Source organism: Schistocerca nitens, unplaced genomic scaffold (genome assembly GCF_023898315.1).
Source record: "Schistocerca nitens isolate TAMUIC-IGC-003100 unplaced genomic scaffold, iqSchNite1.1 HiC_scaffold_519, whole genome shotgun sequence".
Lineage (NCBI taxonomy): Eukaryota > Metazoa > Arthropoda > Insecta > Orthoptera > Acrididae > Schistocerca > Schistocerca nitens.
The window spans coordinates 827,010-894,957 of NW_026046052.1; the positions used below are offsets into that span (position 1 = coordinate 827,010).

Consider the following 67,948-nt stretch of genomic DNA (forward strand, 5'->3'; position numbering starts at 1 on the left):
TGAACGACATTTTCGAGCGCATTGCGGCCGAGGCGTCTCGCCTGGCGCACTACAACAAGCGCTCGACCATCACGTCCCGCGAGATCCAGACGGCTGTGCGGCTCTTGCTGCCTGGCGAGCTGGCCAAGCACGCCGTGAGCGAGGGCACGAAGGCGGTGACCAAGTACACGAGCTCCAAGTAAGGAGGAGGTTGTTACTTCGGCTCTTGGAAGGAAGGAAGGAAGGAAGGAAGGAAGGAAGGAAGCTCCCTCCGTTGCGAGAGCGGCAAAACGGCCCTTTTCAGGGCCACCAAATTGCCTTTGCGGGAAGAGCGGAATTGTTTGTGTGTGTGTGAGTGAGTGAGTGAGTGAGAGGGGCGGCATAGCTACCCGGTTTGGTTGGTTGCGAGGCAGCTGGTGGTGCTGCTGTGCCGTGGTGGTGTGGTCTCGAATGTGGTTGTGGTTGTGGTTACTGGGGTACGGCCGCGAGGGTTTGGTTGCCGCCGGTGTGACGTGGAATGCGTGCACGAGTCTTGGCGTGGTTGTTTGTCGACACACAGATAGATCGATAGGAGGTGTTGGTGCTGTCTGTGGCGCTGATTCATGTCTTTGTCTCCGTCTGCCCGGTTAGTCACGTGACTGCAATTGAAAGTCCTCGCGATTGATTGATTGTTGGATGTCACCGTTACGGCCGTCTGTTGTCACATCATACATGATGGCGAGGGTGAAATGTTGTGTTGCCGTCGACTATTCCCTTTGCTGTACGGCGCGTTGGTGTGTGTGTGTTGGTGACGTTTTAAATGGACGTGTCGTACTATCATCCATTACGAAGTCGCCAAGAAATGTACGGGCGGGTGGGGTAGGCGACACGCACGGTGGTGTACCTATTTGGCCCTTGATTTGATGATAGCCGTTTCTGCAGTTTGACTGATGATTGATTGGACTGTTGTGCGCACGCACGTCATTCACGGTGCACGTGTGTTCGGTTGAGTACAGTAAGCGTGAGGCTAGACGACGACGGTCGTTGTTTGTTGTTATGGGCGTACACGCGTTTCGTTGGTCTGTGTCCCCCGGTGTGAAATGGCAGGTGTGTCGGTGATGTGATCCGATCCGGCGGCTCTGAGTAACTGTCAATATCGGCGCGGTACACCGGCGTCATGGCAACGTGTCGGTGTTCACACCAGTCGCACTGTGGCACCGTCGGCGCCGCGAACGGTGACGAAAGGCTGACCTTTGATCGGTCGAGTGTCGTGTCTGGGCAGAACGTGTGGAATGAGCAAAACTGTTGGGGACGGAAACAATGGTGGAGGAGGGGAACGGAAAGTAATAAAACAAACAAAATGGAGAAGCAATCACCGGAAAACGAAGCAGGGAAAAACGGAGAGGCGCTGTCTATAGCAACGGAACGTTCCCGTGCATTGCAGCCGCACTGAAAGGCGTTTACGGCGCGGCTGCAGGTGTCGGCCGTGGTGACGGCTGAATTGCATTGCCTTCCCGGATGAAACGTTCGCCGACATGGCTCGGAGGAGGAATCTATGAGAATGCGTTGCCCTTGCCTGCCGTTTCGTGTGCCCTCCTGTTGTGTACGCTGTTGTTGTCCGGTGTAGCGAAGGGTGTGTATGTAGGGGTGTGTGTGTGTTTAGTGGGGAATTGGAAGGTCGATAGCTGCCGTCACGGTCAAGATAACGCAGTCAAAGGTGTCGCGAAAAAGTGTGTTAGCCGTGGTTGGTTGGTTCGTGTGTTTTAAAGAGAATGGACGAGAGAGAGAAAGTAGGTGGAGAGTGCGTTGCGTGTTGCCTAACTGCGTCCGCGAATATGGCAGTAGTTGGTGGTGGGCGTGCCCTTGCATGTGGCCCGGAAGGCGTGTCCGTTTCGCGGTAGTGGCACCGCTGCTGGCATATTCGGGAGATGGGAGGGGCGCGAAAGGAGAAAGGAGACGCGGAGGCTTTTAAAGACGGGGAGGGCGCGTGTGGGTGGCTCGCGCTGCGCTCGGCGGTTGTGTTTGTGCAACAAATGTGTTGCCGGGAGGGGACCGTTGTTGTGGTGCGGTTGTAGCCTCAGACGCGGCCGGCAGTGAACGTGAGACGACGGATGCGGGCCGGGGCGGCGCATGTCGCCGGTGCCATGCCTTTTAAGAGCCGCGTGGTCGGGGGTGTGCGCACCGTGTGTCGTGTTGCGAGACAGCATCATTTGTGCTGCGTGGCGTGGCGTGGCGTGGGGGCGAGGAGAGCGAGCCGCGCGGTGTGCTTGTGCGCCGGAGAATGGCACACTGCGCCTGCCCGTTGAGGAGGCCGATGGCCGTGGTGTGGTGGAAATGGAGCGCGTCGGACGTGCACCAATGAGAAAGAGAAACAAAGCGGCGACAACGAACGAAAGGGGGAGGGAGGCCATTGTGTCACATGCGGCGGTGGGAGGAAAAAAAAAAAAAAAAAAAAAAAAAAAAAAAAAAAAAAAAAAAAAAAAAAAAAAACAAACAAACAAGAAACGAAGACGTAAGAAAGAGGAGAAACAACAAAGAGAATGAGTCGTGCGTTCGCGAGGGGGGGTGCGCGTGTAACTCCGGTACGCGCAGTGCCGGAGCCCAACGGCTGTGTCGTCGACGCCAGTGCTTGTCGGCCGAATGGGTGCGGGAATAGAGGCAGCGTCGGCACGGAGAAGCAAGCAAGAAGGAAGGACGCACGCGCGCTGCGGCGTTTGGCGCGGTTTGCGGCTGGCGCCTTTGGTGGCAACGGCCGGGACAAGCAGCGGTGTATGGTGGTGTGCGGGGCGGACAGGGGCGGCGGCGGTGGTGGACTGGGAGGAGGCGAGGCGGCGCCGACGGTGGCGTGTGGTACGGCGAAAACGGGACGGACGGACGGCGGATGTTGGAGAGGCGCCGCGCACGCAGACACATGGAAGGAAGGAAGGAACGAACGCAAGGGAACAAATGGAGGGGGCGAATGTGGAGATGCGGGCAGGCGGTGGTGTTTGTGGGCATGTGGTGGGGAGAAGGGCGGGGGCGGGAGGACAGAGGCGAGGCGACTGCGTGCTTGCTCGCTCGCTCGCGTGTCTTTTGTTTTTGTGTTTGTTTTTCCATCGTTTGGTCGCCTTGGAGCCTGTCGGTCCCGTCCGTGTGTGGCCACGCTTCGGGTGCGTGTATGTTTGTACGTTTCGTTTGTTCGTCTTCTGCAGCAGAGGCGGTGCGCGGCAGTGGGAACGCCTGCCTGGCGGCTGGGACGGCCAGCAAATGCGGTTGGATGGGCGGCCACAGCACCGCACCTGTGCCCAAGGAGGCGACGCTGGCGGCGGGGCCCCCTCGGATGCGGCCGGCTGGGGGCTGTGTGCGCTGCCGCTGCCGCTGCCGCCGCCGCCGCCGCCGCCGCCGCCGCCGCCGCCGCCGCCGCCGCCGCCGGTGCTGGTGCTGGTGCTGGTGCAGCAGCAACAACGACGAACAACGAGTAAGCAAGAAGAGGACGAAGCGGATGGCTGGTGGGTGAGTGCATTTATTTAGGCGGTCGACAAGGCAGTGCGTGATGTGGCGTTGTGACGGGGGTTTGCTCACGTGGCCTCGTTTGTGTTGATGCGCAGGAAGATGAGATGCGGGCAGACGCAGACGCGTACAGAGAGACGAGCCCGGTCTGCAGCAGGATGTGTGGCGCGGCGCGCCGAGTGCAGAGCAGCGCGCGCCGCCTGGGCCGGGCTGGGCCCGCCCGGCGGCGGGCCGCGCTGTTGTCGCGGACGTGAGCGCCCCCTGGCGGGTGGTCGGAGGCGGCGCGGTGGACGTGTGTCCGGTTGGCCAGTGCACATTGCGAGTGGCTGGCTGGCGGTCGGCGGCGAGACGGGAGAGGAGGTATGTGTCGCGGGCGCCTTTGCTGCGCTGCGTCGTTGCGTGCCTGGGCGTGCGCCTGTCGACTGTGTGTGACTGTGTTGGGCGTTGTGCCACGTACGTGTGTGCTCGGCCGAAGGCGTCGGAAGAAAAAGAGAGAGAGAGACGGGCGGGAAAGTGGGTCGGTGTGCGTGCGTCGCCCGTGATGCGATGATGTCGCGTCATGTCATGTCATGTCTTTGCGAAACGGCTGCCGAGAGGTGTGTGGTGGCGAGCGGGAATGTGCGTTTGGTGGTTGCCGGCCGGCCGGCAGTTGTTGGTGGTTCCTCCTGTGTGGTTGTTTGTGCTGCTTTGATGGCAACGTGGAAGGACGCCGGTTTTTCCGTGCCTTGCGTGTGGTTGTGTCGACGGTGACTGGTTGGGGGTGTGCGCCGATGCACGTGCCATGTTGTTATGTTTGGGTCGTGAGTGTGTTTTTGGCTGTGTTGTTGTGTACGGGAAGGGGGAGAGAGGAGGAGGCGGCGGCGGCGGCGGCGGCGGCGGCGGCGGGGGTGATAGTGCGTGCAGTAGTGCCGTTGCGACGGGCGTCGGGTGGAGCCGTGCGTAGTGGCGGAAAGGTGTAGGTTGCGGGAAGCGAGCCCGTCGCGTGTCGTCGTCGACGACGGGGTCGCGTGCGCTGTGAATCGAGAGTGGCGGGAAAGGGGCAGCGTGCCGCTGTGTCGTGGTCGTTAGCAGAGGCCTGTGTGCCTGTCCGTTTGTTTTCTGTCGGACGCTTGGTGCGAGGTGTTTGTTTTGTTTTGTTGCCGCCGCCGCGGTTGTTTTTGTTTGTCGGCTGTGCTGTGTCGGTGGGTCGGCGAGCTGTTTTGCGGTGCGTGAATGTGTTGGTGCAAAAGTGGCGGCGGCGTCATGGCTGCGACCGCGACGAGCCGCGGGCGCGCCATTGATGATGTTGAACACAGAGCGGCTGTGTGCAATGGGAGGCCTTGTGTACGGGTAGCGGTGTTGTCGTACGTGCATCCGGCCCGGTGCGGAAAGCGCCGTTGCGGTTGCGGGTTGCCTCTGGTCGCGACGTGTGGTGCTCGGCTTTGTGGGTTTTTTTGGTGCCCCTTTGGCCGGTGGGTGGTGTTTGTTGTTTTGTGTGTGTGTGTGTGTGTGTGTGTGTGTGGTCGGTCTCTTTGGCGCTCGGTATATATCTGCCTCCTGCTCGGTCTTGTTGTCGACGTCGTCTGTAGTTTTTTGCGGCTTGCCGACGACCGACCGACCGAACTACTACCTACCTGTGACAGCTACGTGTGGCGCCCGAAGGTGAACGTAACGTGACCTCGGCGCCCTTAGCCTAACCTAAGATGTCCGGCCGTAAGGTAGGTGCGGCCACCTGACGCCTCACGTCCGAACGCTTAACCTAACTTTGACGCCTAACCTAACTTTAACCCTTAACCTAACCCACGTCCACCTAACGTAACCTAACCTAACCCAAGCGACGCCAACCCTAACCTAAGGTGTTGTACACTGCGAATGTCGAAGGCATGTTATAGTCTTAGGTGGAGAGCACTACACGCAACAAGCGGCTACACGGGTAGCAGGGGTTGTGTGGCGTGGGCTGGGCGGTTTTGTTAGGTTAGATGGCCTTGGGCAAGTACAGAAAGGGGGCAACAGCAGCCTCAACGGGTGCGGGGACCAAGCAGCAATCGGTATCGTTTGTTAATTGTCAACTGTCGAAGCTGCGTTGGTACAGTACCGGAACCGCAAGCGCTGACAGAGAAAGCACCGAAGCTCTGCAATCGTGATAAGGTACAGAAAGCTGGCTGACGCCAGGGATAAATTCTGCCGAAATTGTCACAAAGGTACAGACGGTGTTTTAGAAAGGCTCGATTGCATGCAACCGGTGGTGGTGTGTTCTCGTCGCTGTTTGAGTAGTAGTTTTGATCCTGTAGTGAAGTAGAGGTGGATGGTTCCTGTGAAATATTGTGGGTGGAGGTTACACCCAACAACCGAGCTAGGTTTAATAATAATTGGCTCCTTTGACCGACCTCCCGACGCAGCAGCATTAGTGGCAGAACAACGGAGAGACGGATTTTGGAAACACATTTCACATACATTTTCCTCAGCATGTTAGGGTCTTAGGTGGAGATTTCAATTTACCCGATATAGACTGGGACACTCAGATGATGTTCAGGACGGGTGGTAGGGGGACAGAGAGCATCGAGTGACATTATACTGAGTGCACTGTCCGAAAATCACCTCGAGCAAAATGAACAGAGAACCGACTCGTGGAGATAACATCGTGGACCTACGGATGACAAACAGACCCGAACGTGTTTCGACTCTGTATGTGCAGAACAGGGACGCAGTGATCATAAGGCCGTTGCAGGGAGGACGGTGTATCTATCTGTTTTGGCTAGCAAGAGTAATAGAAGGCAGATTTGCAGACGACCCGACAGATGAAAAGGCAAATGCCTGTTCCGACACTGACAATGTTGAGTGTTCATGGAGAAAGTGCAAGGCAATGGTAAAAATGCGTTTTTAGACAGGTACGTGCCGAGTGTCGAACTGTGAGGGATGGGAAAAAAAACCCACCGTGGTATACTACAACAACAACGTTAGGAAACTGTTGCGAAAGCAAAGAGAGCTTCACCCAAAGTTTAAACGCAGCCAAAACCTCCGAGACAAACAGAAGCTAAACGATGTCCAAAGTGTGAGCGTAAGGAGGGCTATGCGTGAAGCGTTCAGTGAATTCGAAAGTAGAACAAACCCTATGTACCGACGTTGACAGAAAATGCTAGGACGTTCCGGTCTTGCGTTGAATCAGTAAGTGGCTCGAAACAGCATATCCAGACACTCCGGCATGGTGATGGCATTGAAACAGAGGATGACACGCGTAAAGCTGTGAAATACCTAAACACCTGTTTCCAAAGCTGTTTCACAGAGGACGGACCGCACTGCAGTTCCGTCTCTAAATGCTCGCACGAACGAGAAACCGGCTGACATCGAAATAAGTGTCCAAGGAGGAATGGGAAAGTCCGCCGGACCCGACGGGATTACCAATTCGCGATTCCTACACAGGGTACGCGAAACAACCTGCCCCCCTTCTAACAGCCGTGTACCGCAAGTCTCTGGAGAGGAAGGGAGGGTTCCAAATGATTGGAAAAGAGCACAGGTAGTCCCAGTCGTCGAGCAGATGCGCAAAAACCATAGACCCATATCTCTGACGTCGATGTGTTGTAGAACATGTTGTTTGCTCGAGTATCATGTCGTTTGTGGAAACTCCAGAGTCTACTATGTAGGAATCCATGTTGGATTCCGGAAACAGCGATCGTGTGTGAGACCCCCAGCTCGCTTTATTTGCGCATGAGACCCAGAAAATATGAGATACAGGCTCCCAGGTGGATGCCATTGTCGTTGACGTCCGGAAGGCGTTCGATACAGCTCCGCACCGTCGCCTGATAAACGACGTAAGAGTCTACAGAATATCAGACCAACTGTGTGGCTGGATTGACGAGATGTTAGCAGACGGAACACAGCATGTTGTTATCAATGGAGAGACAGACGTCTACAGACGTTAAAGTAACCCCTGGCGTGCCACGGGGGAGTGTTATGGGACCATTGCTTTTCACAATTCATATCATATAAATGAGCTAGTAGATAGTGCCGGACGTTCCATGCGTCGTTTCGCGGATGATGTGCTGTATGTAGTATACAGAGAGGTTGCAGGACGATCGGCAGCGGATAGGCACCCGGTGCAGGGAGTGGCAACTGTCCCCTTAACATAGACAAATGTGATGTATTGCGAATATACAGAAAGAAGGATCGTTTATTGTATGATTGATTATATGATAGCGGGACAAACACTGGTAGCTGTGACGTCTGTAAAATATGTATCTGGGAGTATGCGTGCGGAATGATTTGGAAGTGGAATGATGATCAGATAAAAGTAATTGTTGGTAAGGCGGGTACCAGGTTGAGATGCACTGGGAGAATGCTTAGCAAAAATGTAGTCCATCAACAAAGGAGGTGGCTTACAAAAACACGCGTTCGACCGACCCATACGTGAGTGTTGCCCACCAGTGTGGGATGCGTAGCAGGTCGGGTTGACGGAGGAGATAGAGAAAGGTCCAACGTTTCGTCACAGGGTTATGTGGTAACCGTGATAGTTAAGTGGCAGACTCTGCAAGGGAGGCGCTCTCTGCATCGCGGTGTAGCTTGCTCGCCAGGTTTTCGAGAGGGTGCGTTTCCGGATGAGGTATCGAATATATTGCTTCCCCGTACGTATATACCTCCCGAGGAGATCCCGAATGTAGTAAAAGTAGAGAGATTCGAGCGCGCACGGAGGCTTTCAGACAGTCGTTGTTCCCGCGAACCATACGCGACTGGAACGGCAAAGGGAGGCAATGACGACAGTGGCACGTAACGTAAAAAGTGCCCTCCGCCACACACCGTTGGGTGGCTTGCGGCGTATAAATGTAGGAGGTCGGCTGTCGTGTGTGCTTGGAGGCAGATTCGGTGTGTCTGTAGTTGCGGACGGCGGTCAGCCCCCCTCGCGTAAGCGGCGAGGGGCGGCGGCGCTCGGTTGGCCGGTGCCGATGTTGCGCAGGCGGCGCCCGTTTTGTTTGCGGCGGGCAATTTTGTGAGAAAGGGGCGCGAATGTTGGCGGGCGAGGTGGCCCGACGGCTGCGGGCCGATCGGGAAACGGTGGGAGGGCGATGGGGCGGCGGAGGTGCGTTTGCACGGCCGGCATCGCCGCACGCCTCCGCTTGTGTGGCTGTGGCGGCGGCCGCGCTGGCCGGGCTGGCGCGGCGACGGTGTGGCACTTTTGCCGAAGGTTTGGCCATTGTGGCGGGTCGTCGGCTGGGGCTGTGGGGGCGGCATGTGGGCGGGGGCGGCGATTCTCGGCGGGCCGAGCCAGGCTGTAGCGCGCGGTAGCTGCAGTTTGGCCGTGGTTTGCGGCGCTGCCGTGGCGACTGGTTGGCGACTGTGGTGTGGCCGTGTGTAGCCCCATCCTCGGTGGTTTGAACGGCGCGGGTGGTTGCGGCGCAGGTTTGGGGCTGGTCCGCACAGGCTGTCGGACGTTGGGCGGTAGCAAGCGCGGGAGGCGCGGCGCGGCGGCGCGCAGAGTGGCGGCCGCTCTCTCGGCCGTCCGCGCCCGCCCGCGACACTGGCTGGGCCTGGCGGCGCGGCGGCTATTCTCTGCCGCCGTGCTTGCCGCCTGCCGCTCTCGCTCTCGCTCTCGTGTGTGTACGCGCGTCGTCGAAATCGAAATAATGGCAGATCAGGCGGCTACGAACGAGACTGCTGCGGCACCCGCCGCCACCGGCACGACGAAGAAGGCCAAGTCTGCGGCGTCTGCGAAGAAGCCGCGCGCCAAGCCTGCGCACCCGCGCACCTCTGAGATGGTGACGGCCGCCATCAAGAGTCTGAAGGAGCGCGGCGGCTCGTCGCTGCAGGCGATCAAGAAGTACATTGCCGCGCACTACAAGCTGGACGCGGAGAAGCTGGCGCCCTTTATCAAGAAGTACCTCAAGTCGGCCGTCGTGGCTGGCGAGCTGGTGCAGACGAAGGGGAAGGGCGCGTCCGGCTCTTTCAAGCTTGCCGGCGCCGGCGGCGGGGCGGCCGAGGGCGGCAAGGCCCGTGCCGGCGGTGCGAAGAAGAAGCGCGCCGCTCCGGCCAGCAAGGAGAAGAAGGGCGCCCGTGCGGCCGGCGCAAAGAAGGCTGGTGGCGTGAAGGCGGCGACCGGTCGGAAGGCGGGCGCCGCCAAGAAGGCGTCTGCGGCGTCGGCGGCTCCCGCGGGTGCGAAGAAGGCGGCTGCGGCCAAGCCGGCCAAGGCCAAGTCGCCGTCGAAGGCGAAGAAGGCCGCGAAGGTTCCGACGAAGAAGCCGAAGGCGCCGCGCCCGAAGAAGGCGACGACGCCGTCTAAGGCGAAGGCTTCGCCCAAGAAGAAGAAGTGAAGTTAAAGTAAAGAAAGGAAAGGGGAAGGAAGGGAAGGGCTGGCGCTTGACCCCGTCGTCCCCCACCCCCCTCCCCCGCGTCGTCTAGTGGCGCGCGATGGCACGGCTGCGCGCGGCCCAAAACGGCCCTTCTCAGGGCCATCAGAGGACGTCGGGAAGGCGTTGATTGTCGTGCTTGGCGCGTTGTGTTGTCTTGTTTGGGTGGCCGTGCGTGCATGCGCCGGGGTGTGTGTGTGTGTGTGTGTGTGGGGTTGGTTGGTGTTTGTGTGGCGTTTCTGTATGACCCTTGTGGGTACTGTGTGCGTGCCGTGGTGGTTGGATTGTGGGGCCGGTGGCGGTAGGCGGCGGCGCGCGGTAGCGGAGCGGTTGTGGCCGTTTTGTTTTGTGTTTTGTATTTTGTGCGGCGGCCGACGGTTGGTTTCTCATGTTTCTGGAGACTCTGTTTGTTTGCTTGCTTTGCGGATGGCGCGTCTTGTTTGTTATGTGTGTGTCCTCTCTGTGTGAAAGGGGGACGGGGACGTTGAGACGTGGAAGTGGCCGGCGGGAATTGGGAAGGCGCGGTGGCGCCTCGGAGACGGCGGCGGCCAGCCACCCGTGGTGACGTCGTCCGGCTGTTTGTTTGTGTGTATTTGAAGGGGTGGGGTGGGATGACGTCGATTGTGATTGTTGGCGAGAGCGGCTGTGTACGGGAGGGAGGGTGGGGAATTGTGGTGGTTGTTTTAACGGGGCTAGAGAGAGAGGCTGGGCGGCAAGACCGACAAAAGTTTTGCTCGCGACGGAGAGATGTTAGTGGCCCTGAAAAGGGCCGTTTTTTTTGTGTTGCGCGCGTGCGGTGCCGTGCCGCGGCTAAGCGGTTTAGGCGCGCTCGCCGCGGATGCGGCGCGCGAGCTGGATGTCCTTGGGCATGATGGTGACGCGCTTGGCGTGGATTGCGCACAGGTTGGTGTCTTCGAAGAGGCCGACGAGGTAGGCCTCGCTGGCCTCCTGCAGGGCCATGACTGCGGAGCTCTGGAAGCGCAGGTCGGTCTTGAAGTCCTGGGCGATCTCGCGCACTAGGCGCTGGAACGGCAGCTTGCGGATGAGCAGCTCTGTGCTCTTCTGGTAGCGCCTGATTTCTCGCAGGGCGACGGTGCCCGGCCTGTAGCGGTGGGGCTTCTTGACGCCGCCGGTGGCGGGCGCGCTCTTCCTCGCCGCCTTGGTGGCGAGCTGTTTGCGCGGCGCCTTTCCGCCGGTGGACTTGCGGGCCGTTTGCTTTGTGCGGGCCATAGCGGTTAGCGGTGCGTGCGGTAGCGAAGCGTCCGGTGCTGCCTTGACAACGGGCCCGCGCGGGCCCGTGCTGCGCTTATATGCCCTCGGTGCGCGTGGTGGGGGGAGGGCGGGCCAGAGTCTATATAGGGGGGCGGCGCGCGCTCACGGCGCACCGTAGCCGACTCGCTAGCGCCGGGTGAGGAGCTGCCGCTTGTGCTTTTTTTGTTGCTTGAGGAGGAGGAAGAATGACAGGCCGCGGCAAGGGAGGAAAGGGGCTGGGCAAGGGTGGCGCCAAGCGGCACCGCAAGGTGTTGCGCGACAACATCCAGGGCATCACGAAGCCCGCCATCCGCCGCCTGGCTCGCAGGGGCGGCGTGAAGCGCATCTCTGGTCTGATCTACGAGGAGACCCGCGGAGTGCTGAAGGTGTTCCTGGAGAACGTGATCCGCGACGCGGTGACGTACACTGAGCACGCCAAGCGCAAGACTGTGACGGCCATGGACGTGGTGTACGCCCTGAAGAGGCAGGGGCGCACCCTGTACGGTTTCGGCGGTTAGGCAGGCAGCCGGTGTGCTGTGCTGTGGCCTTCCCGCGGCCGTGCCGTTGCCCGTGCTTGGTGGGAGAGACGAAAAACGGCCCTTTTCAGGGCCACCACACTGTTCGGAAATTGAAAAGTGCGAAAGGGTCTGTGTTGCCTGCCTGCCTCTGTGTGTGTGTGTTTGTTGTTGTTGTTGTTGTTGTTGTTGTTGTGCGCCTCTGTTGCTTTGCGTGCGTGCGTTCCGTTTGGAGTTTCGACGTGACGTGTGTGATGATGGATGCGGGAGGGCGCGGCTGAGTCCGGTGTGTGCGTGGTTTGTTTGTGGCGCGGGCCGGATCATCGATCGGATCAGCTGTTTGGTTTGGTTTGGTTTGTCCTGTGCCTGTGTGTTTGGAGAGCGCGCGCGGCGGCCCGCGTGTCGTCCGTCGTCGGGCCGTTACGCGCTCTTTTAATTATGAACATATTAACAATGATCACATCACATTATTGGTGTATTGATGTCGTTGTCGTTGTTTGGAACGCGACTGTGCGTGCGTGGAGGGGTGCAGAAAAAATGTGTGTGTGTTCGGCCACACGGGCTGTGGACAAGATGGCGGACGTGCGCCGGCGCTGTGGACGTTGTTGTAAAGTGCGGCGAGGACGACGGAAACTTTGCTTTGGACGTAGGTTTGTGTGGTGGCCCTGAAAAGGGCCGATTGTTGTGAGGCGAGCCGGCAAGGCAAAGGCGCGTTTGCGTTTGCGTGCAGGGAGCACGCAAGCGCAGCGCCGCGGTCCCTGTTTAGGCCTTCTTCTCGGTCTTCTTTGGCAGCAGGACGGCCTGGATGTTGGGCAGGACACCACCCTGTGCGATGGTGACGCCCGACAAGAGCTTGTTGAGCTCCTCGTCGTTGCGGATGGCGAGCTGCAGGTGGCGCGGGATGATGCGCGTCTTCTTGTTGTCGCGGGCCGCGTTTCCGGCCAGCTCGAGCACCTCAGCCGCGAGGTACTCCATGACGGCGGCGAGGTAGACGGGCGCCCCGGCGCCGACGCGCTCGGCGTAGTTTCCCTTGCGCAGGAGGCGGTGGATTCTGCCGACCGGGAACTGGAGCCCAGCCCTGCTTGAGCGGGACTTTGACTTGCCCTTGACTTTGCCTCCCTTTCCGCGTCCGGACATGGCGTTTGGCTAGTGGCGTAAGCGCTAAACACGTAACCGTAACGGTGCGAGCCGCAGCGAGTCGAGCAGCGGAGTGCGTGCGTGTGCCGGCGGCGGCGGGGTGGGGGTCCCTTTATGGGCTCGGGTGCGGCGGCCGGTTGCGCGCGCGCCCCATTGGTCGGCGGCCGCAACAGGGCGAGCTGGTAAAGGTGCGGTGTTGCGGTAGCGGCGGGTGCCACTGTGTGGGGAGACGCTGACTAGAGCGGAGCGCTTGCTGCCTGTTGTTGTACGTTCGAGATGCCGCCCAAGACTAGCGGGAAGGCCGCCAAGAAGGCCGGCAAGGCGCAGAAGAACATTTCGAAGGGCGACAAGAAGAAGAAGCGCAAGAGGAAGGAGAGCTATGCCATCTACATCTACAAGGTGCTGAAGCAGGTGCACCCCGACACGGGCATCTCGTCGAAGGCGATGAGCATCATGAACAGCTTCGTGAACGACATTTTCGAGCGCATTGCGGCCGAGGCGTCTCGCCTGGCGCACTACAACAAGCGCTCGACCATCACGTCCCGCGAGATCCAGACGGCTGTGCGGCTCTTGCTGCCTGGCGAGCTGGCCAAGCACGCCGTGAGCGAGGGCACGAAGGCGGTGACCAAGTACACGAGCTCCAAGTAAGGAGGAGGTTGTTACTTCGGCTCTTGGAAGGAAGGAAGGAAGGAAGGAAGGAAGGAAGGAAGCTCCCTCCGTTGCGAGAGCGGCAAAACGGCCCTTTTCAGGGCCACCAAATTGCCTTTGCGGGAAGAGCGGAATTGTTTGTGTGTGTGTGAGTGAGTGAGTGAGTGAGAGGGGCGGCATAGCTACCCGGTTTGGTTGGTTGCGAGGCAGCTGGTGGTGCTGCTGTGCCGTGGTGGTGTGGTCTCGAATGTGGTTGTGGTTGTGGTTACTGGGGTACGGCCGCGAGGGTTTGGTTGCCGCCGGTGTGACGTGGAATGCGTGCACGAGTCTTGGCGTGGTTGTTTGTCGACACACAGATAGATCGATAGGAGGTGTTGGTGCTGTCTGTGGCGCTGATTCATGTCTTTGTCTCCGTCTGCCCGGTTAGTCACGTGACTGCAATTGAAAGTCCTCGCGATTGATTGATTGTTGGATGTCACCGTTACGGCCGTCTGTTGTCACATCATACATGATGGCGAGGGTGAAATGTTGTGTTGCCGTCGACTATTCCCTTTGCTGTACGGCGCGTTGGTGTGTGTGTGTTGGTGACGTTTTAAATGGACGTGTCGTACTATCATCCATTACGAAGTCGCCAAGAAATGTACGGGCGGGTGGGGTAGGCGACACGCACGGTGGTGTACCTATTTGGCCCTTGATTTGATGATAGCCGTTTCTGCAGTTTGACTGATGATTGATTGGACTGTTGTGCGCACGCACGTCATTCACGGTGCACGTGTGTTCGGTTGAGTACAGTAAGCGTGAGGCTAGACGACGACGGTCGTTGTTTGTTGTTATGGGCGTACACGCGTTTCGTTGGTCTGTGTCCCCCGGTGTGAAATGGCAGGTGTGTCGGTGATGTGATCCGATCCGGCGGCTCTGAGTAACTGTCAATATCGGCGCGGTACACCGGCGTCATGGCAACGTGTCGGTGTTCACACCAGTCGCACTGTGGCACCGTCGGCGCCGCGAACGGTGACGAAAGGCTGACCTTTGATCGGTCGAGTGTCGTGTCTGGGCAGAACGTGTGGAATGAGCAAAACTGTTGGGGACGGAAACAATGGTGGAGGAGGGGAACGGAAAGTAATAAAACAAACAAAATGGAGAAGCAATCACCGGAAAACGAAGCAGGGAAAAACGGAGAGGCGCTGTCTATAGCAACGGAACGTTCCCGTGCATTGCAGCCGCACTGAAAGGCGTTTACGGCGCGGCTGCAGGTGTCGGCCGTGGTGACGGCTGAATTGCATTGCCTTCCCGGATGAAACGTTCGCCGACATGGCTCGGAGGAGGAATCTATGAGAATGCGTTGCCCTTGCCTGCCGTTTCGTGTGCCCTCCTGTTGTGTACGCTGTTGTTGTCCGGTGTAGCGAAGGGTGTGTATGTAGGGGTGTGTGTGTGTTTAGTGGGGAATTGGAAGGTCGATAGCTGCCGTCACGGTCAAGATAACGCAGTCAAAGGTGTCGCGAAAAAGTGTGGTTGGTTCGTGTGTTTTAAAGAGAATGGACGAGAGAGAGAAAGTAGGTGGAGAGTGCGTTGCGTGTTGCCTAACTGCGTCCGCGAATATGGCAGTAGTTGGTGGTGGGCGTGCCCTTGCATGTGGCCCGGAAGGCGTGTCCGTTTCGCGGTAGTGGCACCGCTGCTGGCATATTCGGGAGATGGGAGGGGCGCGAAAGGAGAAAGGAGACGCGGAGGCTTTTAAAGACGGGGAGGGCGCGTGTGGGTGGCTCGCGCTGCGCTCGGCGGTTGTGTTTGTGCAACAAATGTGTTGCCGGGAGGGGACCGTTGTTGTGGTGCGGTTGTAGCCTCAGACGCGGCCGGCAGTGAACGTGAGACGACGGATGCGGGCCGGGGCGGCGCATGTCGCCGGTGCCATGCCTTTTAAGAGCCGCGTGGTCGGGGGTGTGCGCACCGTGTGTCGTGTTGCGAGACAGCATCATTTGTGCTGCGTGGCGTGGCGTGGCGTGGGGGCGAGGAGAGCGAGCCGCGCGGTGTGCTTGTGCGCCGGAGAATGGCACACTGCGCCTGCCCGTTGAGGAGGCCGATGGCCGTGGTGTGGTGGAAATGGAGCGCGTCGGACGTGCACCAATGAGAAAGAGAAACAAAGCGGCGACAACGAACGAAAGGGGGAGGGAGGCCATTGTGTCACATGCGGCGGTGGGAGGAAAAAAAAAAAAACAAACAAACAAACAGAAACGAAGACGTAAGAAAGAGGAGAAACAACAAAGAGAATGAGTCGTGCGTTCGCGAGGGGGGGTGCGCGTGTAACTCCGGTACGCGCAGTGCCGGAGCCCAACGGCTGTGTCGTCGACGCCAGTGCTTGTCGGCCGAATGGGTGCGGGAATAGAGGCAGCGTCGGCACGGAGAAGCAAGCAAGAAGGAAGGACGCACGCGCGCTGCGGCGTTTGGCGCGGTTTGCGGCTGGCGCCTTTGGTGGCAACGGCCGGGACAAGCAGCGGTGTATGGTGGTGTGCGGGGCGGACAGGGGCGGCGGCGGTGGTGGACTGGGAGGAGGCGAGGCGGCGCCGACGGTGGCGTGTGGTACGGCGAAAACGGGACGGACGGACGGCGGATGTTGGAGAGGCGCCGCGCACGCAGACACATGGAAGGAAGGAAGGAACGAACGCAAGGGAACAAATGGAGGGGGCGAATGTGGAGATGCGGGCAGGCGGTGGTGTTTGTGGGCATGTGGTGGGGAGAAGGGCGGGGGCGGGAGGACAGAGGCGAGGCGACTGCGTGCTTGCTCGCTCGCTCGCGTGTCTTTTGTTTTTGTGTTTGTTTTTCCATCGTTTGGTCGCCTTGGAGCCTGTCGGTCCCGTCCGTGTGTGGCCACGCTTCGGGTGCGTGTATGTTTGTACGTTTCGTTTGTTCGTCTTCTGCAGCAGAGGCGGTGCGCGGCAGTGGGAACGCCTGCCTGGCGGCTGGGACGGCCAGCAAATGCGGTTGGATGGGCGGCCACAGCACCGCACCTGTGCCCAAGGAGGCGACGCTGGCGGCGGGGCCCCCTCGGATGCGGCCGGCTGGGGGCTGTGTGCGCTGCCGCTGCCGCTGCCGCCGCCGCCGCCGCCGCCGCCGCCGCCGCCGCCGCCGCCGCCGCCGCCGCCGGTGCTGGTGCTGGTGCTGGTGCAGCAGCAACAACGACGAACAACGAGTAAGCAAGAAGAGGACGAAGCGGATGGCTGGTGGGTGAGTGCATTTATTTAGGCGGTCGACAAGGCAGTGCGTGATGTGGCGTTGTGACGGGGGTTTGCTCACGTGGCCTCGTTTGTGTTGATGCGCAGGAAGATGAGATGCGGGCAGACGCAGACGCGTACAGAGAGACGAGCCCGGTCTGCAGCAGGATGTGTGGCGCGGCGCGCCGAGTGCAGAGCAGCGCGCGCCGCCTGGGCCGGGCTGGGCCCGCCCGGCGGCGGGCCGCGCTGTTGTCGCGGACGTGAGCGCCCCCTGGCGGGTGGTCGGAGGCGGCGCGGTGGACGTGTGTCCGGTTGGCCAGTGCACATTGCGAGTGGCTGGCTGGCGGTCGGCGGCGAGACGGGAGAGGAGGTATGTGTCGCGGGCGCCTTTGCTGCGCTGCGTCGTTGCGTGCCTGGGCGTGCGCCTGTCGACTGTGTGTGACTGTGTTGGGCGTTGTGCCACGTACGTGTGTGCTCGGCCGAAGGCGTCGGAAGAAAAAGAGAGAGAGAGACGGGCGGGAAAGTGGGTCGGTGTGCGTGCGTCGCCCGTGATGCGATGATGTCGCGTCATGTCATGTCATGTCTTTGCGAAACGGCTGCCGAGAGGTGTGTGGTGGCGAGCGGGAATGTGCGTTTGGTGGTTGCCGGCCGGCCGGCAGTTGTTGGTGGTTCCTCCTGTGTGGTTGTTTGTGCTGCTTTGATGGCAACGTGGAAGGACGCCGGTTTTTCCGTGCCTTGCGTGTGGTTGTGTCGACGGTGACTGGTTGGGGGTGTGCGCCGATGCACGTGCCATGTTGTTATGTTTGGGTCGTGAGTGTGTTTTTGGCTGTGTTGTTGTGTACGGGAAGGGGGAGAGAGGAGGAGGCGGCGGCGGCGGCGGCGGCGGCGGCGGCGGTGATAGTGCGTGCAGTAGTGCCGTTGCGACGGGCGTCGGGTGGAGCCGTGCGTAGTGGCGGAAAGGTGTAGGTTGCGGGAAGCGAGCCCGTCGCGTGTCGTCGTCGACGACGGGGTCGCGTGCGCTGTGAATCGAGAGTGGCGGGAAAGGGGCAGCGTGCCGCTGTGTCGTGGTCGTTAGCAGAGGCCTGTGTGCCTGTCCGTTTGTTTTCTGTCGGACGCTTGGTGCGAGGTGTTTGTTTTGTTTTGTTGCCGCCGCCGCGGTTGTTTTTGTTTGTCGGCTGTGCTGTGTCGGTGGGTCGGCGAGCTGTTTTGCGGTGCGTGAATGTGTTGGTGCAAAAGTGGCGGCGGCGTCATGGCTGCGACCGCGACGAGCCGCGGGCGCGCCATTGATGATGTTGAACACAGAGCGGCTGTGTGCAATGGGAGGCCTTGTGTACGGGTAGCGGTGTTGTCGTACGTGCATCCGGCCCGGTGCGGAAAGCGCCGTTGCGGTTGCGGGTTGCCTCTGGTCGCGACGTGTGGTGCTCGGCTTTGTGGGTTTTTTTGGTGCCCCTTTGGCCGGTGGGTGGTGTTTGTTGTTTTGTGTGTGTGTGTGTGTGTGTGTGTGTGTGGTCGGTCTCTTTGGCGCTCGGTATATATCTGCCTCCTGCTCGGTCTTGTTGTCGACGTCGTCTGTAGTTTTTTGCGGCTTGCCGACGACCGACCGACCGAACTACTACCTACCTGTGACAGCTACGTGTGGCGCCCGAAGGTGAACGTAACGTGACCTCGGCGCCCTTAGCCTAACCTAAGATGTCCGGCCGTAAGGTAGGTGCGGCCACCTGACGCCTCACGTCCGAACGCTTAACCTAACTTTGACGCCTAACCTAACTTTAACCCTTAACCTAACCCACGTCCACCTAACGTAACCTAACCTAACCCAAGCGACGCCAACCCTAACCTAAGGTGTTGTACACTGCGAATGTCGAAGGCATGTTATAGTCTTAGGTGGAGAGCACTACACGCAACAAGCGGCTACACGGGTAGCAGGGGTTGTGTGGCGTGGGCTGGGCGGTTTTGTTAGGTTAGATGGCCTTGGGCAAGTACAGAAAGGGGGCAACAGCAGCCTCAACGGGTGCGGGGACCAAGCAGCAATCGGTATCGTTTGTTAATTGTCAACTGTCGAAGCTGCGTTGGTACAGTACCGGAACCGCAAGCGCTGACAGAGAAAGCACCGAAGCTCTGCAATCGTGATAAGGTACAGAAAGCTGGCTGACGCCAGGGATAAATTCTGCCGAAATTGTCACAAAGGTACAGACGGTGTTTTAGAAAGGCTCGATTGCATGCAACCGGTGGTGGTGTGTTCGTCGCTGTTTGAGTAGTAGTTTTGATCCTGTAGTGAAGTAGAGGTGGATGGTTCCTGTGAAATATTGTGGGTGGAGGTTACACCCAACAACCGAGCTAGGTTTAATAATAATTGGCTCCTTTGACCGACCTCCCGACGCAGCAGCATTAGTGGCAGAACAACGGAGAGACGGATTTTGGAAACACATTTCACATACATTTTCCTCAGCATGTTAGGGTCTTAGGTGGAGATTTCAATTTACCCGATATAGACTGGGACACTCAGATGATGTTCAGGACGGGTGGTAGGGGGACAGAGAGCATCGAGTGACATTATACTGAGTGCACTGTCCGAAAATCACCTCGAGCAAAATGAACAGAGAACCGACTCGTGGAGATAACATCGTGGACCTACGGATGACAAACAGACCCGAACGTGTTTCGACTCTGTATGTGCAGAACAGGGACGCAGTGATCATAAGGCCGTTGCAGGGAGGACGGTGTATCTATCTGTTTTGGCTAGCAAGAGTAATAGAAGGCAGATTTGCAGACGACCCGACAGATGAAAAGGCAAATGCCTGTTCCGACACTGACAATGTTGAGTGTTCATGGAGAAAGTGCAAGGCAATGGTAAAAATGCGTTTTTAGACAGGTACGTGCCGAGTGTCGAACTGTGAGGGATGGGAAAAAAAACCCACCGTGGTATACTACAACAACAACGTTAGGAAACTGTTGCGAAAGCAAAGAGAGCTTCACCCAAAGTTTAAACGCAGCCAAAACCTCCGAGACAAACAGAAGCTAAACGATGTCCAAAGTGTGAGCGTAAGGAGGGCTATGCGTGAAGCGTTCAGTGAATTCGAAAGTAGAACAAACCCTATGTACCGACGTTGACAGAAAATGCTAGGACGTTCCGGTCTTGCGTTGAATCAGTAAGTGGCTCGAAACAGCATATCCAGACACTCCGGCATGGTGATGGCATTGAAACAGAGGATGACACGCGTAAAGCTGTGAAATACCTAAACACCTGTTTCCAAAGCTGTTTCACAGAGGACGGACCGCACTGCAGTTCCGTCTCTAAATGCTCGCACGAACGAGAAACCGGCTGACATCGAAATAAGTGTCCAAGGAGGAATGGGAAAGTCCGCCGGACCCGACGGGATTACCAATTCGCGATTCCTACACAGGGTACGCGAAACAACCTGCCCCCCTTCTAACAGCCGTGTACCGCAAGTCTCTGGAGAGGAAGGGAGGGTTCCAAATGATTGGAAAAGAGCACAGGTAGTCCCAGTCGTCGAGCAGATGCGCAAAAACCATAGACCCATATCTCTGACGTCGATGTGTTGTAGAACATGTTGTTTGCTCGAGTATCATGTCGTTTGTGGAAACTCCAGAGTCTACTATGTAGGAATCCATGTTGGATTCCGGAAACAGCGATCGTGTGTGAGACCCCCAGCTCGCTTTATTTGCGCATGAGACCCAGAAAATATGAGATACAGGCTCCCAGGTGGATGCCATTGTCGTTGACGTCCGGAAGGCGTTCGATACAGCTCCGCACCGTCGCCTGATAAACGACGTAAGAGTCTACAGAATATCAGACCAACTGTGTGGCTGGATTGACGAGATGTTAGCAGACGGAACACAGCATGTTGTTATCAATGGAGAGACAGACGTCTACAGACGTTAAAGTAACCCCTGGCGTGCCACGGGGTGTTATGGGACCATTGCTTTTCACAATTCATATCATATAAATGAGCTAGTAGATAGTGCCGGACGTTCCATGCGTCGTTTCGCGGATGATGTGCTGTATGTAGTATACAGAGAGGTTGCAGGACGATCGGCAGCGGATAGGCACCCGGTGCAGGGAGTGGCAACTGTCCCCTTAACATAGACAAATGTGATGTATTGCGAATATACAGAAAGAAGGATCGTTTATTGTATGATTGATTATATGATAGCGGGACAAACACTGGTAGCTGTGACGTCTGTAAAATATGTATCTGGGAGTATGCGTGCGGAATGATTTGGAAGTGGAATGATGATCAGATAAAAGTAATTGTTGGTAAGGCGGGTACCAGGTTGAGATGCACTGGGAGAATGCTTAGCAAAAATGTAGTCCATCAACAAAGGAGGTGGCTTACAAAAACACGCGTTCGACCGACCCATACGTGAGTGTTGCCCACCAGTGTGGGATGCGTAGCAGGTCGGGTTGACGGAGGAGATAGAGAAAGGTCCAACGTTTCGTCACAGGGTTATGTGGTAACCGTGATAGTTAAGTGGCAGACTCTGCAAGGGAGGCGCTCTCTGCATCGCGGTGTAGCTTGCTCGCCAGGTTTTCGAGAGGGTGCGTTTCCGGATGAGGTATCGAATATATTGCTTCCCCGTACGTATATACCTCCCGAGGAGATCCCGAATGTAGTAAAAGTAGAGAGATTCGAGCGCGCACGGAGGCTTTCAGACAGTCGTTGTTCCCGCGAACCATACGCGACTGGAACGGCAAAGGGAGGCAATGACGACAGTGGCACGTAACGTAAAAAGTGCCCTCCGCCACACACCGTTGGGTGGCTTGCGGCGTATAAATGTAGGAGGTCGGCTGTCGTGTGTGCTTGGAGGCAGATTCGGTGTGTCTGTAGTTGCGGACGGCGGTCAGCCCCCCTCGCGTAAGCGGCGAGGGGCGGCGGCGCTCGGTTGGCCGGTGCCGATGTTGCGCAGGCGGCGCCCGTTTTGTTTGCGGCGGGCAATTTTGTGAGAAAGGGGCGCGAATGTTGGCGGGCGAGGTGGCCCGACGGCTGCGGGCCGATCGGGAAACGGTGGGAGGGCGATGGGGCGGCGGAGGTGCGTTTGCACGGCCGGCATCGCCGCACGCCTCCGCTTGTGTGGCTGTGGCGGCGGCCGCGCTGGCCGGGCTGGCGCGGCGACGGTGTGGCACTTTTGCCGAAGGTTTGGCCATTGTGGCGGGTCGTCGGCTGGGGCTGTGGGGGCGGCATGTGGGCGGGGGCGGCGATTCTCGGCGGGCCGAGCCAGGCTGTAGCGCGCGGTAGCTGCAGTTTGGCCGTGGTTTGCGGCGCTGCCGTGGCGACTGGTTGGCGACTGTGGTGTGGCCGTGTGTAGCCCCATCCTCGGTGGTTTGAACGGCGCGGGTGGTTGCGGCGCAGGTTTGGGGCTGGTCCGCACAGGCTGTCGGACGTTGGGCGGTAGCAAGCGCGGGAGGCGCGGCGCGGCGGCGCGCAGAGTGGCGGCCGCTCTCTCGGCCGTCCGCGCCCGCCCGCGACACTGGCTGGGCCTGGCGGCGCGGCGGCTATTCTCTGCCGCCGTGCTTGCCGCCTGCCGCTCTCGCTCTCGCTCTCGTGTGTGTACGCGCGTCGTCGAAATAATGGCAGATCAGGCGGCTACGAACGAGACTGCTGCGGCACCCGCCGCCACCGGCACGACGAAGAAGGCCAAGTCTGCGGCGTCTGCGAAGAAGCCGCGCGCCAAGCCTGCGCACCCGCGCACCTCTGAGATGGTGACGGCCGCCATCAAGAGTCTGAAGGAGCGCGGCGGCTCGTCGCTGCAGGCGATCAAGAAGTACATTGCCGCGCACTACAAGCTGGACGCGGAGAAGCTGGCGCCCTTTATCAAGAAGTACCTCAAGTCGGCCGTCGTGGCTGGCGAGCTGGTGCAGACGAAGGGGAAGGGCGCGTCCGGCTCTTTCAAGCTTGCCGGCGCCGGCGGCGGGGCGGCCGAGGGCGGCAAGGCCCGTGCCGGCGGTGCGAAGAAGAAGCGCGCCGCTCCGGCCAGCAAGGAGAAGAAGGGCGCCCGTGCGGCCGGCGCAAAGAAGGCTGGTGGCGTGAAGGCGGCGACCGGTCGGAAGGCGGGCGCCGCCAAGAAGGCGTCTGCGGCGTCGGCGGCTCCCGCGGGTGCGAAGAAGGCGGCTGCGGCCAAGCCGGCCAAGGCCAAGTCGCCGTCGAAGGCGAAGAAGGCCGCGAAGGTTCCGACGAAGAAGCCGAAGGCGCCGCGCCCGAAGAAGGCGACGACGCCGTCTAAGGCGAAGGCTTCGCCCAAGAAGAAGAAGTGAAGTTAAAGTAAAGAAAGGAAAGGGGAAGGAAGGGAAGGGCTGGCGCTTGACCCCGTCGTCCCCCACCCCCCTCCCCCGCGTCGTCTAGTGGCGCGCGATGGCACGGCTGCGCGCGGCCCAAAACGGCCCTTCTCAGGGCCATCAGAGGACGTCGGGAAGGCGTTGATTGTCGTGCTTGGCGCGTTGTGTTGTCTTGTTTGGGTGGCCGTGCGTGCATGCGCCGGGGTGTGTGTGTGTGTGTGTGTGTGTGGGTGTTGGTTGGTGTTTGTGTGGCGTTTCTGTATGACCCTTGTGGGTACTGTGTGCGTGCCGTGGTGGTTGGATTGTGGGGCCGGTGGCGGTAGGCGGCGGCGCGCGGTAGCGGAGCGGTTGTGGCCGTTTTGTTTTGTGTTTTGTATTTTGTGCGGCGGCCGACGGTTGGTTTCTCATGTTTCTGGAGACTCTGTTTGTTTGCTTGCTTTGCGGATGGCGCGTCTTGTTTGTTATGTGTGTGTCCTCTCTGTGTGAAAGGGGGACGGGGACGTTGAGACGTGGAAGTGGCCGGCGGGAATTGGGAAGGCGCGGTGGCGCCTCGGAGACGGCGGCGGCCAGCCACCCGTGGTGACGTCGTCCGGCTGTTTGTTTGTGTGTATTTGAAGGGGTGGGGTGGGATGACGTCGATTGTGATTGTTGGCGAGAGCGGCTGTGTACGGGAGGGAGGGTGGGGAATTGTGGTGGTTGTTTTAACGGGGCTAGAGAGAGAGGCTGGGCGGCAAGACCGACAAAAGTTTTGCTCGCGACGGAGAGATGTTAGTGGCCCTGAAAAGGGCCGTTTTTTTTGTGTTGCGCGCGTGCGGTGCCGTGCCGCGGCTAAGCGGTTTAGGCGCGCTCGCCGCGGATGCGGCGCGCGAGCTGGATGTCCTTGGGCATGATGGTGACGCGCTTGGCGTGGATTGCGCACAGGTTGGTGTCTTCGAAGAGGCCGACGAGGTAGGCCTCGCTGGCCTCCTGCAGGGCCATGACTGCGGAGCTCTGGAAGCGCAGGTCGGTCTTGAAGTCCTGGGCGATCTCGCGCACTAGGCGCTGGAACGGCAGCTTGCGGATGAGCAGCTCTGTGCTCTTCTGGTAGCGCCTGATTTCTCGCAGGGCGACGGTGCCCGGCCTGTAGCGGTGGGGCTTCTTGACGCCGCCGGTGGCGGGCGCGCTCTTCCTCGCCGCCTTGGTGGCGAGCTGTTTGCGCGGCGCCTTTCCGCCGGTGGACTTGCGGGCCGTTTGCTTTGTGCGGGCCATAGCGGTTAGCGGTGCGTGCGGTAGCGAAGCGTCCGGTGCTGCCTTGACAACGGGCCCGCGCGGTTTTTTTTTTTTTTTTTTTTTTTTTTTATTTTTTTTTTTTTTTATTTTTTTTTTTTATTTTTTTTTTTTTTAGCACTTTTCATTCCTTCTCCTAAGGGGAGAAGGCGGGCTGTTTTAGGGCTTGTCTGTTTGCCCTTTATCAGCCATAGGGTACATTTTTATTTTATTTATTTCCATTTTTCTTATATATCTGATTACATGCTATTATCTTATGTTGGGTATCTTTAATTTTACGTTATTTTTTGGTGTATATAATGTGAGAGAATATTGATTGATTTTGTTATGTATTAACTGAACATTTTTAACAATATAACTAACTTAATATACTAATTGTTTACGTAATTAATACTAGTTTATAACTGGAAGTGACACCTTATTTTAATTGGGGATTTTTAACAGTGCTTACACTTGTTTTTCCCTCTGTAGTACTTCTATGTGATGGAGTATGTTTTTTAGGATGATATATTCTAGCTTAGACTAATCTTAATACTAATGTTTACAGGTTCTCCTTTCCTATTTGTAGTACTTGGAGCTGGTTGCTACAATGTTTTTTGCCTTATTCTAGTTTTACATTTTCTCCTTTCCCTTTGGTGGTACTTGGAGCTGGTTTTTTTGTTAACAGTAGTTCTTATTTGACCTATGATTTCCTTAATGTTACTGTGTTTTGTTCTATGGGTTGTGTTGTGTGCTGAGTGTGAGGGGCTGTCGTGGTGCACTACGTCATTTGTGCTGTGCTATTGTCTTTTGTCTAGGTGGGGTGGGGTGGTTTCGTCTCCTGTCAGTTGTGTCATTGTGGGTGCTAAGTCGGGGAATTCAGTTGTTGTATTTTGTGCTACTGTACGCGCCGGGTAAATGTATTTCTTTTTTGGGCGTCTTGCTGTGCGTGGCTTGGTCGTCAGAATGTCTTCCATGTCGGGTCGTTTGTGTAGGATGTGTGAGCCGTATCTTGCTCTGAGTTTTGTCAGTCTTGTTTGTAGAGGGGTTATTTCTGTCGCCTCGTATACTTCGTCGCTAGGGGTGCGGTATGGTAGTTTTGCTATGCTGCGTAGTAGTCGGCGTTCTGTCGAGTACAGTTTGTTTGCTATTGTCTTTGGTATTCCGCCTAGTGGTGCAGCGGCGTATTCGTATATTGGTCGTATGTACGTCTTGTATGTGTGTATGGCTGTCCTGGTGGAGCAGCCATACAGTCGTCCTTGTACTTGTCGGATTAATTGTTGTCGTTTTCTCGTTTTGTTGAGCAGGTATTGCAGATGTGCTTGGTAGTTGAGGTGTTTGTCTAGGTGGACACCGAGGTATCTCGCCTTGTCGGTCAGTTGTAGGGGTTCGTTCCATAGTCGGAGTGTTATGTCTTCTTGTTTTTGCTGTCGTTTTTTCGTCAGGTTGCGGTGTTGGAATAGGACTAGCTGTGTTTTAGTCGGGTTGGGTCGGATTCTCCATTTTGTCATCCATGTCTCTAGTTTGGTCAGGTATTTTGCTGCTTTTCTTTGTATTACGTCTGTTCTAAGTCCTGTGCACCAATATGCAGTGTCATCTGCATATAGGGCGAGTTTTTCGTGTTGGTCTGTTGGGGTCGGTACGTCGTGTGTGTATAGCGAGTACAGTAGTGGGGATGATATTGCACCTTGCGGGACTCCTGCCTCTGGGGTGAATGGTTCAGAGGTGGCGTCTTGCACATGTACTCTGCTGTGTCGTCCAGTGATTTGATTTTTTATTAGGCGTACGAATTTCGGTGGGATGCCGAGTTTGAGCAGTTTGAACAGGAGCCCATTGTGCCATAGACGGTCGAAGGCGCGCTCGATGTCGAGGAATATGGCTAGCGTACAGTGCGATCTGTTGAAGCCCTGGGTGATGTCACATGTCAATTTCAGAAGTGGGTCTGTGGTGGAGTGGTTGGTGCGGAAGCCGGCTTGGAGTAGGGGGAGTAGTTGTTTGTTGTCCACATATTTTCGCAGTCTGTCGGTCAGTATACGTTCATAAGTTTTTCCTATAACGTCCAGTAGTGAGATAGGTCGGTAGGAGAGGGGGTCCGTTCGTGGTTTGTCGGGTTTGGGGATCATTATGGTCTTACTTGTCTTCCACGCAGTCGGGATTGTTTCTGTCGTTAGGCAGTAGTTGAACATCAGTGAGAGGACTGGGATTAAGGCAGGGAGGGGGGCGTTCTGCAGGTGGATACGTTTGATGTTGTTTTGTCCTGGGGCTGAGTTTCGTCCGGTCCGTATTGCGTTGGTGATTTCAGCGTCTGTTATAGGGTTGGTCAGTTCGGAGGTGTCTTCTGTTTCTGCTGTTGGACTTGTTAGTAGGTCAGGAAGTTGGTTCTCTACGTGTCGGTAGAAGTCGTTGTCGAACTTAGCGTCTGTTGGGAAGGAGTGGATGATTCGGAGGGCGTTCTGGAATGTGTCTGCTTGTGTTTTAGGGTCTGTGATTGGTTCATTGTCTACTATTAGCGTCTGGTTGGGGGGTTTCTTTTGTCCAGTCAGCGTCTTGAATTTGTTCCAAAATTTTCTGCCTTCTTTGTAGTTGAGTTGGCGGCAGGTGTCGTCCCATTCTTTTTGTTTGTGCTGGGAGATTATGCGTTTCGCTTGTGCGTTTAGTCGGTTCCACTGTCGTCTTAAGTCTGGGTTATTTGTACGTCTAATTTCGCGCTGTAGTTGCCTTTTCCGTCTTAGGATCGCTAGCGCCTCCGCCGGGATGGTGGGCCTCCAGTTCTCTATTGTCTTTTGTGGGATTGCCTCGTCTATTGCTGTTGTGAAGGTGGTTTCTAGTCGTTCGTTTAGGTGTTCCAGGTCGGCGTTGTCTGTCAGTGTAGTTGGCAGTGCTAGTTCGTCTTGTATGATGGTTTTGAATTTCCTCCAGTCGGCTTTTGCGTATAGGCGGATGTTGCGTTGTGTGGGGTGAGGCGGTGGTGGGTTTATAGCGGTTGTGGCGAATATGATGGGGAGATGGTCGCTGGTTATGGGGTCACCTAGGAAGGGATTGGATAGGTTATTAGTTAGGATCGGGCTATGGAGGATATGGTCTGGGGTGGATGAGCCGCGGTGTCCGATGAATGTTGGTTGGTTGAGTGCTAGTCTGGCTATCGGGTCGGTTGTTAGTATGTCAAAGAGTGCTCGTCCATTGTCGTTTGTTGCTGTGCACCGTAGCCGACTCGCTAGCGCCGGGTGAGGAGCTGCCGCTTGTGCTTTTTTTGTTGCTTGAGGAGGAGGAAGAATGACAGGCCGCGGCAAGGGAGGAAAGGGGCTGGGCAAGGGTGGCGCCAAGCGGCACCGCAAGGTGTTGCGCGACAACATCCAGGGCATCACGAAGCCCGCCATCCGCCGCCTGGCTCGCAGGGGCGGCGTGAAGCGCATCTCTGGTCTGATCTACGAGGAGACCCGCGGAGTGCTGAAGGTGTTCCTGGAGAACGTGATCCGCGACGCGGTGACGTACACTGAGCACGCCAAGCGCAAGACTGTGACGGCCATGGACGTGGTGTACGCCCTGAAGAGGCAGGGGCGCACCCTGTACGGTTTCGGCGGTTAGGCAGGCAGCCGGTGTGCTGTGCTGTGGCCTTCCCGCGGCCGTGCCGTTGCCCGTGCTTGGTGGGAGAGACGAAAAACGGCCCTTTTCAGGGCCACCACACTGTTCGGAAATTGAAAAGTGCGAAAGGGTCTGTGTTGCCTGCCTGCCTCTGTGTGTGTGTGTTTGTTGTTGTTGTTGTTGTTGTTGTGCGCCTCTGTTGCTTTGCGTGCGTGCGTTCCGTTTGGAGTTTCGACGTGACGTGTGTGATGATGGATGCGGGAGGGCGCGGCTGAGTCCGGTGTGTGCGTGGTTTGTTTGTGGCGCGGGCCGGATCATCGATCGGATCAGCTGTTTGGTTTGGTTTGGTTTGTCCTGTGCCTGTGTGTTTGGAGAGCGCGCGCGGCGGCCCGCGTGTCGTCCGTCGTCGGGCCGTTACGCGCTCTTTTAATTATGAACATATTAACAATGATCACATCACATTATTGGTGTATTGATGTCGTTGTCGTTGTTTGGAACGCGACTGTGCGTGCGTGGAGGGGTGCAGAAAAAATGTGTGTGTGTTCGGCCACACGGGCTGTGGACAAGATGGCGGACGTGCGCCGGCGCTGTGGACGTTGTTGTAAAGTGCGGCGAGGACGACGGAAACTTTGCTTTGGACGTAGGTTTGTGTGGTGGCCCTGAAAAGGGCCGATTGTTGTGAGGCGAGCCGGCAAGGCAAAGGCGCGTTTGCGTTTGCGTGCAGGGAGCACGCAAGCGCAGCGCCGCGGTCCCTGTTTAGGCCTTCTTCTCGGTCTTCTTTGGCAGCAGGACGGCCTGGATGTTGGGCAGGACACCACCCTGTGCGATGGTGACGCCCGACAAGAGCTTGTTGAGCTCCTCGTCGTTGCGGATGGCGAGCTGCAGGTGGCGCGGGATGATGCGCGTCTTCTTGTTGTCGCGGGCCGCGTTTCCGGCCAGCTCGAGCACCTCAGCCGCGAGGTACTCCATGACGGCGGCGAGGTAGACGGGCGCCCCGGCGCCGACGCGCTCGGCGTAGTTTCCCTTGCGCAGGAGGCGGTGGATTCTGCCGACCGGGAACTGGAGCCCAGCCCTGCTTGAGCGGGACTTTGACTTGCCCTTGACTTTGCCTCCCTTTCCGCGTCCGGACATGGCGTTTGGCTAGTGGCGTAAGCGCTAAACACGTAACCGTAACGGTGCGAGCCGCAGCGAGTCGAGCAGCGGAGTGCGTGCGTGTGCCGGCGGCGGCGGGGTGGGGGTCCCTTTATGGGCTCGGGTGCGGCGGCCGGTTGCGCGCGCGCCCCATTGGTCGGCGGCCGCAACAGGGCGAGCTGGTAAAGGTGCGGTGTTGCGGTAGCGGCGGGTGCCACTGTGTGGGGAGACGCTGACTAGAGCGGAGCGCTTGCTGCCTGTTGTTGTACGTTCGAGATGCCGCCCAAGACTAGCGGGAAGGCCGCCAAGAAGGCCGGCAAGGCGCAGAAGAACATTTCGAAGGGCGACAAGAAGAAGAAGCGCAAGAGGAAGGAGAGCTATGCCATCTACATCTACAAGGTGCTGAAGCAGGTGCACCCCGACACGGGCATCTCGTCGAAGGCGATGAGCATCATGAACAGCTTCGTGAACGACATTTTCGAGCGCATTGCGGCCGAGGCGTCTCGCCTGGCGCACTACAACAAGCGCTCGACCATCACGTCCCGCGAGATCCAGACGGCTGTGCGGCTCTTGCTGCCTGGCGAGCTGGCCAAGCACGCCGTGAGCGAGGGCACGAAGGCGGTGACCAAGTACACGAGCTCCAAGTAAGGAGGAGGTTGTTACTTCGGCTCTTGGAAGGAAGGAAGGAAGGAAGGAAGGAAGGAAGGAAGGAAGCTCCCTCCGTTGCGAGAGCGGCAAAACGGCCCTTTTCAGGGCCACCAAATTGCCTTTGCGGGAAGAGCGGAATTGTTTGTGTGTGTGTGAGTGAGTGAGTGAGTGAGTGAGTGAGAGGGGCGGCATAGCTACCCGGTTTGGTTGGTTGCGAGGCAGCTGGTGGTGCTGCTGTGCCGTGGTGGTGTGGTCTCGAATGTGGTTGTGGTTGTGGTTACTGGGGTACGGCCGCGAGGGTTTGGTTGCCGCCGGTGTGACGTGGAATGCGTGCACGAGTCTTGGCGTGGTTGTTTGTCGACACACAGATAGATCGATAGGAGGTGTTGGTGCTGTCTGTGGCGCTGATTCATGTCTTTGTCTCCGTCTGCCCGGTTAGTCACGTGACTGCAATTGAAAGTCCTCGCGATTGATTGATTGTTGGATGTCACCGTTACGGCCGTCTGTTGTCACATCATACATGATGGCGAGGGTGAAATGTTGTGTTGCCGTCGACTATTCCCTTTGCTGTACGGCGCGTTGGTGTGTGTGTGTTGGTGACGTTTTAAATGGACGTGTCGTACTATCATCCATTACGAAGTCGCCAAGAAATGTACGGGCGGGTGGGGTAGGCGACACGCACGGTGGTGTACCTATTTGGCCCTTGATTTGATGATAGCCGTTTCTGCAGTTTGACTGATGATTGATTGGACTGTTGTGCGCACGCACGTCATTCACGGTGCACGTGTGTTCGGTTGAGTACAGTAAGCGTGAGGCTAGACGACGACGGTCGTTGTTTGTTGTTATGGGCGTACACGCGTTTCGTTGGTCTGTGTCCCCCGGTGTGAAATGGCAGGTGTGTCGGTGATGTGATCCGATCCGGCGGCTCTGAGTAACTGTCAATATCGGCGCGGTACACCGGCGTCATGGCAACGTGTCGGTGTTCACACCAGTCGCACTGTGGCACCGTCGGCGCCGCGAACGGTGACGAAAGGCTGACCTTTGATCGGTCGAGTGTCGTGTCTGGGCAGAACGTGTGGAATGAGCAAAACTGTTGGGGACGGAAACAATGGTGGAGGAGGGGAACGGAAAGTAATAAAACAAACAAAATGGAGAAGCAATCACCGGAAAACGAAGCAGGGAAAAACGGAGAGGCGCTGTCTATAGCAACGGAACGTTCCCGTGCATTGCAGCCGCACTGAAAGGCGTTTACGGCGCGGCTGCAGGTGTCGGCCGTGGTGACGGCTGAATTGCATTGCCTTCCCGGATGAAACGTTCGCCGACATGGCTCGGAGGAGGAATCTATGAGAATGCGTTGCCCTTGCCTGCCGTTTCGTGTGCCCTCCTGTTGTGTACGCTGTTGTTGTCCGGTGTAGCGAAGGGTGTGTATGTAGGGGTGTGTGTGTGTTTAGTGGGGAATTGGAAGGTCGATAGCTGCCGTCACGGTCAAGATAACGCAGTCAAAGGTGTCGCGAAAAAGTGTGTTAGCCGTGGTTGGTTGGTTCGTGTGTTTTAAAGAGAATGGACGAGAGAGAGAAAGTAGGTGGAGAGTGCGTTGCGTGTTGCCTAACTGCGTCCGCGAATATGGCAGTAGTTGGTGGTGGGCGTGCCCTTGCATGTGGCCCGGAAGGCGTGTCCGTTTCGCGGTAGTGGCACCGCTGCTGGCATATTCGGGAGATGGGAGGGGCGCGAAAGGAGAAAGGAGACGCGGAGGCTTTTAAAGACGGGGAGGGCGCGTGTGGGTGGCTCGCGCTGCGCTCGGCGGTTGTGTTTGTGCAACAAATGTGTTGCCGGGAGGGGACCGTTGTTGTGGTGCGGTTGTAGCCTCAGACGCGGCCGGCAGTGAACGTGAGACGACGGATGCGGGCCGGGGCGGCGCATGTCGCCGGTGCCATGCCTTTTAAGAGCCGCGTGGTCGGGGGTGTGCGCACCGTGTGTCGTGTTGCGAGACAGCATCATTTGTGCTGCGTGGCGTGGCGTGGCGTGGGGGCGAGGAGAGCGAGCCGCGCGGTGTGCTTGTGCGCCGGAGAATGGCACACTGCGCCTGCCCGTTGAGGAGGCCGATGGCCGTGGTGTGGTGGAAATGGAGCGCGTCGGACGTGCACCAATGAGAAAGAGAAACAAAGCGGCGACAACGAACGAAAGGGGGAGGGAGGCCATTGTGTCACATGCGGCGGTGGGAGGAAAAAAAAAAAAACAAACAAACAAACAAACAAGAAACGAAGACGTAAGAAAGAGGAGAAACAACAAAGAGAATGAGTCGTGCGTTCGCGAGGGGGGGTGCGCGTGTAACTCCGGTACGCGCAGTGCCGGAGCCCAACGGCTGTGTCGTCGACGCCAGTGCTTGTCGGCCGAATGGGTGCGGGAATAGAGGCAGCGTCGGCACGGAGAAGCAAGCAAGAAGGAAGGACGCACGCGCGCTGCGGCGTTTGGCGCGGTTTGCGGCTGGCGCCTTTGGTGGCAACGGCCGGGACAAGCAGCGGTGTATGGTGGTGTGCGGGGCGGACAGGGGCGGCGGCGGTGGTGGACTGGGAGGAGGCGAGGCGGCGCCGACGGTGGCGTGTGGTACGGCGAAAACGGGACGGACGGACGGCGGATGTTGGAGAGGCGCCGCGCACGCAGACACATGGAAGGAAGGAAGGAACGAACGCAAGGGAACAAATGGAGGGGGCGAATGTGGAGATGCGGGCAGGCGGTGGTGTTTGTGGGCATGTGGTGGGGAGAAGGGCGGGGGCGGGAGGACAGAGGCGAGGCGACTGCGTGCTTGCTCGCTCGCTCGCGTGTCTTTTGTTTTTGTGTTTGTTTTTCCATCGTTTGGTCGCCTTGGAGCCTGTCGGTCCCGTCCGTGTGTGGCCACGCTTCGGGTGCGTGTATGTTTGTACGTTTCGTTTGTTCGTCTTCTGCAGCAGAGGCGGTGCGCGGCAGTGGGAACGCCTGCCTGGCGGCTGGGACGGCCAGCAAATGCGGTTGGATGGGCGGCCACAGCACCGCACCTGTGCCCAAGGAGGCGACGCTGGCGGCGGGGCCCCCTCGGATGCGGCCGGCTGGGGGCTGTGTGCGCTGCCGCTGCCGCTGCCGCCGCCGCCGCCGCCGCCGCCGCCGCCGCCGCCGCCGCCGCCGCCGCCGGTGCTGGTGCTGGTGCTGGTGCAGCAGCAACAACGACGAACAACGAGTAAGCAAGAAGAGGACGAAGCGGATGGCTGGTGGGTGAGTGCATTTATTTAGGCGGTCGACAAGGCAGTGCGTGATGTGGCGTTGTGACGGGGGTTTGCTCACGTGGCCTCGTTTGTGTTGATGCGCAGGAAGATGAGATGCGGGCAGACGCAGACGCGTACAGAGAGACGAGCCCGGTCTGCAGCAGGATGTGTGGCGCGGCGCGCCGAGTGCAGAGCAGCGCGCGCCGCCTGGGCCGGGCTGGGCCCGCCCGGCGGCGGGCCGCGCTGTTGTCGCGGACGTGAGCGCCCCCTGGCGGGTGGTCGGAGGCGGCGCGGTGGACGTGTGTCCGGTTGGCCAGTGCACATTGCGAGTGGCTGGCTGGCGGTCGGCGGCGAGACGGGAGAGGAGGTATGTGTCGCGGGCGCCTTTGCTGCGCTGCGTCGTTGCGTGCCTGGGCGTGCGCCTGTCGACTGTGTGTGACTGTGTTGGGCGTTGTGCCACGTACGTGTGTGCTCGGCCGAAGGCGTCGGAAGAAAAAGAGAGAGAGAGACGGGCGGGAAAGTGGGTCGGTGTGCGTGCGTCGCCCGTGATGCGATGATGTCGCGTCATGTCATGTCATGTCTTTGCGAAACGGCTGCCGAGAGGTGTGTGGTGGCGAGCGGGAATGTGCGTTTGGTGGTTGCCGGCCGGCCGGCAGTTGTTGGTGGTTCCTCCTGTGTGGTTGTTTGTGCTGCTTTGATGGCAACGTGGAAGGACGCCGGTTTTTCCGTGCCTTGCGTGTGGTTGTGTCGACGGTGACTGGTTGGGGGTGTGCGCCGATGCACGTGCCATGTTGTTATGTTTGGGTCGTGAGTGTGTTTTTGGCTGTGTTGTTGTGTACGGGAAGGGGGAGAGAGGAGGAGGCGGCGGCGGCGGCGGCGGCGGCGGGGGTGATAGTGCGTGCAGTAGTGCCGTTGCGACGGGCGTCGGGTGGAGCCGTGCGTAGTGGCGGAAAGGTGTAGGTTGCGGGAAGCGAGCCCGTCGCGTGTCGTCGTCGACGACGGGGTCGCGTGCGCTGTGAATCGAGAGTGGCGGGAAAGGGGCAGCGTGCCGCTGTGTCGTGGTCGTTAGCAGAGGCCTGTGTGCCTGTCCGTTTGTTTTCTGTCGGACGCTTGGTGCGAGGTGTTTGTTTTGTTTTGTTGCCGCCGCCGCGGTTGTTTTTGTTTGTCGGCTGTGCTGTGTCGGTGGGTCGGCGAGCTGTTTTGCGGTGCGTGAATGTGTTGGTGCAAAAGTGGCGGCGGCGTCATGGCTGCGACCGCGACGAGCCGCGGGCGCGCCATTGATGATGTTGAACACAGAGCGGCTGTGTGCAATGGGAGGCCTTGTGTACGGGTAGCGGTGTTGTCGTACGTGCATCCGGCCCGGTGCGGAAAGCGCCGTTGCGGTTGCGGGTTGCCTCTGGTCGCGACGTGTGGTGCTCGGCTTTGTGGGTTTTTTTGGTGCCCCTTTGGCCGGTGGGTGGTGTTTGTTGTTTTGTGTGTGTGTGTGTGTGTGTGTGTGTGGTCGGTCTCTTTGGCGCTCGGTATATATCTGCCTCCTGCTCGGTCTTGTTGTCGACGTCGTCTGTAGTTTTTTGCGGCTTGCCGACGACCGACCGACCGAACTACTACCTACCTGTGACAGCTACGTGTGGCGCCCGAAGGTGAACGTAACGTGACCTCGGCGCCCTTAGCCTAACCTAAGATGTCCGGCCGTAAGGTAGGTGCGGCCACCTGACGCCTCACGTCCGAACGCTTAACCTAACTTTGACGCCTAACCTAACTTTAACCCTTAACCTAACCCACGTCCACCTAACGTAACCTAACCTAACCCAAGCGACGCCAACCCTAACCTAAGGTGTTGTACACTGCGAATGTCGAAGGCATGTTATAGTCTTAGGTGGAGAGCACTACACGCAACAAGCGGCTACACGGGTAGCAGGGGTTGTGTGGCGTGGGCTGGGCGGTTTTGTTAGGTTAGATGGCCTTGGGCAAGTACAGAAAGGGGGCAACAGCAGCCTCAACGGGTGCGGGGACCAAGCAGCAATCGGTATCGTTTGTTAATTGTCAACTGTCGAAGCTGCGTTGGTACAGTACCGGAACCGCAAGCGCTGACAGAGAAAGCACCGAAGCTCTGCAATCGTGATAAGGTACAGAAAGCTGGCTGACGCCAGGGATAAATTCTGCCGAAATTGTCACAAAGGTACAGACGGTGTTTTAGAAAGGCTCGATTGCATGCAACCGGTGGTGGTGTGTTCGTCGCTGTTTGAGTAGTAGTTTTGATCCTGTAGTGAAGTAGAGGTGGATGGTTCCTGTGAAATATTGTGGGTGGAGGTTACACCCAACAACCGAGCTAGGTTTAATAATAATTGGCTCCTTTGACCGACCTCCCGACGCAGCAGCATTAGTGGCAGAACAACGGAGAGACGGATTTTGGAAACACATTTCACATACATTTTCCTCAGCATGTTAGGGTCTTAGGTGGAGATTTCAATTTACCCGATATAGACTGGGACACTCAGATGATGTTCAGGACGGGTGGTAGGGGGACAGAGAGCATCGAGTGACATTATACTGAGTGCACTGTCCGAAAATCACCTCGAGCAAAATGAACAGAGAACCGACTCGTGGAGATAACATCGTGGACCTACGGATGACAAACAGACCCGAACGTGTTTCGACTCTGTATGTGCAGAACAGGGACGCAGTGATCATAAGGCCGTTGCAGGGAGGACGGTGTATCTATCTGTTTTGGCTAGCAAGAGTAATAGAAGGCAGATTTGCAGACGACCCGACAGATGAAAAGGCAAATGCCTGTTCCGACACTGACAATGTTGAGTGTTCATGGAGAAAGTGCAAGGCAATGGTAAAAATGCGTTTTTAGACAGGTACGTGCCGAGTGTCGAACTGTGAGGGATGGGAAAAAAAACCCACCGTGGTATACTACAACAACAACGTTAGGAAACTGTTGCGAAAGCAAAGAGAGCTTCACCCAAAGTTTAAACGCAGCCAAAACCTCCGAGACAAACAGAAGCTAAACGATGTCCAAAGTGTGAGCGTAAGGAGGGCTATGCGTGAAGCGTTCAGTGAATTCGAAAGTAGAACAAACCCTATGTACCGACGTTGACAGAAAATGCTAGGACGTTCCGGTCTTGCGTTGAATCAGTAAGTGGCTCGAAACAGCATATCCAGACACTCCGGCATGGTGATGGCATTGAAACAGAGGATGACACGCGTAAAGCTGTGAAATACCTAAACACCTGTTTCCAAAGCTGTTTCACAGAGGACGGACCGCACTGCAGTTCCGTCTCTAAATGCTCGCACGAACGAGAAACCGGCTGACATCGAAATAAGTGTCCAAGGAGGAATGGGAAAGTCCGCCGGACCCGACGGGATTACCAATTCGCGATTCCTACACAGGGTACGCGAAACAACCTGCCCCCCTTCTAACAGCCGTGTACCGCAAGTCTCTGGAGAGGAAGGGAGGGTTCCAAATGATTGGAAAAGAGCACAGGTAGTCCCAGTCGTCGAGCAGATGCGCAAAAACCATAGACCCATATCTCTGACGTCGATGTGTTGTAGAACATGTTGTTTGCTCGAGTATCATGTCGTTTGTGGAAACTCCAGAGTCTACTATGTAGGAATCCATGTTGGATTCCGGAAACAGCGATCGTGTGTGAGACCCCCAGCTCGCTTTATTTGCGCATGAGACCCAGAAAATATGAGATACAGGCTCCCAGGTGGATGCCATTGTCGTTGACGTCCGGAAGGCGTTCGATACAGCTCCGCACCGTCGCCTGATAAACGACGTAAGAGTCTACAGAATATCAGACCAACTGTGTGGCTGGATTGACGAGATGTTAGCAGACGGAACACAGCATGTTGTTATCAATGGAGAGACAGACGTCTACAGACGTTAAAGTAACCCCTGGCGTGCCACGGGGGAGTGTTATGGGACCATTGCTTTTCACAATTCATATCATATAAATGAGCTAGTAGATAGTGCCGGACGTTCCATGCGTCGTTTCGCGGATGATGTGCTGTATGTAGTATACAGAGAGGTTGCAGGACGATCGGCAGCGGATAGGCACCCGGTGCAGGGAGTGGCAACTGTCCCCTTAACATAGACAAATGTGATGTATTGCGAATATACAGAAAGAAGGATCGTTTATTGTATGATTGATTATATGATAGCGGGACAAACACTGGTAGCTGTGACGTCTGTAAAATATGTATCTGGGAGTATGCGTGCGGAATGATTTGGAAGTGGAATGATGATCAGATAAAAGTAATTGTTGGTAAGGCGGGTACCAGGTTGAGATGCACTGGGAGAATGCTTAGCAAAAATGTAGTCCATCAACAAAGGAGGTGGCTTACAAAAACACGCGTTCGACCGACCCATACGTGAGTGTTGCCCACCAGTGTGGGATGCGTAGCAGGTCGGGTTGACGGAGGAGATAGAGAAAGGTCCAACGTTTCGTCACAGGGTTATGTGGTAACCGTGATAGTTAAGTGGCAGACTCTGCAAGGGAGGCGCTCTCTGCATCGCGGTGTAGCTTGCTCGCCAGGTTTTCGAGAGGGTGCGTTTCCGGATGAGGTATCGAATATATTGCTTCCCCGTACGTATATACCTCCCGAGGAGATCCCGAATGTAGTAAAAGTAGAGAGATTCGAGCGCGCACGGAGGCTTTCAGACAGTCGTTGTTCCCGCGAACCATACGCGACTGGAACGGCAAAGGGAGGCAATGACGACAGTGGCACGTAACGTAAAAAGTGCCCTCCGCCACACACCGTTGGGTGGCTTGCGGCGTATAAATGTAGGAGGTCGGCTGTCGTGTGTGCTTGGAGGCAGATTCGGTGTGTCTGTAGTTGCGGACGGCGGTCAGCCCCCCTCGCGTAAGCGGCGAGGGGCGGCGGCGCTCGGTTGGCCGGTGCCGATGTTGCGCAGGCGGCGCCCGTTTTGTTTGCGGCGGGCAATTTTGTGAGAAAGGGGCGCGAATGTTGGCGGGCGAGGTGGCCCGACGGCTGCGGGCCGATCGGGAAACGGTGGGAGGGCGATGGGGCGGCGGAGGTGCGTTTGCACGGCCGGCATCGCCGCACGCCTCCGCTTGTGTGGCTGTGGCGGCGGCCGCGCTGGCCGGGCTGGCGCGGCGACGGTGTGGCACTTTTGCCGAAGGTTTGGCCATTGTGGCGGGTCGTCGGCTGGGGCTGTGGGGGCGGCATGTGGGCGGGGGCGGCGATTCTCGGCGGGCCGAGCCAGGCTGTAGCGCGCGGTAGCTGCAGTTTGGCCGTGGTTTGCGGCGCTGCCGTGGCGACTGGTTGGCGACTGTGGTGTGGCCGTGTGTAGCCCCATCCTCGGTGGTTTGAACGGCGCGGGTGGTTGCGGCGCAGGTTTGGGGCTGGTCCGCACAGGCTGTCGGACGTTGGGCGGTAGCAAGCGCTCCAGTCCACTATCATCTAACTTCATCAAGTGGGAGTAATGTAGCATGTACCCGAAGGCATTTACTACACCGTCTGAGGAACGGAAAAGAGAAACATCAGGATTTTCTTTATTGTCATCTAAGGATGTGGTGGTGGAAACAGACTATCATGGGGAACTGAAGTTTCTGAAAGTTGCAACTGCTGTCGCTAGCGACGGAGCAGCGCAACGGGCCTCTGATAGAGGTCACGGTCATCTACAGGCGCCCCAAGGTTCCTGAGAAGGGGATTATCCGAAGCAGCAGCCGTGGCATACATCTTCTGGGCGATGGCTTGAAAGCGAGCGAGGACTTCCTGTTCATGGGCAGCTTCGTGAAGATATCGCGCCGGAAACTGGGGATGCACGTGGAAAATCCGGCGAAGAGCCTTATTCTGCTGCTGTTGTAGGCGATGGAGGTGTCGGTGCGCCGCATTTCCCCAAGCAGCACAGGCATAGTCCATCACAGGACGCACAAACATCCGGTAGATGAGGAGCCCATTATTGACGGAGAGCGCGGAGTGCTCGTTCAGCAGGGGATAAAGCGCCCCCAGCCGCTGCTCAACCTTCCGGCGAACTTCTAGCACCTGCTGCTGCCAGATGAGTTGGCGGTCCATCACAACGCCGAGGTAGGTGGCTGTCGGCGTCCAGGGGATGACCTCGCCGAATAACTGGAGTTGTTGATCGTGTGGCGGGGTCCTCTTGCGCGTGAAGACCACGGCTTGGCTCTTCTGAGCGTTGAACCGGACACGCCAAAGAGTCGCCCACGCTTCGAGGGCGGCGCACGCGTCCTGGAGACGTCGATACATGGCTTGAGGCCACCGGCTGCGGGTGAAGATCGCTGTGTCATCGGCGTACATCGCGCGCTCCACCCGGGGAGAGGTAGGAAGATCGGCCGTATACAGAGAGTACAGGGTCGGACCGAGGACCGAGCCCTGCGGGACGCCGGCGGCAATGGGTCGGAGCGTCGACGTCGAGTCGTCAATGCGGACCACAAAGGTGCGGCCCCGCAGATAGCTATCCAGAAGGCAGATGAAGGACCGCGGAAATCCGTGCATATGGAGCTTCCACAGCAGCCCGGAGTGCCACACGCTGTCGAAAGCCTTGGTGACATCGAGGAAAATGGCGCCACAATACTCCTGATTGTTGAAGGCCGTGGTGATCGCTTCAACAACGCGGACGAGCTGCTGCGTAGAGGAGTGGCCACCCCGGAAACCAAACTGTTCCGGAGGTAACAGGCGACGACGGTCCATGATGATCTTGAGCCGGTGAAGGAGAAGCCGCTCGAAAATCTTGCTGAGCTGCGGAAGCAAGCTGATGGGCCGGTAGTTGTTAGGATTCTTCCGGTCCTTACCCGGCTTGGGTATGGCGACAACAACAGCATGCTTCCAGGCAGCCGGATAGGTACAAGTCACTAGTATGGCAGTAAATAGGCGGGCCAGATAGGCAAAAGCAGCAGGAGGCAGTTCCTTGAGCGCCTTCCCAGGAACGTCGTCGGCACCAGGAGCCTTGTTAGCGGCCATCGCCCGGATGCAGGAGGTCACCTCATCGGTCGTGAAGACTGGCAGATGGTCGTCGTCACGGTGGTCGGCGGAGAGGTAGGCCTCGAGGCCACGGTCCACATCATGAACGAACTGGGCGTCCACAGGATCGTCGAGAGGGACGAAGTTCGCCTGAAACACATCAGCAAGGGCGTTTGCCTTAGCCACAGGGGTATAGGCGACACCAGTCGGCGAGTCCAGAGGAGGCAGAGCGTGCTTCCGCTTGGTGAAGAAGCGAACCGCGTCCCACGCGTGGGGATCCGGAGTGAACGACGCCAGCTTCTGAGCCCACTGCTCGTTCTTGTGAGCGCTGATGGCGGCTTTGATGTCACGGCGGAGGAGGTTGACACGCCGCTTCAGAAGGGGGTCGCGGGTGAGGCGCCATTCCTTGCTGAGGCGATTCCGCACGCGGATGAGATCCAGAATGTCGGCCGGGAGTCCCGGGCGCCGGGGAAGCGTGCCCCGGGACGGCGGTGTGGATCGCAGCAGGGCGGAGTGGACGTCATCAGCGAAGGCAGCGACGTCAGCATCGACGTCGTGGATGTCGGCGTCAAGACGCGGCCGCACACGAGCGAGGACGTCCGCGCGGTAGGCAGTCCAATCAGTGCGCCGAAGGTGAAGGCGAGGCGAGGCGACGGCGGGATCAACAGCGAGATTGAAGAGGACCGGCAGATGGTTTGAGTTCAACTCATGGACGACGTCAGCCGTCAGGAATTGATGCAGGCCTTTTGTGACGGCGAAGTCCAGGACGTCCGGCGTGCCGCGGGATGGGTAGCAGGTCGGCTCCTCCGGCCCGCAAGCGTAAGCACCAACCCTGTCGATGACCTGATGAAATTGGCGGCCGCTGTGGGTGGTGTGCAGAGAATTCCACGCCGCATGTTTTGCGTTGAAGTCGCCGGCTAAAAAGAGCTTCCCCGGGAGACGGAGCAGCGCATAGGCGTCGTCCAAGTCCAGCAGGTAGCGTGGAGGACGGTAGACGGAGACGAAGGTGACCACCCCCGCCGAGGTCACCACGGCCACAGCTGTCGCCTCCATCTGTCGTAACGGTGGCGTGGGTACGACATAGTGGCGAATGTTCCGCTTGATGTAGATCGCGGTGCCGCCACCGCGGGTGGGGCGGTCGTAGCGATAGCACTTGTAGTTTGCGATGTTGGCCCGTAGACCCGCCTTCAGGTGCGTCTCCGTCACGAGGAAGATGTCAATGTTGTGGGCTGCAAGGAAGTGCTTGACTTCCAGGAGATCGCGGAAAAGTCCGTCTGCGTTGTATGTGGAAATACGGAGTTCCTCGATGCGTCGCACCCTATCCATGATGCTGGGGAGCGTCACTGGTGGTGTGAAGAACGCTTCGGATCGTAGATTCTACGGTGGCAGCAAGTGTGGCGGGCAACGCCTGGATGGCGCGGCTCATCTCGGTGACCGCCGTCATCATGGTTTGGAGGAGGGTGAAGAGGTCGTGGGAGTCGACACCCGGCTGCTGGCTGTCCTGCGGAGTGAGGTCGACGGGACGGCGGCGGCGCAACGGCGGAAAGGCGGCGGGGCCTTCGGGAACGTCCGTCGGAGCAGCAGAGGACGCAGGGGCGTCTCTGCGGATGACGTACGGTGCAGCAAGTGGACGTTGCCAGGCGTTAGGAGGGCGAGATTGCGAGAGTGAGTCCCGTCCCTGCTGCTGGGCCCCCGCGTGGCGGAAGCTGGCAGGAGTGCTGCTGACGACAGCGGTCCTACGGCGGCGATCCCTGGCGGTGAGCGGGGGAAGCCCTCGTTGCCGGCGGCTGGCCTCCTTGTGCTTAGGACACGACCTGAAGTTGGCGGGGTGTTGTCCGCCACACAGGCCGCACTTCGCAGGTTGTTCCCGAGGTACTTGGCATTGCCGACTGTCATGGGCGCCGCCGCACTTGACGCAAACAAAAGGCATCGTACAACCACGGGCAACATGGTTGAAGCCTTGGCACCTGTAGCATTGCGTTACCCCACGTGACTTGCGGAGCGTTTCGGCAGACATGACAAGTCCGCAAAGGCGGGTGACGTTGAAAATCTTCCGATGGTCAGGCGTATCAGGAAGGATGACGATTCTGAGGCCCGACCGACGGTTAGTGCCCGGTATTTTGTGGTAATCCACGATCGTGGCGGCAAAGCCGAGGTCTTCCAGTTCTTCTTTGACCCAGTCGTTAGGGAGGGACTCAAGAATCCCCCGAAGAATCACCTTCAAGGTCGGCGGCCGAACGACCGGAAAAGTATAATTCGGGATGCCTTGCGAACCAAGGAAGTCCATAACGGTGGAGTAGTCGTCGAGGGTGGTGACAGAAAGCTTCAGCTTGTCGCCGCCCGTCTGGCGCGCGGTGAAAGGCTGCGTCAGGTGCTGCTTCAACCACTCGTAAAATTCCTTATAGGACGAGGGAAGCTGCAGCACGATCGGTGGAATACGCTTCTGCTGTTGCGGTGGCGGCTGTTGCTGCTGCGCCTGGTGCTGGAGAGTGGGCGGAGCCGCATCGTCAGCGTCTTCAGGGATGTCATCGAATCGGTTGTGCACCGGAATATCCGTCGCCTGCGGCTGAGCTTGCGCCGCCCGCGCTTGACGCTTCTTCGGCGGTCTGCGGAAGCCATCATCCGGCACATCGGCAGCGCGCGAACCACTATCAGTGCCCCTCTTCTTCCGAGAAGCCGCCGTCGACGGTGTCTGCCTCAGGACGACGTCGTCGTCGATGGAAGTATCGGAGAAATCGGCCAAATCGAGGTCCATAGTCGAAGCCGGGTCCGTCATAATCGTGTTCCTCTCTGCCATAGCTCTGGTCGTCATAGATGGGGGGCCGGATGGGGCCGCCGACGGGGCAAGCCCCGCCGGACGGCGATCCGCCACACCCGTCGCTCCGCGCACGTCCGTCTGCTGCGACATCTCGCACTCGAATGGTAGCAAGCGCGGGAGGCGCGGCGCGGCGGCGCGCAGAGTGGCGGCCGCTCTCTCGGCCGTCCGCGCCCGCCCGCGACACTGGCTGGGCCTGGCGGCGCGGCGGCTATTCTCTGCCGCCGTGCTTGCCGCCTGCCGCTCTCGCTCTCGCTCTCGTGTGTGTACGCGCGTCGTCGAAATAATGGCAGATCAGGCGGCTACGAACGAGACTGCTGCGGCACCCGCCGCCACCGGCACGACGAAGAAGGCCAAGTCTGCGGCGTCTGCGAAGAAGCCGCGCGCCAAGCCTGCGCACCCGCGCACCTCTGAGATGGTGACGGCCGCCATCAAGAGTCTGAAGGAGCGCGGCGGCTCGTCGCTGCAGGCGATCAAGAAGTACATTGCCGCGCACTACAAGCTGGACGCGGAGAAGCTGGCGCCCTTTATCAAGAAGTACCTCAAGTCGGCCGTCGTGGCTGGCGAGCTGGTGCAGACGAAGGGGAAGGGCGCGTCCGGCTCTTTCAAGCTTGCCGGCGCCGGCGGCGGGGCGGCCGAGGGCGGCAAGGCCCGTGCCGGCGGTGCGAAGAAGAAGCGCGCCGCTCCGGCCAGCAAGGAGAAGAAGGGCGCCCGTGCGGCCGGCGCAAAGAAGGCTGGTGGCGTGAAGGCGGCGACCGGTCGGAAGGCGGGCGCCGCCAAGAAGGCGTCTGCGGCGTCGGCGGCTCCCGCGGGTGCGAAGAAGGCGGCTGCGGCCAAGCCGGCCAAGGCCAAGTCGCCGTCGAAGGCGAAGAAGGCCGCGAAGGTTCCGACGAAGAAGCCGAAGGCGCCGCGCCCGAAGAAGGCGACGACGCCGTCTAAGGCGAAGGCTTCGCCCAAGAAGAAGAAGTGAAGTTAAAGTAAAGAAAGGAAAGGGGAAGGAAGGGAAGGGCTGGCGCTTGACCCCGTCGTCCCCCACCCCCCTCCCCCGCGTCGTCTAGTGGCGCGCGATGGCACGGCTGCGCGCGGCCCAAAACGGCCCTTCTCAGGGCCATCAGAGGACGTCGGGAAGGCGTTGATTGTCGTGCTTGGCGCGTTGTGTTGTCTTGTTTGGGTGGCCGTGCGTGCATGCGCCGGGGTGTGTGTGTGTGTGTGTGTGTGTGGGGTTGGTTGGTGTTTGTGTGGCGTTTCTGTATGACCCTTGTGGGTACTGTGTGCGTGCCGTGGTGGTTGGATTGTGGGGCCGGTGGCGGTAGGCGGCGGCGCGCGGTAGCGGAGCGGTTGTGGCCGTTTTGTTTTGTGTTTTGTATTTTGTGCGGCGGCCGACGGTTGGTTTCTCATGTTTCTGGAGACTCTGTTTGTTTGCTTGCTTTGCGGATGGCGCGTCTTGTTTGTTATGTGTGTGTCCTCTCTGTGTGAAAGGGGGACGGGGACGTTGAGACGTGGAAGTGGCCGGCGGGAATTGGGAAGGCGCGGTGGCGCCTCGGAGACGGCGGCGGCCAGCCACCCGTGGTGACGTCGTCCGGCTGTTTGTTTGTGTGTATTTGAAGGGGTGGGGTGGGATGACGTCGATTGTGATTGTTGGCGAGAGCGGCTGTGTACGGGAGGGAGGGTGGGGAATTGTGGTGGTTGTTTTAACGGGGCTAGAGAGAGAGGCTGGGCGGCAAGACCGACAAAAGTTTTGCTCGCGACGGAGAGATGTTAGTGGCCCTGAAAAGGGCCGTTTTTTTTGTGTTGCGCGCGTGCGGTGCCGTGCCGCGGCTAAGCGGTTTAGGCGCGCTCGCCGCGGATGCGGCGCGCGAGCTGGATGTCCTTGGGCATGATGGTGACGCGCTTGGCGTGGATTGCGCACAGGTTGGTGTCTTCGAAGAGGCCGACGAGGTAGGCCTCGCTGGCCTCCTGCAGGGCCATGACTGCGGAGCTCTGGAAGCGCAGGTCGGTCTTGAAGTCCTGGGCGATCTCGCGCACTAGGCGCTGGAACGGCAGCTTGCGGATGAGCAGCTCTGTGCTCTTCTGGTAGCGCCTGATTTCTCGCAGGGCGACGGTGCCCGGCCTGTAGCGGTGGGGCTTCTTGACGCCGCCGGTGGCGGGCGCGCTCTTCCTCGCCGCCTTGGTGGCGAGCTGTTTGCGCGGCGCCTTTCCGCCGGTGGACTTGCGGGCCGTTTGCTTTGTGCGGGCCATAGCGGTTAGCGGTGCGTGCGGTAGCGAAGCGTCCGGTGCTGCCTTGACAACGGGCCCGCGCGGGCCCGTGCTGCGCTTATATGCCCTCGGTGCGCGTGGTGGGGGGAGGGCGGGCCAGAGTCTATATAGGGGGGCGGCGCGCGCTCACGGCGCACCGTAGCCGACTCGCTAGCGCCGGGTGAGGAGCTGCCGCTTGTGCTTTTTTTGTTGCTTGAGGAGGAGGAAGAATGACAGGCCGCGGCAAGGGAGGAAAGGGGCTGGGCAAGGGTGGCGCCAAGCGGCACCGCAAGGTGTTGCGCGACAACATCCAGGGCATCACGAAGCCCGCCATCCGCCGCCTGGCTCGCAGGGGCGGCGTGAAGCGCATCTCTGGTCTGATCTACGAGGAGACCCGCGGAGTGCTGAAGGTGTTCCTGGAGAACGTGATCCGCGACGCGGTGACGTACACTGAGCACGCCAAGCGCAAGACTGTGACGGCCATGGACGTGGTGTACGCCCTGAAGAGGCAGGGGCGCACCCTGTACGGTTTCGGCGGTTAGGCAGGCAGCCGGTGTGCTGTGCTGTGGCCTTCCCGCGGCCGTGCCGTTGCCCGTGCTTGGTGGGAGAGACGAAAAACGGCCCTTTTCAGGGCCACCACACTGTTCGGAAATTGAAAAGTGCGAAAGGGTCTGTGTTGCCTGCCTGCCTCTGTGTGTGTGTGTTTGTTGTTGTTGTTGTTGTTGTTGTGCGCCTCTGTTGCTTTGCGTGCGTGCGTTCCGTTTGGAGTTTCGACGTGACGTGTGTGATGATGGATGCGGGAGGGCGCGGCTGAGTCCGGTGTGTGCGTGGTTTGTTTGTGGCGCGGGCCGGATCATCGATCGGATCAGCTGTTTGGTTTGGTTTGGTTTGTCCTGTGCCTGTGTGTTTGGAGAGCGCGCGCGGCGGCCCGCGTGTCGTCCGTCGTCGGGCCGTTACGCGCTCTTTTAATTATGAACATATTAACAATGATCACATCACATTATTGGTGTATTGATGTCGTTGTCGTTGTTTGGAACGCGACTGTGCGTGCGTGGAGGGGTGCAGAAAAAATGTGTGTGTGTTCGGCCACACGGGCTGTGGACAAGATGGCGGACGTGCGCCGGCGCTGTGGACGTTGTTGTAAAGTGCGGCGAGGACGACGGAAACTTTGCTTTGGACGTAGGTTTGTGTGGTGGCCCTGAAAAGGGCCGATTGTTGTGAGGCGAGCCGGCAAGGCAAAGGCGCGTTTGCGTTTGCGTGCAGGGAGCACGCAAGCGCAGCGCCGCGGTCCCTGTTTAGGCCTTCTTCTCGGTCTTCTTTGGCAGCAGGACGGCCTGGATGTTGGGCAGGACACCACCCTGTGCGATGGTGACGCCCGACAAGAGCTTGTTGAGCTCCTCGTCGTTGCGGATGGCGAGCTGCAGGTGGCGCGGGATGATGCGCGTCTTCTTGTTGTCGCGGGCCGCGTTTCCGGCCAGCTCGAGCACCTCAGCCGCGAGGTACTCCATGACGGCGGCGAGGTAGACGGGCGCCCCGGCGCCGACGCGCTCGGCGTAGTTTCCCTTGCGCAGGAGGCGGTGGATTCTGCCGACCGGGAACTGGAGCCCAGCCCTGCTTGAGCGGGACTTTGACTTGCCCTTGACTTTGCCTCCCTTTCCGCGTCCGGACATGGCGTTTGGCTAGTGGCGTAAGCGCTAAACACGTAACCGTAACGGTGCGAGCCGCAGCGAGTCGAGCAGCGGAGTGCGTGCGTGTGCCGGCGGCGAACTCGAACTCGCTAAATCACAGACATCCTCTGTCTGGTGGTGGGGGAGGCTAAGCAGCAGTGCTGCTATTCCTCCGTTGTCTGCTCTGGTGGTGTAAGGGTGGCCTCTCGTTTGAATGGGCCTCTGGCTACCTCGCTGAGCGTAGGCTAGCGAAGTAGTCGGCTGCTGCTTGGTCTTCTGGGGCAGGCTGGCGCCTGCCGGAGCGAAACTCCTCCCTCACCCACTTGTCGGTCGCTTCGACGATGTGGTCCCAGTCCGAAGGGGTGAAGATGGGTCGGCTGTTCAGCAGTACGATCTCCTTCCGTGTTATCGCCCCGCGCAATATGCCACGCGAGTGGCGAAGGTCGCACGGTACGTGCGGAAGAGGTGGCTTCGTGTGCGTCGGCGTGAAGGGGTACGGGTTGTCCCCGTGAGGGTACGTCCCGTCCTTCAGCGACGCCACGATCTTCTTCAGGAAGGGCTGCACGCTACGCTCGTCAGGGAGCGGGAGGGGCAGTCCTTCGTCGGTTGCCGCTTCTTCTTCATCGTGCGAAGAAGCGGGCGGCAAGTCGTCATCAGTTTGTTCTTCTTCTGCGTCCGTCTCCAGGCTAGAAGACGGTGCAGGCGTCCCGACGTCCACTTCCATGCGAGACGCCGCCTGCATTGCTGCAGGAGGCGAGTCGGTGGACGTCGGGGTGGACGTCTGGGTGGCGGCATCCACCCGCGATGGCTGCTTCACAGGGGCGGGGGGAGCTGGCACAGGCGGCGCCTTCTTGAGAAGCCGCAGCTCCTCCCGCAGCTGTTGAAGCTGTCGGTGGACAGCCACCAACTCGTCCCTCGTTGCGGCCCTTTCGGCCGCGATGGCTGCATGTAGGTCGGCCAGCGCTTGGTCGGTTGCCGCTTCGACGCGGCACGACGCGCGCCCCTCGCCGGAGCGGGGAGGCAGTGCGGCCGACTTGGCAGCAGGCACCTCAGAGCTTGCTGTGGCGTGCTGCCGGCGGTAGCTGCAGCTGCGCGAGTTGGCGGCGTGTGGACCGCCGCAGTTCGCGCATCTGCTAGCCGCTCCACGTGGTTTGGGGCAGCTGCGGGTGTCGTGTGCCGCCGCGCATTTTAAACACGCGACTGCATTCCGGCAGACACCCGCCACATGCCCCAACTGTTGGCACCTGTAGCACTGCACACTTTGCAGTGATCGCCGCTTGTGCTTCGGCTTCTGTGGTCGCCTGCGACCGCGGGAGCTCCCCAAGGCACTGATGAGGTGATCCAGCGCGGCTGCTAACTTGTTGCCTCTGCGTCCTGCCATACTTGCGGTTGGAGCGAACAAAGGCGTGCGAACAAAGGCGTGCGCGAGCGACGTAACGGTGCGAGCCGTAGCGAGTCCAGGTGTCCGTGTGTGTGCCGGCGGCGGCGGGGTGGGGGTCCCTTTATGGGCTCGGGTGCGGCGGCCGGTTGCGCGCGCGCCCCATTGGTCGGCGGCCGCAACAGGGCGAGCTGGTAAAGGTGCGGTGTTGCGGTAGCGGCGGGTGCCACTGTGTGGGGAGACGCTGACTAGAGCGGAGCGCTTGCTGCCTGTTGTTGTACGTTCGAGATGCCGCCCAAGACTAGCGGGAAGGCCGCCAAGAAGGCCGGCAAGGCGCAGAAGAACATTTCGAAGGGCGACAAGAAGAAGAAGCGCAAGAGGAAGGAGAGCTATGCCATCTACATCTACAAGGTGCTGAAGCAGGTGCACCCCGACACGGGCATCTCGTCGAAGGCGATGAGCATCATGAACAGCTTCGTGAACGACATTTTCGAGCGCATTGCGGCCGAGGCGTCTCGCCTGGCGCACTACAACAAGCGCTCGACCATCACGTCCCGCGAGATCCAGACGGCTGTGCGGCTCTTGCTGCCTGGCGAGCTGGCCAAGCACGCCGTGAGCGAGGGCACGAAGGCGGTGACCAAGTACACGAGCTCCAAGTAAGGAGGAGGTTGTTACTTCGGCTCTTGGAAGGAAGGAAGGAAGGAAGGAAGGAAGGAAGGAAGGAAGCTCCCTCCGTTGCGAGAGCGGCAAAACGGCCCTTTTCAGGGCCACCAAATTGCCTTTGCGGGAAGAGCGGAATTGTTTGTGTGTGTGTGAGTGAGTGAGTGAGTGAGTGAGTGAGAGGGGCGGCATAGCTACCCAGTTTGGTTGGTTGCGAGGCAGCTGGTGGTGCTGCTGTGCCGTGGTGGTGTGGTCTCGAATGTGGTTGTGGTTGTGGTTACTGGGGTACGGCCGCGAGGGTTTGGTTGCCGCCGGTGTGACGTGGAATGCGTGCACGAGTCTTGGCGTGGTTGTTTGTCGACACACAGATAGATCGATAGGAGGTGTTGGTGCTGTCTGTGGCGCTGATTCATGTCTTTGTCTCCGTCTGCCCGGTTAGTCACGTGACTGCAATTGAAAGTCCTCGCGATTGATTGATTGTTGGATGTCACCGTTACGGCCGTCTGTTGTCACATCATACATGATGGCGAGGGTGAAATGTTGTGTTGCCGTCGACTATTCCCTTTGCTGTACGGCGCGTTGGTGTGTGTGTGTTGGTGACGTTTTAAATGGACGTGTCGTACTATCATCCATTACGAAGTCGCCAAGAAATGTACGGGCGGGTGGGGTAGGCGACACGCACGGTGGTGTACCTATTTGGCCCTTGATTTGATGATAGCCGTTTCTGCAGTTTGACTGATGATTGATTGGACTGTTGTGCGCACGCACGTCATTCACGGTGCACGTGTGTTCGGTTGAGTACAGTAAGCGTGAGGCTAGACGACGACGGTCGTTGTTTGTTGTTATGGGCGTACACGCGTTTCGTTGGTCTGTGTCCCCCGGTGTGAAATGGCAGGTGTGTCGGTGATGTGATCCGATCCGGCGGCTCTGAGTAACTGTCAATATCGGCGCGGTACACCGGCGTCATGGCAACGTGTCGGTGTTCACACCAGTCGCACTGTGGCACCGTCGGCGCCGCGAACGGTGACGAAAGGCTGACCTTTGATCGGTCGAGTGTCGTGTCTGGGCAGAACGTGTGGAATGAGCAAAACTGTTGGGGACGGAAACAATGGTGGAGGAGGGGAACGGAAAGTAATAAAACAAACAAAATGGAGAAGCAATCACCGGAAAACGAAGCAGGGAAAAACGGAGAGGCGCTGTCTATAGCAACGGAACGTTCCCGTGCATTGCAGCCGCACTGAAAGGCGTTTACGGCGCGGCTGCAGGTGTCGGCCGTGGTGACGGCTGAATTGCATTGCCTTCCCGGATGAAACGTTCGCCGACATGGCTCGGAGGAGGAATCTATGAGAATGCGTTGCCCTTGCCTGCCGTTTCGTGTGCCCTCCTGTTGTGTACGCTGTTGTTGTCCGGTGTAGCGAAGGGTGTGTATGTAGGGGTGTGTGTGTGTTTAGTGGGGAATTGGAAGGTCGATAGCTGCCGTCACGGTCAAGATAACGCAGTCAAAGGTGTCGCGAAAAAGTGTGTTAGCCGTGGTTGGTTGGTTCGTGTGTTTTAAAGAGAATGGACGAGAGAGAGAAAGTAGGTGGAGAGTGCGTTGCGTGTTGCCTAACTGCGTCCGCGAATATGGCAGTAGTTGGTGGTGGGCGTGCCCTTGCATGTGGCCCGGAAGGCGTGTCCGTTTCGCGGTAGTGGCACCGCTGCTGGCATATTCGGGAGATGGGAGGGGCGCGAAAGGAGAAAGGAGACGCGGAGGCTTTTAAAGACGGGGAGGGCGCGTGTGGGTGGCTCGCGCTGCGCTCGGCGGTTGTGTTTGTGCAACAAATGTGTTGCCGGGAGGGGACCGTTGTTGTGGTGCGGTTGTAGCCTCAGACGCGGCCGGCAGTGAACGTGAGACGACGGATGCGGGCCGGGGCGGCGCATGTCGCCGGTGCCATGCCTTTTAAGAGCCGCGTGGTCGGGGGTGTGCGCACCGTGTGTCGTGTTGCGAGACAGCATCATTTGTGCTGCGTGGCGTGGCGTGGCGTGGGGGCGAGGAGAGCGAGCCGCGCGGTGTGCTTGTGCGCCGGAGAATGGCACACTGCGCCTGCCCGTTGAGGAGGCCGATGGCCGTGGTGTGGTGGAAATGGAGCGCGTCGGACGTGCACCAATGAGAAAGAGAAACAAAGCGGCGACAACGAACGAAAGGGGGAGGGAGGCCATTGTGTCACATGCGGCGGTGGGAGGAAAAAAAAAAAAACAAACAAACAAACAAACAAGAAACGAAGACGTAAGAAAGAGGAGAAACAACAAAGAGAATGAGTCGTGCGTTCGCGAGGGGGGGTGCGCGTGTAACTCCGGTACGCGCAGTGCCGGAGCCCAACGGCTGTGTCGTCGACGCCAGTGCTTGTCGGCCGAATGGGTGCGGGAATAGAGGCAGCGTCGGCACGGAGAAGCAAGCAAGAAGGAAGGACGCACGCGCGCTGCGGCGTTTGGCGCGGTTTGCGGCTGGCGCCTTTGGTGGCAACGGCCGGGACAAGCAGCGGTGTATGGTGGTGTGCGGGGCGGACAGGGGCGGCGGCGGTGGTGGACTGGGAGGAGGCGAGGCGGCGCCGACGGTGGCGTGTGGTACGGCGAAAACGGGACGGACGGACGGCGGATGTTGGAGAGGCGCCGCGCACGCAGACACATGGAAGGAAGGAAGGAACGAACGCAAGGGAACAAATGGAGGGGGCGAATGTGGAGATGCGGGCAGGCGGTGGTGTTTGTGGGCATGTGGTGGGGAGAAGGGCGGGGGCGGGAGGACAGAGGCGAGGCGACTGCGTGCTTGCTCGCTCGCTCGCGTGTCTTTTGTTTTTGTGTTTGTTTTTCCATCGTTTGGTCGCCTTGGAGCCTGTCGGTCCCGTCCGTGTGTGGCCACGCTTCGGGTGCGTGTATGTTTGTACGTTTCGTTTGTTCGTCTTCTGCAGCAGAGGCGGTGCGCGGCAGTGGGAACGCCTGCCTGGCGGCTGGGACGGCCAGCAAATGCGGTTGGATGGGCGGCCACAGCACCGCACCTGTGCCCAAGGAGGCGACGCTGGCGGCGGGGCCCCCTCGGATGCGGCCGGCTGGGGGCTGTGTGCGCTGCCGCTGCCGCTGCCGCCGCCGCCGCCGCCGCCGCCGCCGCCGCCGCCGGTGCTGGTGCTGGTGCTGGTGCAGCAGCAACAACGACGAACAACGAGTAAGCAAGAAGAGGACGAAGCGGATGGCTGGTGGGTGAGTGCATTTATTTAGGCGGTCGACAAGGCAGTGCGTGATGTGGCGTTGTGACGGGGGTTTGCTCACGTGGCCTCGTTTGTGTTGATGCGCAGGAAGATGAGATGCGGGCAGACGCAGACGCGTACAGAGAGACGAGCCCGGTCTGCAGCAGGATGTGTGGCGCGGCGCGCCGAGTGCAGAGCAGCGCGCGCCGCCTGGGCCGGGCTGGGCCCGCCCGGCGGCGGGCCGCGCTGTTGTCGCGGACGTGAGCGCCCCCTGGCGGGTGGTCGGAGGCGGCGCGGTGGACGTGTGTCCGGTTGGCCAGTGCACATTGCGAGTGGCTGGCTGGCGGTCGGCGGCGAGACGGGAGAGGAGGTATGTGTCGCGGGCGCCTTTGCTGCGCTGCGTCGTTGCGTGCCTGGGCGTGCGCCTGTCGACTGTGTGTGACTGTGTTGGGCGTTGTGCCACGTACGTGTGTGCTCGGCCGAAGGCGTCGGAAGAAAAAGAGAGAGAGAGACGGGCGGGAAAGTGGGTCGGTGTGCGTGCGTCGCCCGTGATGCGATGATGTCGCGTCATGTCATGTCATGTCTTTGCGAAACGGCTGCCGAGAGGTGTGTGGTGGCGAGCGGGAATGTGCGTTTGGTGGTTGCCGGCCGGCCGGCAGTTGTTGGTGGTTCCTCCTGTGTGGTTGTTTGTGCTGCTTTGATGGCAACGTGGAAGGACGCCGGTTTTTCCGTGCCTTGCGTGTGGTTGTGTCGACGGTGACTGGTTGGGGGTGTGCGCCGATGCACGTGCCATGTTGTTATGTTTGGGTCGTGAGTGTGTTTTTGGCTGTGTTGTTGTGTACGGGAAGGGGGAGAGAGGAGGAGGCGGCGGCGGCGGCGGCGGCGGCGGGGGTGATAGTGCGTGCAGTAGTGCCGTTGCGACGGGCGTCGGGTGGAGCCGTGCGTAGTGGCGGAAAGGTGTAGGTTGCGGGAAGCGAGCCCGTCGCGTGTCGTCGTCGACGACGGGGTCGCGTGCGCTGTGAATCGAGAGTGGCGGGAAAGGGGCAGCGTGCCGCTGTGTCGTGGTCGTTAGCAGAGGCCTGTGTGCCTGTCCGTTTGTTTTCTGTCGGACGCTTGGTGCGAGGTGTTTGTTTTGTTTTGTTGCCGCCGCCGCGGTTGTTTTTGTTTGTCGGCTGTGCTGTGTCGGTGGGTCGGCGAGCTGTTTTGCGGTGCGTGAATGTGTTGGTGCAAAAGTGGCGGCGGCGTCATGGCTGCGACCGCGACGAGCCGCGGGCGCGCCATTGATGATGTTGAACACAGAGCGGCTGTGTGCAATGGGAGGCCTTGTGTACGGGTAGCGGTGTTGTCGTACGTGCATCCGGCCCGGTGCGGAAAGCGCCGTTGCGGTTGCGGGTTGCCTCTGGTCGCGACGTGTGGTGCTCGGCTTTGTGGGTTTTTTTGGTGCCCCTTTGGCCGGTGGGTGGTGTTTGTTGTTTTGTGTGTGTGTGTGTGTGTGTGTGTGTGGTCGGTCTCTTTGGCGCTCGGTATATATCTGCCTCCTGCTCGGTCTTGTTGTCGACGTCGTCTGTAGTTTTTTGCGGCTTGCCGACGACCGACCGACCGAACTACTACCTACCTGTGACAGCTACGTGTGGCGCCCGAAGGTGAACGTAACGTGACCTCGGCGCCCTTAGCCTAACCTAAGATGTCCGGCCGTAAGGTAGGTGCGGCCACCTGACGCCTCACGTCCGAACGCTTAACCTAACTTTGACGCCTAACCTAACTTTAACCCTTAACCTAACCCACGTCCACCTAACGTAACCTAACCTAACCCAAGCGACGCCAACCCTAACCTAAGGTGTTGTACACTGCGAATGTCGAAGGCATGTTATAGTCTTAGGTGGAGAGCACTACACGCAACAAGCGGCTACACGGGTAGCAGGGGTTGTGTGGCGTGGGCTGGGCGGTTTTGTTAGGTTAGATGGCCTTGGGCAAGTACAGAAAGGGGGCAACAGCAGCCTCAACGGGTGCGGGGACCAAGCAGCAATCGGTATCGTTTGTTAATTGTCAACTGTCGAAGCTGCGTTGGTACAGTACCGGAACCGCAAGCGCTGACAGAGAAAGCACCGAAGCTCTGCAATCGTGATAAGGTACAGAAAGCTGGCTGACGCCAGGGATAAATTCTGCCGAAATTGTCACAAAGGTACAGACGGTGTTTTAGAAAGGCTCGATTGCATGCAACCGGTGGTGGTGTGTTCGTCGCTGTTTGAGTAGTAGTTTTGATCCTGTAGTGAAGTAGAGGTGGATGGTTCCTGTGAAATATTGTGGGTGGAGGTTACACCCAACAACCGAGCTAGGTTTAATAATAATTGGCTCCTTTGACCGACCTCCCGACGCAGCAGCATTAGTGGCAGAACAACGGAGAGACGGATTTTGGAAACACATTTCACATACATTTTCCTCAGCATGTTAGGGTCTTAGGTGGAGATTTCAATTTACCCGATATAGACTGGGACACTCAGATGATGTTCAGGACGGGTGGTAGGGGGACAGAGAGCATCGAGTGACATTATACTGAGTGCACTGTCCGAAAATCACCTCGAGCAAAATGAACAGAGAACCGACTCGTGGAGATAACATCGTGGACCTACGGATGACAAACAGACCCGAACGTGTTTCGACTCTGTATGTGCAGAACAGGGACGCAGTGATCATAAGGCCGTTGCAGGGAGGACGGTGTATCTATCTGTTTTGGCTAGCAAGAGTAATAGAAGGCAGATTTGCAGACGACCCGACAGATGAAAAGGCAAATGCCTGTTCCGACACTGACAATGTTGAGTGTTCATGGAGAAAGTGCAAGGCAATGGTAAAAATGCGTTTTTAGACAGGTACGTGCCGAGTGTCGAACTGTGAGGGATGGGAAAAAAAACCCACCGTGGTATACTACAACAACAACGTTAGGAAACTGTTGCGAAAGCAAAGAGAGCTTCACCCAAAGTTTAAACGCAGCCAAAACCTCCGAGACAAACAGAAGCTAAACGATGTCCAAAGTGTGAGCGTAAGGAGGGCTATGCGTGAAGCGTTCAGTGAATTCGAAAGTAGAACAAACCCTATGTACCGACGTTGACAGAAAATGCTAGGACGTTCCGGTCTTGCGTTGAATCAGTAAGTGGCTCGAAACAGCATATCCAGACACTCCGGCATGGTGATGGCATTGAAACAGAGGATGACACGCGTAAAGCTGTGAAATACCTAAACACCTGTTTCCAAAGCTGTTTCACAGAGGACGGACCGCACTGCAGTTCCGTCTCTAAATGCTCGCACGAACGAGAAACCGGCTGACATCGAAATAAGTGTCCAAGGAGGAATGGGAAAGTCCGCCGGACCCGACGGGATTACCAATTCGCGATTCCTACACAGGGTACGCGAAACAACCTGCCCCCCTTCTAACAGCCGTGTACCGCAAGTCTCTGGAGAGGAAGGGAGGGTTCCAAATGATTGGAAAAGAGCACAGGTAGTCCCAGTCGTCGAGCAGATGCGCAAAAACCATAGACCCATATCTCTGACGTCGATGTGTTGTAGAACATGTTGTTTGCTCGAGTATCATGTCGTTTGTGGAAACTCCAGAGTCTACTATGTAGGAATCCATGTTGGATTCCGGAAACAGCGATCGTGTGTGAGACCCCCAGCTCGCTTTATTTGCGCATGAGACCCAGAAAATATGAGATACAGGCTCCCAGGTGGATGCCATTGTCGTTGACGTCCGGAAGGCGTTCGATACAGCTCCGCACCGTCGCCTGATAAACGACGTAAGAGTCTACAGAATATCAGACCAACTGTGTGGCTGGATTGACGAGATGTTAGCAGACGGAACACAGCATGTTGTTATCAATGGAGAGACAGACGTCTACAGACGTTAAAGTAACCCCTGGCGTGCCACGGGGGAGTGTTATGGGACCATTGCTTTTCACAATTCATATCATATAAATGAGCTAGTAGATAGTGCCGGACGTTCCATGCGTCGTTTCGCGGATGATGTGCTGTATGTAGTATACAGAGAGGTTGCAGGACGATCGGCAGCGGATAGGCACCCGGTGCAGGGAGTGGCAACTGTCCCCTTAACATAGACAAATGTGATGTATTGCGAATATACAGAAAGAAGGATCGTTTATTGTATGATTGATTATATGATAGCGGGACAAACACTGGTAGCTGTGACGTCTGTAAAATATGTATCTGGGAGTATGCGTGCGGAATGATTTGGAAGTGGAATGATGATCAGATAAAAGTAATTGTTGGTAAGGCGGGTACCAGGTTGAGATGCACTGGGAGAATGCTTAGCAAAAATGTAGTCCATCAACAAAGGAGGTGGCTTACAAAAACACGCGTTCGACCGACCCATACGTGAGTGTTGCCCACCAGTGTGGGATGCGTAGCAGGTCGGGTTGACGGAGGAGATAGAGAAAGGTCCAACGTTTCGTCACAGGGTTATGTGGTAACCGTGATAGTTAAGTGGCAGACTCTGCAAGGGAGGCGCTCTCTGCATCGCGGTGTAGCTTGCTCGCCAGGTTTTCGAGAGGGTGCGTTTCCGGATGAGGTATCGAATATATTGCTTCCCCGTACGTATATACCTCCCGAGGAGATCCCGAATGTAGTAAAAGTAGAGAGATTCGAGCGCGCACGGAGGCTTTCAGACAGTCGTTGTTCCCGCGAACCATACGCGACTGGAACGGCAAAGGGAGGCAATGACGACAGTGGCACGTAACGTAAAAAGTGCCCTCCGCCACACACCGTTGGGTGGCTTGCGGCGTATAAATGTAGGAGGTCGGCTGTCGTGTGTGCTTGGAGGCAGATTCGGTGTGTCTGTAGTTGCGGACGGCGGTCAGCCCCCCTCGCGTAAGCGGCGAGGGGCGGCGGCGCTCGGTTGGCCGGTGCCGATGTTGCGCAGGCGGCGCCCGTTTTGTTTGCGGCGGGCAATTTTGTGAGAAAGGGGCGCGAATGTTGGCGGGCGAGGTGGCCCGACGGCTGCGGGCCGATCGGGAAACGGTGGGAGGGCGATGGGGCGGCGGAGGTGCGTTTGCACGGCCGGCATCGCCGCACGCCTCCGCTTGTGTGGCTGTGGCGGCGGCCGCGCTGGCCGGGCTGGCGCGGCGACGGTGTGGCACTTTTGCCGAAGGTTTGGCCATTGTGGCGGGTCGTCGGCTGGGGCTGTGGGGGCGGCATGTGGGCGGGGGCGGCGATTCTCGGCGGGCCGAGCCAGGCTGTAGCGCGCGGTAGCTGCAGTTTGGCCGTGGTTTGCGGCGCTGCCGTGGCGACTGGTTGGCGACTGTGGTGTGGCCGTGTGTAGCCCCATCCTCGGTGGTTTGAACGGCGCGGGTGGTTGCGGCGCAGGTTTGGGGCTGGTCCGCACAGGCTGTCGGACGTTGGGCGGTAGCAAGCGCGGGAGGCGCGGCGCGGCGGCGCGCAGAGTGGCGGCCGCTCTCTCGGCCGTCCGCGCCCGCCCGCGACACTGGCTGGGCCTGGCGGCGCGGCGGCTATTCTCTGCCGCCGTGCTTGCCGCCTGCCGCTCTCGCTCTCGCTCTCGTGTGTGTACGCGCGTCGTCGAAATAATGGCAGATCAGGCGGCTACGAACGAGACTGCTGCGGCACCCGCCGCCACCGGCACGACGAAGAAGGCCAAGTCTGCGGCGTCTGCGAAGAAGCCGCGCGCCAAGCCTGCGCACCCGCGCACCTCTGAGATGGTGACGGCCGCCATCAAGAGTCTGAAGGAGCGCGGCGGCTCGTCGCTGCAGGCGATCAAGAAGTACATTGCCGCGCACTACAAGCTGGACGCGGAGAAGCTGGCGCCCTTTATCAAGAAGTACCTCAAGTCGGCCGTCGTGGCTGGCGAGCTGGTGCAGACGAAGGGGAAGGGCGCGTCCGGCTCTTTCAAGCTTGCCGGCGCCGGCGGCGGGGCGGCCGAGGGCGGCAAGGCCCGTGCCGGCGGTGCGAAGAAGAAGCGCGCCGCTCCGGCCAGCAAGGAGAAGAAGGGCGCCCGTGCGGCCGGCGCAAAGAAGGCTGGTGGCGTGAAGGCGGCGACCGGTCGGAAGGCGGGCGCCGCCAAGAAGGCGTCTGCGGCGTCGGCGGCTCCCGCGGGTGCGAAGAAGGCGGCTGCGGCCAAGCCGGCCAAGGCCAAGTCGCCGTCGAAGGCGAAGAAGGCCGCGAAGGTTCCGACGAAGAAGCCGAAGGCGCCGCGCCCGAAGAAGGCGACGACGCCGTCTAAGGCGAAGGCTTCGCCCAAGAAGAAGAAGTGAAGTTAAAGTAAAGAAAGGAAAGGGGAAGGAAGGGAAGGGCTGGCGCTTGACCCCGTCGTCCCCCACCCCCCTCCCCCGCGTCGTCTAGTGGCGCGCGATGGCACGGCTGCGCGCGGCCCAAAACGGCCCTTCTCAGGGCCATCAGAGGACGTCGGGAAGGCGTTGATTGTCGTGCTTGGCGCGTTGTGTTGTCTTGTTTGGGTGGCCGTGCGTGCATGCGCCGGGGTGTGTGTGTGTGTGTGTGTGTGTGGGGTTGGTTGGTGTTTGTGTGGCGTTTCTGTATGACCCTTGTGGGTACTGTGTGCGTGCCGTGGTGGTTGGATTGTGGGGCCGGTGGCGGTAGGCGGCGGCGCGCGGTAGCGGAGCGGTTGTGGCCGTTTTGTTTTGTGTTTTGTATTTTGTGCGGCGGCCGACGGTTGGTTTCTCATGTTTCTGGAGACTCTGTTTGTTTGCTTGCTTTGCGGATGGCGCGTCTTGTTTGTTATGTGTGTGTCCTCTCTGTGTGAAAGGGGGACGGGGACGTTGAGACGTGGAAGTGGCCGGCGGGAATTGGGAAGGCGCGGTGGCGCCTCGGAGACGGCGGCGGCCAGCCACCCGTGGTGACGTCGTCCGGCTGTTTGTTTGTGTGTATTTGAAGGGGTGGGGTGGGATGACGTCGATTGTGATTGTTGGCGAGAGCGGCTGTGTACGGGAGGGAGGGTGGGGAATTGTGGTGGTTGTTTTAACGGGGCTAGAGAGAGAGGCTGGGCGGCAAGACCGACAAAAGTTTTGCTCGCGACGGAGAGATGTTAGTGGCCCTGAAAAGGGCCGTTTTTTTTGTGTTGCGCGCGTGCGGTGCCGTGCCGCGGCTAAGCGGTTTAGGCGCGCTCGCCGCGGATGCGGCGCGCGAGCTGGATGTCCTTGGGCATGATGGTGACGCGCTTGGCGTGGATTGCGCACAGGTTGGTGTCTTCGAAGAGGCCGACGAGGTAGGCCTCGCTGGCCTCCTGCAGGGCCATGACTGCGGAGCTCTGGAAGCGCAGGTCGGTCTTGAAGTCCTGGGCGATCTCGCGCACTAGGCGCTGGAACGGCAGCTTGCGGATGAGCAGCTCTGTGCTCTTCTGGTAGCGCCTGATTTCTCGCAGGGCGACGGTGCCCGGCCTGTAGCGGTGGGGCTTCTTGACGCCGCCGGTGGCGGGCGCGCTCTTCCTCGCCGCCTTGGTGGCGAGCTGTTTGCGCGGCGCCTTTCCGCCGGTGGACTTGCGGGCCGTTTGCTTTGTGCGGGCCATAGCGGTTAGCGGTGCGTGCGGTAGCGAAGCGTCCGGTGCTGCCTTGACAACGGGCCCGCGCGGGCCCGTGCTGCGCTTATATGCCCTCGGTGCGCGTGGTGGGGGGAGGGCGGGCCAGAGTCTATATAGGGGGGCGGCGCGCGCTCACTACAGGGCCCTGAAGGCCCTTGTAGCCGCCCACACGGTGGACGCCCCGGAAAGAAGAGGTGCGATGGGTCAAATGACTCGTCGCAAAGAAGTCACCAAGGCGCTCCTAAGGGGACTGCCTTGGATCCTCACGGAGCGAGCCGTGAAGGAAGGACTGCGCCGCCAAGGTTTTGTTGAGGCAACCGTCAGGTTGCACAACAAAACCAATAAGAAGAAACCGCCCCTGTTTATTGTCGCCACACCAGCGGCGGACAACGGAGCGGACATTCTGGACATCCGGAAGCTATTGGGCTTCAACGTGCAGCCGGAAACTCTCCCACCCCACCTGGACACGAAGCCACAGTGCTTCAAGTGCCAGGAGGAAGGGCATGTGGCAAAGCACTGCCGTAACGCCGCCAGGTGCGTCAGGTGCGGACGTCATCATGACACCCGCACCTGTAACAGCACCAAGGACGACAAACCGACGTGCGCCCGCTGCGGCGGTGAGCACGTCGCCAACTGGCGCGGATGTCAGGCCTTCAACGGCCGAAATCCCGCCACTGCAATAGAGACGGCGCCCCAGACCAAGAGGCGACGCCGCAGGAGGAGGAGGCGACAGCGTCCTGCAACCGCGGCGAGCATCGGAGGGGCAGCAGCGAGAGGAGGAGGCAACGCCGCGCGAACAACGGCGGCACCCGGAGGAGATTCGAGGACGGCCACCGCTCACGTGCGGCCGACCTCACCCACCGCCTGTGGCAAGGGCGGAGGAGGGGGACGGCAGCGCGACGCAGCGAGTGGGAAGACGGCGGCGACAGCTGGTCCCGACGTCGAGTCGGCCCTCCGGGAGGCGGAATCACGATTCCGCATGGTTCTCCACGCGGAGATGGAGGCCGCCTGCCTCACTCTACGTGAATCCCTTAGCCACAACACCAACAAGAAGGAGGCGCAGCACCAAGACGACAGGCTGGCAACAACAGCAGCACAGCCCAGTCGCGACCAGGCCACACAAACGGCCTGGCCTAAGAAGATGACAATAAGTCGAGCTGCACAGGCCTCGTTAGAAGGCAAGGGAGAAGCGGTTGCACGTCAGGACTCAAGCGTGCAGACCAAGGAGTTCGTCAACTTCAGGGCGGAACTTGTGAACGACGAACTCCTGGACGACGACAGCCCGCGAGACGAGTACCAGATGAGCTTCCTGCAAAGCAAGGAGCTCATGAGAAGAAAGGCGGAAGCCAGAGAAGAGGAGCACGGAAGAAGGCAAGAGGAGGAAGAGGCGGAGCGTGACAGAAGACGCGAAGCCGCCCTTGCCCGCCGTGAACGCCAGCGCCAACGCTGGCAACACGGCAAATAAAGATAAGACAAGTCACAACCAGCAGTTCTGGCCGGGTTTTGCAGGTTTTCCTTGGCCGCTAAGGTAAATACCGGAACTGTCCCCAACAAAGTCCTGCAAATAAATTCCCAATTGGGAGAACGCCCCCCCCCCTTCTTTGCACCCCTGCGAGAAAAATAAAGAGTGCCACAACAGAATTAAGTATACCCCTTGGCTGAAAAGAGCTAAATGCACGCTCTATAACAGCCCGCCCTTCTCCATCCGAGAAGGGAATGAAAAGTGCAAAAAAAAAAAAAAAAAAAAAAAAAAAAAAAAAAAAAAAGCTCACGGCGCACCGTAGCCGACTCGCTAGCGCCGGGTGAGGAGCTGCCGCTTGTGCTTTTTTTGTTGCTTGAGGAGGAGGAAGAATGACAGGCCGCGGCAAGGGAGGAAAGGGGCTGGGCAAGGGTGGCGCCAAGCGGCACCGCAAGGTGTTGCGCGACAACATCCAGGGCATCACGAAGCCCGCCATCCGCCGCCTGGCTCGCAGGGGCGGCGTGAAGCGCATCTCTGGTCTGATCTACGAGGAGACCCGCGGAGTGCTGAAGGTGTTCCTGGAGAACGTGATCCGCGACGCGGTGACGTACACTGAGCACGCCAAGCGCAAGACTGTGACGGCCATGGACGTGGTGTACGCCCTGAAGAGGCAGGGGCGCACCCTGTACGGTTTCGGCGGTTAGGCAGGCAGCCGGTGTGCTGTGCTGTGGCCTTCCCGCGGCCGTGCCGTTGCCCGTGCTTGGTGGGAGAGACGAAAAACGGCCCTTTTCAGGGCCACCACACTGTTCGGAAATTGAAAAGTGCGAAAGGGTCTGTGTTGCCTGCCTGCCTCTGTGTGTGTGTGTTTGTTGTTGTTGTTGTTGTTGTTGTGCGCCTCTGTTGCTTTGCGTGCGTGCGTTCCGTTTGGAGTTTCGACGTGACGTGTGTGATGATGGATGCGGGAGGGCGCGGCTGAGTCCGGTGTGTGCGTGGTTTGTTTGTGGCGCGGGCCGGATCATCGATCGGATCAGCTGTTTGGTTTGGTTTGGTTTGTCCTGTGCCTGTGTGTTTGGAGAGCGCGCGCGGCGGCCCGCGTGTCGTCCGTCGTCGGGCCGTTACGCGCTCTTTTAATTATGAACATATTAACAATGATCACATCACATTATTGGTGTATTGATGTCGTTGTCGTTGTTTGGAACGCGACTGTGCGTGCGTGGAGGGGTGCAGAAAAAATGTGTGTGTGTTCGGCCACACGGGCTGTGGACAAGATGGCGGACGTGCGCCGGCGCTGTGGACGTTGTTGTAAAGTGCGGCGAGGACGACGGAAACTTTGCTTTGGACGTAGGTTTGTGTGGTGGCCCTGAAAAGGGCCGATTGTTGTGAGGCGAGCCGGCAAGGCAAAGGCGCGTTTGCGTTTGCGTGCAGGGAGCACGCAAGCGCAGCGCCGCGGTCCCTGTTTAGGCCTTCTTCTCGGTCTTCTTTGGCAGCAGGACGGCCTGGATGTTGGGCAGGACACCACCCTGTGCGATGGTGACGCCCGACAAGAGCTTGTTGAGCTCCTCGTCGTTGCGGATGGCGAGCTGCAGGTGGCGCGGGATGATGCGCGTCTTCTTGTTGTCGCGGGCCGCGTTTCCGGCCAGCTCGAGCACCTCAGCCGCGAGGTACTCCATGACGGCGGCGAGGTAGACGGGCGCCCCGGCGCCGACGCGCTCGGCGTAGTTTCCCTTGCGCAGGAGGCGGTGGATTCTGCCGACCGGGAACTGGAGCCCAGCCCTGCTTGAGCGGGACTTTGACTTGCCCTTGACTTTGCCTCCCTTTCCGCGTCCGGACATGGCGTTTGGCTAGTGGCGTAAGCGCTAAACACGTAACCGTAACGGTGCGAGCCGCAGCGAGTCGAGCAGCGGAGTGCGTGCGTGTGCCGGCGGCGGCGGGGTGGGGGTCCCTTTATGGGCTCGGGTGCGGCGGCCGGTTGCGCGCGCGCCCCATTGGTCGGCGGCCGCAACAGGGCGAGCTGGTAAAGGTGCGGTGTTGCGGTAGCGGCGGGTGCCACTGTGTGGGGAGACGCTGACTAGAGCGGAGCGCTTGCTGCCTGTTGTTGTACGTTCGAGATGCCGCCCAAGACTAGCGGGAAGGCCGCCAAGAAGGCCGGCAAGGCGCAGAAGAACATTTCGAAGGGCGACAAGAAGAAGAAGCGCAAGAGGAAGGAGAGCTATGCCATCTACATCTACAAGGTGCTGAAGCAGGTGCACCCCGACACGGGCATCTCGTCGAAGGCGATGAGCATCATGAACAGCTTCGTGAACGACATTTTCGAGCGCATTGCGGCCGAGGCGTCTCGCCTGGCGCACTACAACAAGCGCTCGACCATCACGTCCCGCGAGATCCAGACGGCTGTGCGGCTCTTGCTGCCTGGCGAGCTGGCCAAGCACGCCGTGAGCGAGGGCACGAAGGCGGTGACCAAGTACACGAGCTCCAAGTAAGGAGGAGGTTGTTACTTCGGCTCTTGGAAGGAAGGAAGGAAGGAAGGAAGGAAGGAAGGAAGCTCCCTCCGTTGCGAGAGCGGCAAAACGGCCCTTTTCAGGGCCACCAAATTGCCTTTGCGGGAAGAGCGGAATTGTTTGTGTGTGTGTGAGTGAGTGAGTGAGTGAGAGGGGCGGCATAGCTACCCGGTTTGGTTGGTTGCGAGGCAGCTGGTGGTGCTGCTGTGCCGTGGTGGTGTGGTCTCGAATGTGGTTGTGGTTGTGGTTACTGGGGTACGGCCGCGAGGGTTTGGTTGCCGCCGGTGTGACGTGGAATGCGTGCACGAGTCTTGGCGTGGTTGTTTGTCGACACACAGATAGATCGATAGGAGGTGTTGGTGCTGTCTGTGGCGCTGATTCATGTCTTTGTCTCCGTCTGCCCGGTTAGTCACGTGACTGCAATTGAAAGTCCTCGCGATTGATTGATTGTTGGATGTCACCGTTACGGCCGTCTGTTGTCACATCATACATGATGGCGAGGGTGAAATGTTGTGTTGCCGTCGACTATTCCCTTTGCTGTACGGCGCGTTGGTGTGTGTGTGTTGGTGACGTTTTAAATGGACGTGTCGTACTATCATCCATTACGAAGTCGCCAAGAAATGTACGGGCGGGTGGGGTAGGCGACACGCACGGTGGTGTACCTATTTGGCCCTTGATTTGATGATAGCCGTTTCTGCAGTTTGACTGATGATTGATTGGACTGTTGTGCGCACGCACGTCATTCACGGTGCACGTGTGTTCGGTTGAGTACAGTAAGCGTGAGGCTAGACGACGACGGTCGTTGTTTGTTGTTATGGGCGTACACGCGTTTCGTTGGTCTGTGTCCCCCGGTGTGAAATGGCAGGTGTGTCGGTGATGTGATCCGATCCGGCGGCTCTGAGTAACTGTCAATATCGGCGCGGTACACCGGCGTCATGGCAACGTGTCGGTGTTCACACCAGTCGCACTGTGGCACCGTCGGCGCCGCGAACGGTGACGAAAGGCTGACCTTTGATCGGTCGAGTGTCGTGTCTGGGCAGAACGTGTGGAATGAGCAAAACTGTTGGGGACGGAAACAATGGTGGAGGAGGGGAACGGAAAGTAATAAAACAAACAAAATGGAGAAGCAATCACCGGAAAACGAAGCAGGGAAAAACGGAGAGGCGCTGTCTATAGCAACGGAACGTTCCCGTGCATTGCAGCCGCACTGAAAGGCGTTTACGGCGCGGCTGCAGGTGTCGGCCGTGGTGACGGCTGAATTGCATTGCCTTCCCGGATGAAACGTTCGCCGACATGGCTCGGAGGAGGAATCTATGAGAATGCGTTGCCCTTGCCTGCCGTTTCGTGTGCCCTCCTGTTGTGTACGCTGTTGTTGTCCGGTGTAGCGAAGGGTGTGTATGTAGGGGTGTGTGTGTGTTTAGTGGGGAATTGGAAGGTCGATAGCTGCCGTCACGGTCAAGATAACGCAGTCAAAGGTGTCGCGAAAAAGTGTGTTAGCCGTGGTTGGTTGGTTCGTGTGTTTTAAAGAGAATGGACGAGAGAGAGAAAGTAGGTGGAGAGTGCGTTGCGTGTTGCCTAACTGCGTCCGCGAATATGGCAGTAGTTGGTGGTGGGCGTGCCCTTGCATGTGGCCCGGAAGGCGTGTCCGTTTCGCGGTAGTGGCACCGCTGCTGGCATATTCGGGAGATGGGAGGGGCGCGAAAGGAGAAAGGAGACGCGGAGGCTTTTAAAGACGGGGAGGGCGCGTGTGGGTGGCTCGCGCTGCGCTCGGCGGTTGTGTTTGTGCAACAAATGTGTTGCCGGGAGGGGACCGTTGTTGTGGTGCGGTTGTAGCCTCAGACGCGGCCGGCAGTGAACGTGAGACGACGGATGCGGGCCGGGGCGGCGCATGTCGCCGGTGCCATGCCTTTTAAGAGCCGCGTGGTCGGGGGTGTGCGCACCGTGTGTCGTGTTGCGAGACAGCATCATTTGTGCTGCGTGGCGTGGCGTGGCGTGGGGGCGAGGAGAGCGAGCCGCGCGGTGTGCTTGTGCGCCGGAGAATGGCACACTGCGCCTGCCCGTTGAGGAGGCCGATGGCCGTGGTGTGGTGGAAATGGAGCGCGTCGGACGTGCACCAATGAGAAAGAGAAACAAAGCGGCGACAACGAACGAAAGGGGGAGGGAGGCCATTGTGTCACATGCGGCGGTGGGAGGAAAAAAAAAAAAACAAACAAACAAACAAACAAGAAACGAAGACGTAAGAAAGAGGAGAAACAACAAAGAGAATGAGTCGTGCGTTCGCGAGGGGGGGTGCGCGTGTAACTCCGGTACGCGCAGTGCCGGAGCCCAACGGCTGTGTCGTCGACGCCAGTGCTTGTCGGCCGAATGGGTGCGGGAATAGAGGCAGCGTCGGCACGGAGAAGCAAGCAAGAAGGAAGGACGCACGCGCGCTGCGGCGTTTGGCGCGGTTTGCGGCTGGCGCCTTTGGTGGCAACGGCCGGGACAAGCAGCGGTGTATGGTGGTGTGCGGGGCGGACAGGGGCGGCGGCGGTGGTGGACTGGGAGGAGGCGAGGCGGCGCCGACGGTGGCGTGTGGTACGGCGAAAACGGGACGGACGGACGGCGGATGTTGGAGAGGCGCCGCGCACGCAGACACATGGAAGGAAGGAAGGAACGAACGCAAGGGAACAAATGGAGGGGGCGAATGTGGAGATGCGGGCAGGCGGTGGTGTTTGTGGGCATGTGGTGGGGAGAAGGGCGGGGGCGGGAGGACAGAGGCGAGGCGACTGCGTGCTTGCTCGCTCGCTCGCGTGTCTTTTGTTTTTGTGTTTGTTTTTCCATCGTTTGGTCGCCTTGGAGCCTGTCGGTCCCGTCCGTGTGTGGCCACGCTTCGGGTGCGTGTATGTTTGTACGTTTCGTTTGTTCGTCTTCTGCAGCAGAGGCGGTGCGCGGCAGTGGGAACGCCTGCCTGGCGGCTGGGACGGCCAGCAAATGCGGTTGGATGGGCGGCCACAGCACCGCACCTGTGCCCAAGGAGGCGACGCTGGCGGCGGGGCCCCCTCGGATGCGGCCGGCTGGGGGCTGTGTGCGCTGCCGCTGCCGCTGCCGCCGCCGCCGCCGCCGCCGCCGCCGCCGCCGCCGCCGCCGCCGCCGCCGGTGCTGGTGCTGGTGCTGGTGCAGCAGCAACAACGACGAACAACGAGTAAGCAAGAAGAGGACGAAGCGGATGGCTGGTGGGTGAGTGCATTTATTTAGGCGGTCGACAAGGCAGTGCGTGATGTGGCGTTGTGACGGGGGTTTGCTCACGTGGCCTCGTTTGTGTTGATGCGCAGGAAGATGAGATGCGGGCAGACGCAGACGCGTACAGAGAGACGAGCCCGGTCTGCAGCAGGATGTGTGGCGCGGCGCGCCGAGTGCAGAGCAGCGCGCGCCGCCTGGGCCGGGCTGGGCCCGCCCGGCGGCGGGCCGCGCTGTTGTCGCGGACGTGAGCGCCCCCTGGCGGGTGGTCGGAGGCGGCGCGGTGGACGTGTGTCCGGTTGGCCAGTGCACATTGCGAGTGGCTGGCTGGCGGTCGGCGGCGAGACGGGAGAGGAGGTATGTGTCGCGGGCGCCTTTGCTGCGCTGCGTCGTTGCGTGCCTGGGCGTGCGCCTGTCGACTGTGTGTGACTGTGTTGGGCGTTGTGCCACGTACGTGTGTGCTCGGCCGAAGGCGTCGGAAGAAAAAGAGAGAGAGAGACGGGCGGGAAAGTGGGTCGGTGTGCGTGCGTCGCCCGTGATGCGATGATGTCGCGTCATGTCATGTCATGTCTTTTTTGCGAAACGGCTGCCGAGAGGTGTGTGGTGGCGAGCGGGAATGTGCGTTTGGTGGTTGCCGGCCGGCCGGCAGTTGTTGGTGGTTCCTCCTGTGTGGTTGTTTGTGCTGCTTTGATGGCAACGTGGAAGGACGCCGGTTTTTCCGTGCCTTGCGTGTGGTTGTGTCGACGGTGACTGGTTGGGGGTGTGCGCCGATGCACGTGCCATGTTGTTATGTTTGGGTCGTGAGTGTGTTTTTGGCTGTGTTGTTGTGTACGGGAAGGGGGAGAGAGGAGGAGGCGGCGGCGGCGGCGGCGGCGGCGGCGGGGGTGATAGTGCGTGCAGTAGTGCCGTTGCGACGGGCGTCGGGTGGAGCCGTGCGTAGTGGCGGAAAGGTGTAGGTTGCGGGAAGCGAGCCCGTCGCGTGTCGTCGTCGACGACGGGGTCGCGTGCGCTGTGAATCGAGAGTGGCGGGAAAGGGGCAGCGTGCCGCTGTGTCGTGGTCGTTAGCAGAGGCCTGTGTGCCTGTCCGTTTGTTTTCTGTCGGACGCTTGGTGCGAGGTGTTTGTTTTGTTTTGTTGCCGCCGCCGCGGTTGTTTTTGTTTGTCGGCTGTGCTGTGTCGGTGGGTCGGCGAGCTGTTTTGCGGTGCGTGAATGTGTTGGTGCAAAAGTGGCGGCGGCGTCATGGCTGCGACCGCGACGAGCCGCGGGCGCGCCATTGATGATGTTGAACACAGAGCGGCTGTGTGCAATGGGAGGCCTTGTGTACGGGTAGCGGTGTTGTCGTACGTGCATCCGGCCCGGTGCGGAAAGCGCCGTTGCGGTTGCGGGTTGCCTCTGGTCGCGACGTGTGGTGCTCGGCTTTGTGGGTTTTTTTGGTGCCCCTTTGGCCGGTGGGTGGTGTTTGTTGTTTTGTGTGTGTGTGTGTGTGTGTGTGTGTGTGGTCGGTCTCTTTGGCGCTCGGTATATATCTGCCTCCTGCTCGGTCTTGTTGTCGACGTCGTCTGTAGTTTTTTGCGGCTTGCCGACGACCGACCGACCGAACTACTACCTACCTGTGACAGCTACGTGTGGCGCCCGAAGGTG

The 67,948-nt window shown here is 59.1% G+C and overlaps 6 protein-coding genes across 6 annotated transcripts; 1 reads left to right on the top strand and 5 right to left on the bottom strand.

Moving 5' to 3' along the window:
- Window positions 1-4,014: 4,014 nt before the first annotated feature.
- On the bottom strand, window positions 4,015-4,800 carry LOC126232536 (uncharacterized). Its single transcript, XM_049942779.1, has one exon. It carries the CDS (start codon window positions 4,798-4,800, stop codon window positions 4,015-4,017), a length of 786 nt encoding a protein of 261 aa, XP_049798736.1.
- A 12,295-nt stretch (window positions 4,801-17,095) lies between these two features.
- Window positions 17,096-17,878, bottom strand: LOC126232537 (uncharacterized). The gene has a single exon (XM_049942780.1). It carries the CDS (start codon window positions 17,876-17,878, stop codon window positions 17,096-17,098), a length of 783 nt encoding a protein of 260 aa, XP_049798737.1.
- A 15,351-nt stretch (window positions 17,879-33,229) lies between these two features.
- On the bottom strand, window positions 33,230-42,517 carry LOC126232538 (WAS/WASL-interacting protein family member 2-like). Its single transcript, XM_049942781.1, has 2 exons — window positions 42,072-42,517; window positions 33,230-33,956 (listed from the first exon to the last, which is right to left on the bottom strand). Exons 1-2 carry the CDS (start codon window positions 42,515-42,517, stop codon window positions 33,230-33,232), a joined length of 1,173 nt encoding a protein of 390 aa, XP_049798738.1.
- A 9,642-nt stretch (window positions 42,518-52,159) lies between these two features.
- Window positions 52,160-52,939, bottom strand: LOC126232539 (uncharacterized). Its single transcript, XM_049942782.1, has one exon. It carries the CDS (start codon window positions 52,937-52,939, stop codon window positions 52,160-52,162), a length of 780 nt encoding a protein of 259 aa, XP_049798739.1.
- A 327-nt stretch (window positions 52,940-53,266) lies between these two features.
- On the top strand, window positions 53,267-60,599 carry LOC126232540 (uncharacterized). The gene is made up of 2 exons (XM_049942783.1): window positions 53,267-53,281; window positions 59,784-60,599. Exons 1-2 carry the CDS (start codon window positions 53,267-53,269, stop codon window positions 60,597-60,599), a joined length of 831 nt encoding a protein of 276 aa, XP_049798740.1.
- A 6,272-nt stretch (window positions 60,600-66,871) lies between these two features.
- Window positions 66,872-67,657, bottom strand: LOC126232541 (uncharacterized). The gene has a single exon (XM_049942784.1). It carries the CDS (start codon window positions 67,655-67,657, stop codon window positions 66,872-66,874), a length of 786 nt encoding a protein of 261 aa, XP_049798741.1.
- Between the last annotated feature and the right edge of the window lie 291 nt (window positions 67,658-67,948).

Excerpts from the sequence above, each read along its gene's own strand:
- LOC126232536 (XM_049942779.1), bottom strand. The coding sequence starts at position 4,800 with ATGCACGTACGACAACACCGCTACCCGTACACAAGGCCTCCCATTGCA.
- LOC126232537 (XM_049942780.1), bottom strand. The coding sequence starts at position 17,878 with ATGCACGTACGACAACACCGCTACCCGTACACAAGGCCTCCCATTGCA.
- LOC126232538 (XM_049942781.1), bottom strand. The coding sequence starts at position 42,517 with ATGTCGCAGCAGACGGACGTGCGCGGAGCGACGGGTGTGGCGGATCGC. Across the intron at positions 33,957-42,071 it reads CACCAGGCGCAGCAGCAACA|CCGCTCTGTGTTCAACATCA; the intron begins GCCGCCACCGCA and ends CATTGCACACAG.
- LOC126232539 (XM_049942782.1), bottom strand. The coding sequence starts at position 52,939 with ATGCACGTACGACAACACCGCTACCCGTACACAAGGCCTCCCATTGCA.
- LOC126232541 (XM_049942784.1), bottom strand. The coding sequence starts at position 67,657 with ATGCACGTACGACAACACCGCTACCCGTACACAAGGCCTCCCATTGCA.